Below are 72,089 nucleotides of genomic sequence, written 5' to 3' on the forward strand. Positions count from 1 at the left end.
AACCAGTTGGATTTAATAGATGCCTACAGGAAAATCCATCCAAAATCAGCAGAATACACATTCTTTTCCAGTGCACATGGAACATTCTCCAGGATAGATCACAGTGTAGGTCACAAAACAAGTCTCAACAAATTCAAGAGGATATAAATTATATTAATCATTTTTTTCTGACCACAATGGTATGAAACTAGAAAGCAGCTACAGGAAGAAAAATGGAAAAACACAAACACATGGAAACTAAACAACATTTTATTTAAAAACAATGGGTCAGAGCTTCCCTGGTGGTGCAGTGGTTAAAGAATCTGCCTGCCAATGCAGGGGACACAGGTTCGAGCCCTGGTCTAGGAAGATCCCACAGGCTGTGGAGCAACTAAGCCCATGCATGACAACTACTTAGCCTGTGCTCTAGAGCCTGTGAGCCACAACTACTGAGCCCATGTGTCACAACTACCGAAGCCCATGTGCCTAGAGCCCATGCTCCACAATAAGAGAAGCCACCACAATGAGAAGCCTGCACATCGCAACGAAGAGTAGGCCCCACTCTCCACGACTAGAGAAAGCCCACACGAAGCAACGAAGACACAACACAGCCAAAAATAAATTAAATAAATAAATTTTAAAAAACCAACAATGGGTCAATGAAGAAATCAAAGAGGAAATCAGAAAATACCTCGAGACAAATGAAAATAACAACACAAATTTCCAAAATCTATGGGACACAGAAAAAGCAGTGCTAAGAGGGAAGTTTATAGCAGTATAGACCTACCTAATGAAACAAGAAAAATCTCAAATAAACAACTTAACCTACCATCTAAAGCAATTAGAAAAAGAACAAACAAAGCCCAAAGCGAGGAGAAGGAAGGAAATAATAAAGATCAGAGAGGAAACAAATAAAATAGAGACAAAAAAACATTAAAAAATATCATGAAACCAAGAGATTTTTTTTAAAGATGAACAAAATTGATAAGTCTTTAGCTAGCTCATCAAGAAGAAGAGAGGACTCAAATAAACAAAATAAGAAATGAAAGAAGAGAAATAGCAACAGATACCACAGAGACACAAAAAATCATAAGAGAATAAGCAGTTCTATGTCAACAAATTGGACAACCTAAAAGAATTTGATACATTTCTAGACATATGCAAACTTCCAAGCCTGAATCAGGAAGAAATAGAAAATCTGAAGAAACATTAGTAGTGAAATTGAATTTATAATTTAAAAAAAAACAAAAAAACCTCCCAGCGAACAAAAGTCCAGGACTGGATGGCTTCACAGGGGAATTCTACCCAACATATAAAGAACAGCTAATACCTATCCTCCTCAAGCTATTCAAAAAATTGAAGAGGAGGGGACTTCCTTGGAGGTCCAGTGGTTAAAATTCTGCACTTCCATTTCAGGGGGCATGGGTTCAATCCCTGGTCGGGGAACTAAGATCCTGCACGCCACACAGCGCAGCCAAGAAAAAAAAAAATTGAAGAGGAGGGAACATTCCCAAATTCGTTCTACAAGACCACCATTACCTCATAACAAAACCAGACAAAGACACTACAAAAAAAGAAATTGCAGGTTAGAGGCTTCCCTGGTGGCGCAGTGGTTGAGAATCTGCCTGCCAATGCAGGGAACACGGGTTCGAGCCCTGGTCTGGGAAGATCCCACATGCCGCGGAGCAGCTAGGCCCGTGAGCCACAATTACTGAGCCTGCGCGTCTGGAGCCTGTGCTCCCCAACAAGAGAGGCCGCGATAGTGAGAGGCCCGCACACTGCGATGAAGAGTGACCCCTGCTTGCCGCAACTAGAGAAAGCCCTCGCACAGAAACGAAGACCCAACACAGCCATAAATAAATAAATAAATAAATAAATAAAAATTAAAAAAAAAAAAAAGAAATGGTCCATGTCACTTTCACTAAAAAAAAAAAAAGAAAAAAAAAAGAAATTGCAGGCTAATATCTCTGGTGAATATAGATGCCAAAATCCTCAACAAAATATTAGCAAACTGAATTAAACAATACATAAAAAAGATCATACACCATGATCAATGGGATTTATTCCTGGGATGCAAGGATAGATCAATATCCACGAATTGACCAAAGTGATACACTACATTAAGAAAAGGAAGAATAAAAATCACAGGATCATCTAATAAATGTAAAAAAAGCATTTGACAAAACTCAACACCCATTCATGACAAAAACTCTCATCAAAGTTGGTACAGAGGGAACATATTTCAATATAATAAAGGCTATTTATGACAAACCCGCAGCTAACACCATACTCAATGGTGAAAAGCTGACAGATTTTCCTCTAAAAACAGGAATAAGACAAGGATGCCCACTCTTGCCACTTCTGTTTAACATAGTATTGGATGTCCTAGTTACAGCAATCAGGTACGAAAAAGAAATAAAAGGCATTCAAATGGGAAGGGTAGGAGTAAAAGTGTCACTATTTGCAGAAGACACAATACTGTATATAGAAAACCCTAAAGTCTCCATCCAAAAACTATAAGAACTAATCAATGAATTCAGCAAAGTTGCAGCATACAAGATTAATATACAGAAATCTGTTGCTTTTCTATACACTAAAAGTGAACTATCAGAAAGAGAAAACAAGAAAATAATTCTGTTTGACATTGTGTCAATAGAATAAAATACCTAGGAATAAACTTAACCAAGGAGGTGAAAGACTTCTACTCTGAAAACTATAAGACACTGATGAAGGAAATTGAAGATGACACAAATAAATGGAAAGGTATCCCATGTTTATGGATTAGAAGAATTAATATTGTTAAACTGTCATTACTACCCAAAGCAATGAACAGATTTAATGCAATCCCTATCAGAATATCCATGACATTTTCACAGACTAGAACAATAATCCTAAAATTTCCAGGGAACCACAAAAGACTCCAAATAGCCAAAGCAATCTTGAGAAAGAAAAACTGAGCTGGAGGTATCATGCTCCCTGACTTTAGACTGTACTACAAAGTTGTCAAAACAGTATGGTACCGACACAAAAACAGATACACAGATCAATGGAACAGTAGACAGTGCCCAGAAATAAACCCACACACCTATTGTCAATTAATCTATGACAAAAGAGACAAGAATATACAATGGAGAAAAGACAGTCTCTTCAATAAGTGGTGCTGGGAAAATTGGACAGCTACAGTAAAAGAATGAAATTAGAACGTTTTCTCATAGCATATACAAAAGAAAACTCACAAAACCAAAAACCTCAAAATGGATTAAAGACCTAAATGGAGGACCAGAAACTACAAAACTCCTAGAAGAAAACATAGGTAGAACACTCTTTGACATAAATCGTAGCAATATTTTTGGATCTATCTCCTAAGGCAATGAAAACAAAAAGCAAAAATAAGCAAATGGGACCTCATCAAACTTGAAACCTTTGCACAGAAAAGGAAACTTCAACAAAACAAAAAGACAACCTACTGAATGGGAGAAAATACTTGTAAATGATATGTCCAATAAAGGGTTAATATCCAAAATATATGAACAGCTCATACAACTCAGTATCAAAAAACCAAACAACCTGATTAAAAAATGGGCAGAAGAACTGAATTTTTCCAAAGAAGATATATAGATGGGCAGCAGGCACACAAAAAGGTACTCAACATTACTAATCATCAGAGAAATGGAAATCAAAATAATAAGAAGATATCACTTCACTCCTGTCAGAATGGCTAGCATCGAAAAGTACAAATAACAAATGTTGGCAAGGATATGGAGAAGAGCGAACCCAAGTACACTGCTGGTGGGAACGTAAACTGGTGCAGCCACTATGGGAAAGTATGGAATTTCCTCAAGAAACTAAAAATAGAACTACCATATGATCCAGCAATTCCACTCCTGGGTATATATAAGAGGAAAATTAAAACATTACTTTGAAAAGATGCATGCACCCCAATATTCATAGCAGCATTACTTACAATAGCCAAGATATGAAAACAGCCTAAGTGTCCATCAACAGTTGAATGGATAAAGAAGATGTGTCTCACACACACACACACACAGTGGAATGCTGCTCAGCCATAATAAAGAATGAAATTCTGCCATTTGCAACAACAGAGATGGACCTGAAGGGTATTATGCTTAGTAAAATAAATCAGACAAAGACAAACACTGTGTGTTATCACTTATATGTGAACTCTAAAAAATAAAAGAAATGAACGAATTTACAAAACAGAAACAGATTCACAGATATAGAGATCAAACTAGTGGTTACCATTGGGGAAAAGGAATGGGTGAGGAGCAAGATAGGGATAGGGCATTAAGAGGTATAAACTACTATGCCTAAAATAAATAAGCTACAAGGATATATTGTACAACAGAGGGAATATAGCTGATATTTTATAATGATTTTAAATGGAGTATAATCTATAAAAATATTATACACCTGAAAATATTGAGTTGTACACCTGAAATGAATATAATATTGTAAATCAACTATACTTCAATTTTTAAAAAGAATTAGAAATATAAGGATGTACACATGAAACTTACATAATGTTATAAACCAATGTTACCTCAATAAAAAATAAATTAAAAAAGAGATAAACTGAAGGCTAAAAATTATTGTTTTTAATTTTTTATTAACCATATTTACATTTGTATCCCAGAATTTGTTCTCTGAAAATAAAAACGTGTTAGAAAATACATATCCCTATAACATATAAGATATTTAAGCACAATTATGTAATTACTTCAAATCCTAATTTATGCTTTGATCACAGAGGTGAATAAATAGGCAATTTCTCACTTCTTTTGTTTGTTTCTGATGCACTAGAAACACCAAATGTATCAACTTGCAGAAGATTTGACTTGGTTATATTACCTAGCATCTTGCAAAATAAAATGCCAAATCGAGAGTAAAAATATGTTTAAATTTTATCAACTTAGATCTTTCGAGTTTATAATTTTAACATACCACCTGAAACTTCTACATTCAGACACTCCCTCCTCCCAATAATTTTATTTATCCAAATTACCTTCTTTGATTACTCTGTTCTCTCTCTCTCTCTCTCTCTCTCTTCCTTTCCCTGTATGAACACACTCATTTTGGGGGATAAATCTTACAAATTGCCCAATACATCAACTTTCCAATAATAGTGCTGAGAAATTCTATGTACATGCTAAGGGATAATTTGTAGCTCTTTTTCTGGCATTATTTTTCTCAGTGTATACCTAACAGTTTTCTTTTTTCAAGCCAACTCCAGAAATCTCAGTGTCTTGGACACAATTTAGATTTTTCTCTTTGCTCTGTTGACAGGGAATTTTGAAATTTATAGACAAACATGCTGGAGTAAATCAATTCAGATGCAGAAGATTAATTTGGGGCTTCTGAAAAATATATTATGGTCTAAAATGACATGATATAAACTGTCTTGAAATTCCAATTTTGATTAACTCTCACAAGAAAGTACAATGAAAAAACCAACATTAGTTTTCAAGACCACAAGCCCAAACCTATTAAACATTTCACTTTGCAAATTCTAACTAGTGTTTATGTGAAATTATGTGCTATTGTGCAAGTGTTTAATTTATTACTTTGCACAGTCTTTTTAAAATTTTAATTAATGACAACCCATTTTAAAACTCTATGCATAAATAGTAACAATATGATGAATTCCTGGATTGTTGGCCTTGTTTGGTATAAAGGCTTTATTAAAAAACTTTACCTGTATCATTACTGTATCAAATAACATGAAATTTAGTTACCAATCTTCTAACCACATATAGCAGAAAAAGAGAGATGGAAACAATTTCGTGAATTGGCACAGGATCGCAGTTTACTAATACAAATAATTATGCAGAATATAACCTCTATTAACCACAAACTACAGCGGCACACTCTCACAGTGAAGCAGAAAAATGGCCCAGATATGCCAACTCAGTAGCCTTTCTAATCCAACACTGACATATTTGAGCTCAGAGTCTAAGGGCATTTGCATTGATGTTTGCTTGGATTTTCCAAACCATCTCAGTTCTTGATTCCACATCGCTATTGTGTGGATCAAATAATCCCTGGTCACAAAAATACGCTGGGGAGTGACTCCCCTGGCGTCCAGGTTATGAGTGTGGTTAGTCATTCCACATGCCTTGGGGATGAGCTATCTTTACCATGATGAGAGATTTCCTTTTCAAGTTTTGTAATCCCCAGATACAAAAGCCTAACATCAATAAAAGTCAAAGTAATTAAGAAAAGGTATATTACAACCTTGTTCAAGACAGCACTGGAATTAGGCTTATCTCTTCTGGCTGTCTTTTTTAGAAATAAAATTAATACTGACCTGGAACAAAGAAAAAAATGTATATACTCTTAAAACTGTAAATATCTACTACACTGGTTCTTCAGTGTGAACTACAACCAGACGTTTAAAAATATATCTTCGACATGTGCACACTGGATACGCCAGTTCTATTCTCCTTTTGTGTGGGTTATCGTACTATAAAACAACTTGGGAGGGGGAGAAAAAAAATACAAAGCAATTCTGGAAAATTTTCCGCTCTCTTTTCTTCCACTCTTTCATTATGTCTTGGAAAATGAGGTCATACGTTTTACACAATATGACTCACTTTATGTTCGTGGCCTTCCAACACTCCAGAAGGTTCTCGACTTTTCGTGAGCAGACTTACAGCTCACGCAGTCGGTAAATCAGGCTCCTGCTCTGTGGTAACCTGCATCCAGATCTCTCCCCGATTCCCGAGACCCAGCCCTCGGAGTCCTGAGGACCAAAGGGACCCACGAGGTTAAGAAATGCTGCCTGGTGTGGTTCAGGGATCTGGCATCGTCAATCTCTCAAGAATAACAGAGTTAGAGAACCTGCCCTCCGGCCTCTTTCTTCCCATCCTTTGCTGCTAGGATTTTACAAGTTGCCTGCAAGGGAGTCAAACATGGGTCAGGCAAACAAACGTGTTCTTTCCAGCCACCGAAACCGGATCGCTGGAGCGAAATAAACCCGCAGAAGCATCTGGAGACCGCAGCCAGACCGCAGCCAGACCGGCAGCCTGCGCTAAAAGCAACTTCTAAGTGAGGCTGCAAGTGCCGGCGGGGTGCAGATTTCAGTTGGATGCTAAAAAGCTTGGAGGAGGGAGGGAGGGAGGAGGAGGAGGCGAAAGTCGCCGGCATTTCTGCACATCGGCGCCCGGGGTTAGAGAGCCGTGCAGCTTTAGGAGCCGGGAGGGAGGAATAGAAGGGCCAGGAGAAGCGCTCCCAGGGAGAGGGGAGGGGAGGGGAGGAGAGGGGAGGAGAGGGGAGGGGAGGGGGAGGGGGAGGGAGAGGTGAGGGGAAGGATGCCCTCCGCCCATCTCCCCCCACCCCGACAGCTGTCCAACTATTGGAATTCATTGGCTTCCCCACTCCGCCTCCCAAATACCACCCCAATCCTGTTTAGTCCCCCACCCCACCCTCGCTGACCTAATAAGGCCGTGCAAGTGTGGGGGGACCTATTTAAAAGGTGAGGGCTCACAGGGACTGTGCACGGCGGGAGGAGAGAAGGCAGCAGCCGTCCAGTGCCCAAGAAAACGACCATGGCCAAGGAGTGGGGCTACGCCGACCACAACGGTGAGTGTGGGCAGCGGCTGCCGGTCAGTCCGGGATGGTGCTGCTCAGAAAGTGCGCAACTCCAGCAAGTGCGGTGGCGCGGATGGAAACTAACATTTACCGGGCACTTCCCGAGTGCCAAACACTGCTGACCCTTTTACTTTTTATCTGATTTAGTTCTCCGTGGTGTGGAGCTGTTATTACTCCCATTGGAGGAAACTGAAGCGCAGAGAGGTTCAGTAACTAGCCCAGATCGCAGTGCCTCTGACGGAGAAGTCAGACCACCGAGGGCCAGTTCTCACTGTCCCCTTCTCCATGATACTGGGCAAGCACTTAACCTCTCTGAGCCTGGTATTGGTCTAAGCTGCTCTGCCTGCAGCTCCTGCTTACCCATGGGAAAAGGAATATGGATATGCTCTGAAATCTACTTAGGGTCAGTGTTATTTTATTCCAGCTCTATGACAGAAGATGGCATTGGTAAAACATGTGATGAAGTCCACTTCAAAAATAAGGCTATGAGGCTATATTTGAGCAAATACATGGAAAATTTGAGGAAATACACGGAGTTAAGTATAGTCTCCAGGTACACTATTAGCAAAACTATGAACAGGTCTTAAACACTAAGCCTTGTATTGCCCAATCTGATATTCAAGACCTTTTTATAATCACTGGCTAGCCTCTGTGTATTTTGCTGGTTTAGTCACTTAGAAAGAGGGCTTGGATTGTGCCACTAAATAAATAAATCCTCTCAATTTGATTTCCCAGGTCCTGACCACTGGCATGAAATTTACCCGATTGCCAAGGGAGACAACCAGTCGCCCATTGAATTGCACACTAAAGACATCAAGCATGACCCTTCCCTGAAGCCATGGTCAGCATCTTATGACCCCGGCTCTGCCAAGACCATCCTGAACAATGGGAAGACCTGCAGGGTTGTGTTTGATGATACTTATGACAGGTCAAGTAAGTATCACACTTAGGTAGAGACACGTGAACATTTTCAACATCCATATTGGCAAAATGTGATTTATGACACAGCAACAGAATTGGTGGGAAGCGGGGGGCACTTCTTCTCTGAAAAAGGAGATGACATTTGACTTTGCTCTAGTCTTGAAGAATTACATTTATACATAGAAGAGGAATGTCTCACTCTCTAATGCTGGTCACCCAGGCTGCTACAAAATGGCCCCATGCCCAAGCTAAAAGTTGGCAATGCATTCCTGAAATGAAGCTTAATAGGAAGGTGATGGTAATGAGTCCAAATGAGTGTTCTTCAGGCTCTGATGGTCTACACCTGAGGGGTTTTTTGCTTCCTAACCAAGGCCTGGAGAGCAAGGCTCCCAGTCCCAAAAGTGGCACAGATTCCATTCTACAGAGCAAGGAACATAGCAAAGAAACCAAGTAGGTACTCTCTTCCTCTGCTGTGTGGGTAGGGGCCAATCCAGGGGAGAGAGTAGACCCACTGTATGAATCAAGAAGACTTGCCTTCAATGCTTCAGTGGGGTTCATCTGACTAATCATTTTGGTGAGTGTTTTTGAAGAATCTGACAATTTCTTCTTGAGTTGTGATTTGTATTTGTGTGAAAATGAAAAATCTCATGTTTAAAAAAAACTCTTTATTTCACCTACACTATTAAGCAAATCAATGAAATAAAAGAAGGCTAATTAGAAATGCTTTATTTCACTGTGAATGAAGTAAGAATCTACCTTTAGCATTTTAGTGCTTGATATACAGTAATACATTTTCCTATAACCACATTTGTAAAAAATTTAAAATTATCCTTACTGATGTATAGGAATGAATATTCTCAATGATGTTGTAATTAAAGAGTAATAGTTATAATTTCTACCTACTAGCAGGTTCCAGGTAAGGAATATCATAAAAATATATTTTCTTAAACAATAATCTCGTTGGTATCTGCTACTTTTTTTCTCTTATCCATTTAAATCAAGTTCCATTCTGAAGGATTAGTAACAAAATTAAACAGTATCTGTTAGGTTGGATCACATGAAAATGACTTTTTGTAAGCAAAAATGATCGACTATTGACAATTTCATATAATTCATCCTAATAAATTGGACTCATATGACCAAATAATAACTGTTCCTAGTGGTTGGGTAGAAAAAAATGCAATTAATCAAACCAGTCGTTCCTACATGACCAAGCTTACACAAGCCTCATTCTATTGTTTTAGACCTATACTATGGCTTTCAGTGTGCCATTTCAGCACCAACAGTTGGTCAATCTTTTCTAGAATAGCTACCCTCTGAATTCTATTTTGATCTAGCTTATGTTGCTAAATTTTGATTTTAGGGTTTCTGTATAGTTTCCAATATCCTTTAGAAAATATTTGAACTTCTAAATCACTCCCCAGGCTGAATGAAGTGAAACCAAGTTAAGTGCCAGGTTGAGGTATTTGGACAACAAACTCACATTCATGCTACGGAGAATCATCTCATTTAGGGGTCCACATTGATTGATCCCCTGGGAAACTTCTGAATTTTCCATTTCATCTCATTTGAGTAAACACAGTCTGAATTAGACATGGATGAGAGCTCTTGCCTGTAGTACTGAAGAAAAGTGTAGTGAGGCGAGACATGGAGAAGGAATTCACATTTGTTCAGTGATGACTCTGCTGGGCACTGTGATGAGCAGTTTAAAGCCCTTAATCTCATTTAATCCTCACAGCAGCTCTGAAAGGTCAGTATTATTATCACCTTCAGAGAGATGCAGAAATGGGTTCAGAGAAGTTTAGCAATTTGCCTGAGATCACACAACTAGCAGGGGCTGGGGCCGGGATTGAAACCTAAGTCTGCCTGGCTCTCAAATATCCTGTTCTCCCCAGTGCACCACACAACAGACCTGTGCTTTGGTTGTTTTCATTGCCCATCTCCTGTTTTAATTTTATTTTCATACATGTTAAATTGACATTTAAAAAATAATAAAACAAGCAAACAAAATCAGAAAGACAGAGAAGAGAAAGCATTTATTTTGATATAACCCAAGACTTGACCTTGTGAGAAAGAGACCAGTGTGCTTGGGAATGGCACCATCAGCCCAGCCCATCAAGCTTAGGCTATAAGGGCTGTTTAAAGCGGGCTCTGTAAAAGAAGTGTGAGTTCACTGCTGATCTAGCTTCTCTGAATCACAGTGCTGAGAGGTGGTCCTCTCACTGCACCCTACCGGCTTCGCCAGTTTCATCTTCACTGGGGCTCCTCGGATGATCACGGCTCTGAGCACAGCGTGGATGGAGTCAAGTATGCAGCGGAGGTAGGAGGAATTGCCATTACCCACTCTGGATCTCACCCAGTGAAAACTGAAAACTGAACGATAATGACAGAATAGCATCCAATGCGTTTGCTTCAAGCCTGTAGTTATGAAAAGAGCTGCAATAGTTTAGCATAAACTGAAGCTGCCAAACATTCTAAGTTAGACAGTTAAGAGAGTGTAGGTGAGTTAGTGTCACGCATGAAGAATTTCAAGGTTGTATTTAGAAATTGGATAGCAGCTTAATAATAATATTTTTTAAAAAGCCAGGGACCTGACTGGAACTGAAAAGATAATGGTAGCTAATACTTATTAAGTGCCTACAAGTACTAACTCATTTGATCCTCTCAGCACACTATGAGATGGGCTACAGACAAGGAAACTGAGGCACAGAAAGGTTACATAACAAAGTCACACAGCACATGAGTGCTAGACCTGTGCTCTACCTTATGCTGATTGGCTTCATAGTTCATCATCCTGCCCAGTGCTCTAAGCTGCCTCTTTTACAAGACTGTGGTGCTTTAAAAATAGCACTTAGTAATTCTGGCTAATGCTCATGCTCTAGTCTCTTAATGAAGGGTGTGCATATGTGTGTGTATGTGTGTGTGATTTTATATGTACATATGTACTTATACAGAGATAGCTAGATATAGATACACACAATTTAATATGAACAAATACTACTCTCTGTTCCAGTTAACCCATTAACGGAAACCCATGATTTGTAGCTCAGATCAAGGCATCAAATTACAAGGAAATAAGACAAGCCTCCTGCATGTTCTCTGTATAAAGCCAAGCCTATAAGGGGTGACAAATGCCCTGGAGGTGAGGATAATTCCATTTGTACTGCCAAACTCTTCCAGAGGCAGACTCTGGTCAACTGTAGGAGCTGAGACAGAAACCTTGGAGCCACTTGTGGACACTCTCTTAGGCAGCATCATTAGGCAGCCTAACTAAATTTGACTAAACAGTTAAACTAAACTATAGGAGACCCGAAGTACTCCCCTGTGATCATTTCTCTACAGCCCATCTAGACAGCCGGTGACAGGATAAATTAATTGAGAATGCCTTCCAGACATCTTCCCCCACAAATGGGGAAAGTTTAGTATATTCCTTACAAATGTGGGCAAGGCTTGCAGTTCGGTCTTTACATGTGGGATTATCTCACACTTTTGGTCTTGAATAAAATACTTCTAAATTGCCATGAACTATTGTATTCTCTTGCCATTCTATATAATGCAATGTGAAAAATTTGACTAATTTACCTAGTGTCTATGTTAGCACCTTAACATTATTAAGGTAAGGTGACCACCCGGTTCTAGACCATTTGTTGCTGAAAGGAGAGAGGCATGAAGACACCTAAGAATTTGTCCCCTTATTTTTCCTCTCCTACTTCCGAGTTAATTGTGACTTTAGAATGCTAGCAGATTCCTGTTTATAACTCTGTGTTTCACTGTTTGATTTGGTCAGAAAAAGGACTAATGTTATACAAAGCTAAAATAATATTTTGAATTGGTTTAATGAAAGTTCAGTTTTCACCAATTCTACCTATCATAACTTTTAATTTGAACCATTAAAAGTCTTACCAAAATATTGCATGTTAATTTTTAGAATTCTGTCAACTTCTGTGAGAGTGTTCAGCAACCTTAGACTGTATAATTATTGGGTTTATTGTGAATAATTTTATACTTATTTCCTTATTTTAGGAATTTACCTCATAACCTCTGTTCTATGGTTTCAGCTTCATTTGGTTCACTGGAATTCAAAGTATAACAGTTTTGCAAGTGCTCTGAAGCAACCTGATGGAGTAGCTGTGATTGGCATTTTTCTGAAGGTAAGGTAAAAATTGACCATGTATTTTTTTCAAAGTTTAGTTCCTTATCAATGCTTAAGTTTTACTCCCTCCTTTCATTTAAAGGGGAGAGAGGAATGAATTTCAGTATTCATTCAACTATTCAAGACATTTCTGTTAAGATCAGCTCAAAATTTTTTGCTCTCCCTTAAAAGAGTAACTTTTGCCATACTTCAGTACCCCTAGCACTTCTAAATTTTCTTAAGATGCAGGATGTATGTGTGTGCGCGCGTGTGTGTATGTGTGTGGTGTGTGTGTGTAGGGGCGGTGGAGACGGAGCCTTTGAAGGAGCTTATTTCACTGGCAGTGAGGGCAAGGGCAGCCTTGTTCATTACCCTTTCCTGCTACTCCATGTCAATTGCAGTGGAAACCAGAAAAGCCAATGTTGGGAACGTCTGTGATGCCGTGTCCCTGGCTGGACATCCACTCGGCTTAGGGTGGCCACCACTCACATGATCCCAGGCTAAGATAGCACATGGAATGTGTGTGTTGTTGAGCCAGCCTTGGTTTAGAGAGGACTTGGTGTCATTAACACATGAATTTAGTGGTAACATAACCAAGATTTTAAGCCAGAGGTGAAAATCTAGCTTCTTTCTTTTTGAATGACCTAATTTGTTTTATGTTCTGAATTCATTGGGTCATTTTCAGTGCTTGAACACAGTACTACAGGAAGTGGAGTGGGTCTGAGCAGAAAGACAACGAGTTTAGTTTTAGATACACTGAGTCCATCCTAGCTCTAATTCTATTAAAAAGAAAAGTAGACTGACTTCACAGAGAAGGTCAAGGACATAGATGTAAATCAACATGTAATTCGTGGTTTTGTACTTCAGAGGACTGGAGTCCAAGTTTAGTTCAGAAAATATATACTCTAAAATCTTGGGGGGGGGAATAAACTTATGTTTTTGCTTAGTACAAGATATTCTGACAGAGTTATAAACACTAGTTGTAGATGGATGGATTAAAATTAGTTTTTAAGACAATCCTAAATTATGGAGAAAAGAAAAATATAGTTGTTGGTTTACTTTTTCTTTTTTTTTTTTTACAGATAGGACATGAGAAAGGCGAGTTCCAGCTGCTCCTTGATGCGCTGGACAAAATTAAGACAAAGGTAAAAAAAAATCATTTTCCCTCCCAGAACATAAAAGCAGGGTATGTCAATTTTTTCTTTTTACATTTTCAAGTGTATTTCTTTCACCTAAAATCTGTTAGTAAGTTTGATGAATATGCTAAGCATACATATAAAAGCAAATGCTATTATATTTGTATGTATATTTTTATGGTTTATAGGTTTTAGGGCAGTTTCACATACATAAGTTTATTTAATCCTCATAGTCAATCTGTCAGATAACTACATTTTTAATGAAGTGTTTGAGAGAAAATTTGAGTGGTGTTCCCCTGCCCAACACACACACACACACACACACACACACACACACACACACACACACACGCAGAGGTACTAAATGTTTGGGTCCTAGTGTTTCCCTTTCTCTCCTGGGTGGCACCTGTATATTTTAAATCTTAACAGTAGATTCTTCTACTTAGCAGACTCACTTTAATTCTTTCTGTTCTAATCAAACGCTTTTAGTTTTACCACCAGAGAAAGTAAGTATTCTGAGAATGATACTCAATAAAAATGCAACTCTGTTTTGTATCATCAAGAACCACAGCATTAACTTGTATGAAATATTTCTGTTACAGTTTAGAATGAGTTTGTCCTTTTTCTTGAGAAATGATAGATTTATAGTGCTACCTAGAGTGAATAAGGAATAAAATTGACTGTGGCAAAGTCATACCATGCAAACCGGCCTCCCCCATCTGCCCTTTATATCTGAAAGGCACGTCCTTGTTCACAAGCTCCGTTTTCTCTGTTGCATTTGAAATCCATTCTCCCCAAACGGTGAGACGCTGGGGCAGGCGATGCGCATGCGCCCGCTCACCGCGCTGTGTCCCGCTTTCTCCCAGGGCAAGGAGGCGCCCTTCACGAACTTCGACCCGTCCTGCCTGTTCCCCGCCTGCCGAGACTACTGGACCTACCACGGCTCCTTCACCACGCCGCCCTGCGAGGAGTGCATCGTGTGGCTCCTGCTGAAGGAGCCGGTCACCGTGAGCCCCGAACAGGTGAGCGGCGGCCGCGGGCCGGCCTTGAGAGCACGCTGACTTACCGTCGCCGGCGGGCTCTGTGAGATACAGACGCTAAACTGAAAATATAAAGCAATAGATGCTTACCGAACAGCTCTGCGACTGGAGATTTCATAGTTTGCCCCGGTTAATTACGATCAGCCTGTTTAACTTTCTAAAGCTCAACTTCCAAAGGGTACCAGGCTAAATGCAAGAACATTTAAAGGTGGCGGTGATGCTGAACAATGCCCAAGTTTGTGCTCTAGAAACACTGAAGGGTACAGATCCATATGAGTTAGACTTTGCTAATTTGGAGAACTCCCAAACACTGAGCCCTGTTTAGGAGATGGAATGGTAAATACAGGCCTGGGGATAAGATGCTGGTGGAAGGGATTGAACATCCTTGTGAGGTGTGTACTGGTTCCCCAGTTTTACAGCTAAGTAGGCTCAGGCTCAGATAGGTTAAGCAGTTTGCTCATGATCACACAGCCAAGGGCAGGATCTGAGATTGCACCTCCAGTCTGTCTGCTTTCAATACCTTCGACCTCTCTCCTCAGGCCTCCCTTCTAAGTGTTCATGTAAATTGACTTCATTAACTTATGCAGTGAAGGGCCAATTGAGCTTATTATTTGCACTGTCTTCCACTCCTACATAAGGGATAGATTTCATACTGATCTGTCAAATTAAAATAATTGTTTCAGAATTCAGGAGGAAAAGGTTTTGACCAGAGGGTATGGTGATCCTGTATAAAAGGAAGAAAAGTGTTTTTACAAATTAAAAAAAAAAAAAAAAAAAGGTTTTTGTTACTCAGAACCAAATAACTCTGGACTGAACATTGGAGACAGGTTTTGTAGTTTATTTGTTTAGAAAGCTGGTGATTTCTCTTTGTCACACGCTTAATGTGTCCACTTGGTCCAAATGTCATGCTGACAGCCTTCCCTCGCCCCTTGCAGATGGCCAAGCTGCGGGGCCTCTACTCCAGCGCGGAAAATGAGCCCCCGGTGCACCTGGTGAGGAACTGGCGCCCTCCACAGCCTGTCAAAGGCAGGATAGTGAAGGCCTCCTTCAAGTGAGGCTGCTGGAGCTTGCCCTCTTCAGGAAAGGAAACCAACAGTGCAGAGCTTGGTTCCTTGCCTCCTTTTGGTGCTTCTTACTCCAAGTATATTTCACTTTTCCATACCAAGCAATGAAGTTGAGAGATGTGATCACCAAGAAACTGGAATTAACTATTGACAAGATCTAATATGAAAGCATTTGGCCTTTTTAATAATCACCTTTCCTGTAAAAACAGCATTTCTAGTAAGGTTTCAAAGAAGAAGAAACAGAGTTGGAAGAGGAAAGGTAGAGAAAAATGGCTGTTGGGCACTGTTTTTGTGTCATCTTAAATTTCACAGAACTTCAGTTTACTCTTTTCATGTTATGAGTTATCCATCTTAAAGAAATAATGAGTAATTATATACGTGGGGGTAGAGGTGTCTGAAGATCGTATAGCAATTCAGCATAAGCCAGAAATTAAAATGACTGTGAATTGAGAGAATTGAGATGGTGATGTGTTTTAACCTTTAAATAAAACCAGTAAGAGGTCCATCACTTATTCACATTTAAACTACTGTAAAGATTGCCTGGTTTTGATTATCAGTGAAAGTAAAATACACTGACTAGGAATTTTTTTTTAAAAATTGACCCATTATTTGAATGCTTTCTTCATAAAGATGTTGACTTTATCCTAATATTTTTCTTTACCTGAAGGAGGGCCATTTATTTTTCATTTTACGACTTTTATCTTTGCATGCTTATTAAAATAAAAACTGCCTCTGATATCTTTCTAATTTGAGCGTGGGATTAATGATTCCTAGAACATGCAGGAGTGAATGCCTGCACTTGAAGTAAAAGCAGTTGTACTGATCATCAAAACTAATAAAGACATGAATGTAAACAGTTGAGTGTTGTGTTTTTTAAGGAGGGAGAAAATTGTAAGTTTGTTTTTATAATTGAAGTGACTCAAATTCTGAGTTGGATTGGAAGCTACATTCCTTGTAGAGCAACTGAAGCAATTACTGGGGGCCTTCCGAGGAGATTGCAGACAGAAGAGGAATGTGTAGCCATACATTTGACAGTGTGGACTAGTTTTCAGAGGCCTCAAAGTTGGTTTAGGATTCTGGGGTGCATACCAGTACCATGGTTGCTAACTTAGGGGCATGGAATCAACTCAGACTGTAGTCTTTATGTCCTTATTTTTTTTAAATGTGCATCAAGATAACACCAGTCTAACACTGAAAAAATCCATACATTGAGACCTTCAAAAATATCTTTAGACATAAAGTCTAATTTTGCAGTTAGTGGCTTTGATAAATCTTTTATCACATCACTGGCTAATATGTTAACTTACTTTCAAAAATGGCAGCAATAATTGAATTACCCTAAAGAATGAAAATGGTATTGGGTCAGGAGAGTCCTGCAATGCTGGAAGTCAAGTCATGTGACAGAGTCCTAGGAAGCTAATGTTATTTAATGGTTTACCATTTGGGTGAAGTAAAACCAGGTTGGTCAGTGCAAACTGGTTGTGTTAATTAAACCCCTTGAAATTAGGAGGTGTGGAGCTTTCATCAGTTAGTGGTAATACACAAACTGATTCTCTCAGGGTACTTGGTAATGCTGGGAGCACGGTAAAAATGTACCCAATGTACACTCGTATGTGGTGAAGGAACACATGACTTAATTCTAGCTACAATGGTGCTTACACAAGCTTACACAGGCTGGACAAGTCTGGAACTGTTTTAAGGGAAAATGTCTAATCAAGAGAAGGTATCTCCCTAGACCATGAGCTCCATTAGGGCACAGACATGAATCTTGTACACTAACATCCCCCTTTTTGCCTAGTATGGTGTCTGGCACTTGATAAGCACTCAATAAACATTTGATTTCATGAACATAGATGAACCCAGGACAAATACTCATCTTCTTTAACAACACAGGATTAAGACTAATACTGTTTTTTGCTCATCTCATTCAGTTTGGGTCTCCTTGGAAAATGATCTCTTTAGCTTCAGGTGGTAGCCTTCCAGTAGAACATATATTCCCTGACCCCCATCCAAGTCATTGCAAATGATCACAATTATCACCCAACTTAAAACTTCCTCTCAACTTCTCCCTGCAACTCAAAGTGCTGAATTATTATAAATGTCCATTAGAATATTGAAACCACACTTGTGTCCTTATTCAGTAGGGGGACGATTTTCCTGATCATGCACAGTCTTCCAAACAATTACATTTTAGGCATACACAGCCTACAGAGGGGACATGGCTAGGAGCTACTGTGGTGAAAAATGTTTCCACATCTGCCAACTTTTGTTCTTCAGATATAATCATTTCAGCTATTTTAAAACTTCAGCAAAGGGCAGAAACTAATTTGAATGACGTGTGTTACAATAGTCAGATGATTATATCCTTAAAACTCTATGAATGGGGCATCATCAATAAGAATTTACTGAATATAGGGCATTGCTACATTTTGAGAGGGTGTATATAATTCCTACCCCTTTAATGGGGAGACAGAATATATTTATGAAGAGGTAAATAACTATTCAGGACCACTGATCCAAAATTCTTTACGTGCAATCAGTGAATACTTATGTAGATGAATGGGAAGAATTCTACATAGAGCATGTAAAACTGAAGATTTTGGTGTCTAACTATAATCATTTACATAATTAAATAAATATGGGTGAAATTGATCAACTCTAAACAACTGGATAGATGTGAAAAATTAGTATGTCAGTTACTCAAATAAGAATTGGCACAAATAAAATTGTTCTAAAAGAAATACATATGGTCCAAAACCACATCAGATACCATGTATAAATAAAATTAATGAGATTTTAGTTTCTCCTCTAATACCCTCTTATTTGATACTAAAAAGGAGCTGTGGACATGAGCAAAATACATTATTTTAGCAGACAAAGAATAAGTGAGAAGTCAGAAAAACTGCAAATGTCATATTTTTAGAAATTCTAAAAATTTCAAGTTTAGTATATGAAGATTTAATGATTTTTTTTAAATGACCCTAAGGTAGCACTTAAAGACTTAAAATACAAATAAGAAGACAAAATCAAGTTTGCATGTTATTTTCATTTAGATCACTGGATGGCAGCAACACATTTAAAAAATTTCATTTGGGTCCCTAGATGACAGCAAAATAATTACAAAAATGACAAATGAAATGTCATTCACAGAGCAATGAGGGTTTTTATTTTTAAATCCTGAATACCCTATTTCCTTTTCCCAAATGTTCAATATTAACCATCAATATCTATCGCAACAGAAAAGATGGTGAGAGAGTCTTACATATTTCTGATAATTTTTTTTTTTAAACAAATGGTCAATCTTTTTCTTAAAAAAAATTAATTAATTAATTTTTGGCTGCATTTGGTCTTTGTTGCTGCACGCAGGCTTTCTCTAGTTGCAGAGAGCAGGGGTTACTCTTCATTGCGGTGCATGGGCTTCACATTGTGGTGGCTTCTCTTGTTGCGGAGCGCAGGCTCTAGGTGCGTGGGCTTCAGTAGTTGTGGCTTGCGGGCTCTACAGCACAGGCTCAGTAGTTGTGGCACACGGGCTTAGTTGCTCCACCGCATGTGCGATCTTCCCGCACCAGGGCTCGAACCCGTGTCCCCTGCATTGGCAGGCGGATTCTTAACCACTGTGCCCCCAGAGAAGCCCCTTTCCGAGAATTTTCCAAAAGTGAGGCCTGTGTGTTAGTAGTTGGTACACTAAAACTGAGACAAATGAGAAATGAACATACTACAATCCTGTTCAGTCTTCTGGAGGCCTGGGTACAAGGTACACAGCACTCCCCCGACACGTGGCCTCAGGCAAGTTAACTTCTCTGTGCCTCACTCTCCTCATCTGTGAGCAAGAGTGATAAAAGTACCTGCTCAGAGGGTTAGGTATTAAATGAGTTAATATATGTAAACCTCTTAGAGTAGTTGTTCCAGACATAATAAAACTCTCAACAGCAGTTAACTATTATCTTCTGTAAGTTAATTTTACTTCAACCAAGAAAAATTCCATTGGCTTATTCAATACTTAAAGTCATGTTTCTTTCTTGATGTTTCTATGAGTAAGGTCATGAATCCATGTTTTATCAATTTAGACAAGACTAAGGAGTTAGTTACCATAATGGGCTCCCCTAATGAATTCCCTCTGTGCTTGGCATTGGGGAAATGGTTTCTAAAAATAATGGCGATAACTCTTGTCTGATACTTTTCAGCAGCAAAAACAAGTTGTGGCTCCATTAGAAACCAGCACAAAGCTAGAAGGGGTGATTTGGGGAGGATCAGAAAATTTTCTGGAGGCAGTTTCTATTCCAGAGCTCTGCACCTGACCTTCTGAGGAAATGTATGATTAGCAAAACATCCAAAAACTAAACCAAAATAGAGAGGTGAGAGAACTATGGTGTTCACTCTGTTTTGCTGACTTTGGAATGTTGGCAGGATAGAGTAGCTCAGAGTGCTGTGTGAAGTGGAAAATCTATCCTCACCGTAAGTACAGGAAGCCTCTTGCCATGAAATTAATTTGGGACTTGTCTAGGCATGTCATAAAATCAGAATCATGAATGAGATGCATAAGTCATCCTGGAGGATGAGTTTATCCATTTTGGGGCAACTCAGCTCCAATTGTACAAAAGGAAATAAAACAGTCGAGGCTTAAAATCCAGGATCCAGGGAATGACTAGAGAACTAATTAACTACTTCAGATTTGAAGGCATTTAATGGCAACCACTTGACAACTTGACGAGGTGGATAATCACAGATAATCAGCAGGAGTAAGAGTGAGTGTAACGGTGGGGTCACAGGGGACCAAGTGCACTACAGAAGCATAAAACCCAGTGATTTAAAAACTAATTTTAGCCAGGTGAGAATCGACTCTGTGCAGTAAATGAGGAATAAGATTCTCCCTTGTATTTAAATTATTCCCAGGTAGAGGAGCCTGGAAGCTCAGGAAAAATATTTTGGCCATTAAATGTACATATTCTGTTTCAGCATGCCCGTACATTTCTATCATACTCACTCAGCTCATTTGAAATTTGGGTGGTTACAAACACATTTGTTCAAGGGAAGTAATTCCCCCAAGGACAATTGAGTCCCGTGAAAGTATATGACAAATGGAAGTGTCTGAAAATACAGTGCAACTTGGGTTCAAAGAATTCACACTTCTCCCTCCTGTGTGTGTGATTGGTTTAATGCAACACTGGACCCCAGAGCAGGGGCCTGACATGGGTAGGGAGATTGTACAAGCCAAGCAGAGAAGATGGAAGGGTGGGGCCCAGCCCAGGGAAGAACTGAGAACAAAGCAGGAAAAGGTGCATTTCGACAGTCGGCAATACGGAAACTTTCATCCAGTGAAGACCTAGGGCTCAGGTTCTTGTACCAGGAATTAATTAATTTTAAGAGTAAAAAGATTACTTATCAATTCTATCTGTAATGTAAGTCGGTGTATACATGTGTGTATGTAAGTGTGATGAGTAGTGGGGGCAGGGAGATTTTAGGAAGGTAAGGACTCTCTCTGTCTTGTTATACTACAGAGGCCCCAGTACCTAACACAATTATCTGGAACATAGTCAGTGCTGGAAAAGTACTTGTTGAATGAAGGGAGGAATGGACGGATGGATGGACAGATGGAAGAGGCAGTGAGAGTCCTAAAATAATGAATGCCGGTCTAAGTTCCTGAGCTGGTGGGAGCTATGTCCTCATCCTAGGAAGGTCAGTGACTGATATCTGGAAGGGCTCTTGGAGAAAAGCAGGTGTTTCCATTGCTGCCACCCAGGCTTGTCTGTACAGAGAGTGTGGGTGCCAGAAGAGAAACAGTTTTACATATATCCAAACCTTATCATTTGCAAATTTAACTGAGTATAGAAGAGATATATTTTAGGAGATATAAAAGGAGATTCTCTACCAGAGTATTTATCTCTTAGCACCCATGCTTCTAATATGCAAACTGAAGGTAGTTGGCAATGAGCCTGTGACATTGGGCTCTGGTGATACTAACTGGCACGATTCATGCTAGTGCTTGAACTTTTATAAATTTGCCTTTATTTTCTCATTTGTCATTTTAGTTCTTCATTTCATTCACCTTTGTGCTCATAGCAATTCCACATACATAATCAAGATAACTCTTTAACTCAAATGCTTGTGTTATGGCCAGAAATGAGCAAAGTATGATACTTTTGAAAATTCAGTAAAGAGTTTCAACTGACAGGTTCCACCCCACCCCAAGCAAATGATGGTCAATTCAGGTAAATGTCCTGCCTTCCACAAACAACACAGACATATACACCACATATATCCTCACACACTTGTAATTACTACCTGGAGCTTTACAATATAGTGGATGATTCTTTGAGAAAAACATTTACTCAGGCAGTGAATTTACCAGAAATCAAACTCAAATTCTGTTTTGGCAGGTGGGGAGGGGGGTAGGAAATGCTAGTTGGCAGCTCAATTCATAACTAGAAGTGTAAATCTCTGGTTGCCTCTATAATTTTTTTTTTAACTTAAAGAAGTATTTTAATGATATTTCATCGGAGGTCTAATTTCTTTCTTTTAGTTTGTTTTCTCTAACAAAGAGCCTGTTGTCAAGATTGTGAGGTGCACTAAGCCTCTTGTTCTTAGCAGCTTGATATGGAACATTGATTAGGCCCTAATAGGGGTGGGGAGTTTCAGAGGAATTATGAAGTAACCACAAGGAGCAAAGAAGAAAGTTTGCAGCTTGCTAAGATTGTAGTGGTTTTAGCTGGGCAGAAGCATTCAATATTTGATATATAATTTTGAAAGTATTTGCAAGTGACTAAAAAAACCCTTTTCTTTAAAGGATTTCATGCTTTTCAAAAGCAATTATGTGTCGAGTATAAAAGAAATAAAAGTAGGTCAAGGATCTACCTGGAAGCATCAAGGAAGAGAAAAAAAAAATGAAAAGAAAGAGTCCACCTTCAAACATTACTCAAGAGAAATTGTACTAAATGTGGCTGTGACTGCTGAGGAGAAGGCCTTATCGGGCATGGCCATGGTGCCCAGCACACTGGGCATGAAATACATGGTAAATAGTGATATCAGTGTCATTGGAAAGAAGGAAAAGATAGCAGAACCAAGGGCACAGGCGACCTGCAAAACCTGGCCCTGGGTCACCTGGGCCTCTAGGGCAATACTGGACTCCAGACTCTTTTTGGATGATGTAGCCACTAGGGCTCAGTTTTAGAACATGAACCCCCAATATAGAATTTTTAAAAATGAATTATATACTCACAGTATTATACTGCTATATATGTTATAAAATATAAATAAAGTGGAAATTTTCAGGGAGTGAAAAAATAGCTATTAAGAGAAACATTCTCATGGTTTTTTTTTCCTGCCATGGAGTGGTCCTTCATGTGCACCCCGAGGTGTGTGCATTGCGTGTGGAGGCAGCTGGTTTGGCGCTGTCCACTAACAAGACCAGCTTAGACAGTCTCCTGCCAGCCAATCAACTTCACTCTGTTCTATGATTCCTCACCTCACTGGGCCACTGTTGCATTCACCGTCGCACCCAGTGGGGATTAGCTGAGTGTAGAAGTAGAAAGGATAACTCTATCATATGTATTAGAAAAATAGTGCAAATAGGCCCTGCTGTGAATTGTGAGAAGTCTAGCACACAGTTTTGACTGACCAGTTTTGACCTTGGGTTGGGTGGTTTTTTGAATTGGTTATAAACTCTTTTCGCTCAGTCAAAGATGGCCAAAGAAAAAAAACAAGAAAAGGAAGAAACAAAAAGGCATCCCATCATATCAAAGATAACTCAAGGGATATTTACTATACTATTCCTTCTGTCCCTTAAAATATGGAAATTTATTGGGCTTCCCTGGTGGCACAGTGGTTGAGAATCTGCCAATGCAGGGGACACGGGTTCGATCCCTGGTCTGGGAGGATCCCACGTGCCGTGGAGCAACTAGGCCCGTGAGCCACAATTACTGAGCCTGTGCGTCTGGAGCCTGTGCTCCGCCGCAACAGGAGAGGCCGCGATAGTGAGAGGCCCGTGCACCGCGATGAGGAGTGGCTCCCACTTGCCACAACTGGAGAAAGCCCTCGCACAGAAACGAAGACCCAACACAGCCATAAATAAATAAATAAATTTTAAAAAAAAGTTCACTGCCCTGCAGCCTTTTAAAATATGGAAATTTATTAATTCAAGTGTGTATTCTATACAAGGCACTATGCTCTAGAGGAAGAGAAAGAGAAGGAAGAAGAAGAGGAGGAGGAGGAGGAAGAAGAAGAAGAAAGAGGAGGAGGAGGAGGAGAAGGAGAAGAAGAAGAAGGAGAAGAAGGAGAAGGAGGAGAAGAGGGAGAAGAGGGAGAAGAAGAAGAAGCAGAAGAAGAAAGAAGAGGAAGAAGGGGAAGAAGAAGAAGAAGGGGAGGAGGAGGAGGAGGAAGGTGGAGAGGGAGGGGAGAGGGAGGGGAGGTGAGGAGGAGGGGGAGGAAGGGAAAGAGAGACAGAGGCACTCAGAAATATGGAGAAAATTTGTGTGGAATATCTTTGAAAATGTTGTGGCTTGTAAAACAAAGAAAATTTTTGTGAAGTGGTAAAACAAATGCACATAAGTAATATGAAGCAAAGAAGTATAACGGAAATGCTATGGAGTTGCAACATCAGGAGCAATATTTTTAGGTTATGGACTACTTCTCTTTTATCCCCAAATCCTCATTTAGCCATCCAAAACTTTCAAGATATCTTTTTTTTTTTTTTTTCAAGATATCTTTTCTTGCATAAAATAAACTTACTTTCTGTTTAGGATTAACCTGGATAAGTACAAAATGAGCAAACTACAGAATTATAAAATGTAACCATCTCTGTTTCCTGTGGCCTATCCATATATATTTTAAGATTATAAGAGTGCTGGTTTCCCATTTGTATACTCTTAAGACAGTTTCCAGAAAACCAAATTTATCTGGATCTAAACCTTCCATGGGCTATTATGGCATGAGTGACGCTCTAGAAGCATAAAGTAATTTACTTTACTCCTGTTCTTAAAATGACGGCTAAAGGCTAAGGTTCTCACTGGGGGAAAAGACATAACTACATGGAGACACTTGAGGGCACCCTAACCAACAACCTAAAACAACAACAACAAAAGTCATTAAAAGTATATATTCAAATGTAAAATTTGCGGTGGGAAAGTATGTTTTGCCTCTAGTTTATGACACCAGTGAATCCTGACTCGTGCCCTTGATAAGGGGAAAAAAACTGCTTGTCATGCCTATAATTCCCCTTGCATGGAAAAGTTAAATTGTTCTGGTTACTAAAAGGAAGTCAAAAATTCCCCATTCAAGGTGGTGATTTATAAGCAAATGAGAAGTTTAATCATGTGATAAAGTTACTACTAACATAACCAACTCTCATGATTTGGTAGAAAAGCCATTATTGAAGATATGCTGAAGCAAAGTGAATAAACAATCATTGTAAGGTGCAGATGTGAGATTTTATGCTTTTCTATCCAATCCAACCAACAAAAATGAGTGAGAGCATATTATGGGCAAAGCACTCTCCTAGGGCTCATGTGTTGCTGGATACATACATAACTTTCACAAAAGCATTACCATACAGATACTCTTAAGGCAGAGTTTCATGATCATGGTACTATTAACATTTTGGACTGAGTAATTCTTTGTTACAGGGGGCTGTTCTGTGCATTATAGGGTGTTTAGCAGCATTCCTGGATGCCAGTAGCACACTACCCCCCAACAGTTGTGACAAGCAAAATGTCTCCAGACACTGTCAGTTTTGCCCCCAGGTGAGAACCAATGCTCTAAGAAGAGGTGGACTTTTATTAAATTGAATACTTCATGGTGCCACGTGTGGTAGCTGCCATGGAACATAAAATATTTTAAATGTATAATTTGCATTTTTAGTGTAATTGTCTCACTTAATATTTTCATTCCAGTTCTAGTTGATTGAAACAATGTTTGAATTCACCAACTACTCTTAAAAACTAAATAGATTTAATTACTACGGAAAAGTTGAAATGTTACTAGTTTCCATGAAAGAAAAAGACACATTTAGGAACTAACTTTTTAAACGTCTGAAAAGCAGTTTACTAAGGGAAGTTGAACTCATCTGTTTATTAGATGTATACTTGGTGCCAGCTCCTGCCACTTTAGTGATTGGTAGGAAACCCGAAAACTGACAAGTATGTCTATATAACTTTGTTTTACAGAATAGTAATGCATGCATAATCCGAATGCACTGTTACTATATCACCTTGAGGCCACACAGCAGATGGCTAAGTACTCAAACTCTAGAGTGGGACAACCTGGGGCAAACTGACCTACATCTATGCCTCAGGGCTGTGTAAAACCTTCAGAGTCATGCTTGCAGCATAATCAGATTTCCAAAAATGTTATTTTTTTATAAGAGTAGGAACTCCAAACATATTCCTTAAGTAAATGTGAGTTTTTTCATCCAAGTTAGAGAAACAGAAAAGCCAATTCATGATTTTACAATGGGAAGTACTATAATAATAATTATATCATTTATTAAATAAAGAAAATGTTCCAAAACCATATCTGCTATCTTCCAGATGTTAGTTCTCATCATAATGCTTCAGACCTAGAATTTCCCCCTAATTAACAAATAAAGTAAGTAAAGTTCAGAAGGATCGTGTAGCTCACTCAAGGTGATGGTAACACAGTGCGTGAGTGTTAGAGCCAGAATCTGGACTCAGGTCCATCTTCTCAGAAAGTTCATTCCCACTACACAGTTCTATGCCTCTCTGCTACACTAACAAGAATCCTAATGGAACAGCTAACAACATCAGGCATCATGCTAGCTTACGTGACTAAATCACACGAATTTGCCCATCTAACACTCCCAACAACCCTAGGTATTCTTATTACATTTGGATGTAGAAACTGAGGCTTGCGGAGGTGAAATAAATCATCCAAGGCTGAGTAGAGGGTAAGTCGTAGAAGCTGAATCCAAACTCAGGAAACCTGGGCTCTTGGCTACTATGTGATACTGCCTCCCATCCTATGGTAGAAGAATGTCAAGAGACTCAGAGGCTAAGAAGGAAGCCAGAACCAGGATTAAAATGGCTTGATGGGTCAGGAAAAGGAGTTTTAATCTTTTTGTGAAAAGTCATCGTCAGATGGTCAAAGGCAAGGGAGTGAGGGAACAGCAAGTGCATTCTGGGAACCTCTACAAATTTCCTCATCCATAAAATAAATAATCAGACTAGATAATCTCTAAACTCCTTTTAGTTCTGAAGCACACTATATTATTGCAGTTTGTATCATTTCCTTCCTTCCAACCTCCTGGTGGCTTCCCTGCGCAATTAGTATAAAATCCTTCCGGGGGAGTAGGGTCTGAAAGGCTCTGCGGGTAGCTGCCCCTGCCTGCGTCTGACTTCACCTCCTTGTCTTCTTTTCCTCGATCACAATGCTCCCATCACAAGTTTTTCTGTTCTAGAAATGTCCTTGATCAGGGCCTTTATATTTACTTTTTCCTCTGCTTGAAATGTCCTTCCCCAGATCTTTCCTTAATGGTTCCAGAAATGCCACTGCCTTCAATAGGTCTACCATAACCACTGCACCTACGATAACATCCACCCCGTTATTCATTACCTCACTGGAAATTCACTTTTCTTGTTGCTTATTCATTTATTGTATTCTACCCCCATCCATCCCCATGTAAGCTCCACGAAGGCAGGGACTCTGTGGATCTGGTGCATGGCTGCAGCTCGTGTGCTGCAGCCTGGCACGTAACAGTACTTGACAGATTTATTGAATGAATGAATGGATAGATGACTCCAGTTTTTACAGCCCACATAGTACCTAAAAAATAGTAAACACATAACAGGAGTTCAAAAAACATATAATAGTAGTAATGATAACTAGGATTTATCAAGTTCTAAATATCGGCACTGTGCTAAATCTTTTATACAAATTATGTACATTAGTCCTTGCCTACTCTAGCAGGTGGGTAATTTTATTATCCTAGTTTTTCAAATGAGGAAATTGAATCTTTGCAAGACCAAGCAATTTGCCCAAGGTCAGAGTGCTAGTAAATTAGCCCAGATTCAAAACCAAGTCTAATTACAGCACAATGCTATTTGTTAACCGACTGGCTTCTCTGTATAGAGCAACTGCTATTGCCTTCATTTGGATTAGTGACTTCATAATTTCAAAGAGCATTACTTGGGTAGTTACTAGTTGTGTCCTGGAGCTCATGCCAGATAAAAGTGATACATACCTAGGATTCGGAGGTGAATAATGTGATACAGTTCCCCACCTCAGGTGGCTCAGTTTAATAAGAAAAACAAATATGCAAGTGTGCTAGAATGGACTTCTCCATAACCCAAACACTCCTCCCTCTCCCCACAAAAAGCTGCATGCTGCGGAAAGCTCATTCTTCTTGTTTCCCTGAACCTTGCCCAAGTATTTAATTTTGCATTCATTACATTATATTCTAACGGTTTAACACTGTCTCGGGTGAACTGAAGAGCCACCATTTACTGAGTGCCTTGATGTAGCAGGTGATTTATACATAGTCTCTAATTGAATCCTTACAATAACCCTGAGGTGGGTGTCATTATTCCTACTTCACAAATGAGCAGCCAGCAGCTTCTTGGGGTGGTGGATTACAACTTGATGATCGTAATAGTGTCTGATTAGAATGTGGTATCGAAAATACTTGTATGGATGAATATGTGTGCAAAGACCTACAGGAGCCCCAAGAAGGGATTGGCTCTTAGCCTCCATAGATATTTACTTGAAAACTATAATTGTAACAAACATGAGACTAGTTAACTTTTTATTAACTTATTAGTTTTGTAGTTAAATGTTTAATAAACTATGTATATTTCACTTTGTAAAATATATTAACAATATCTTTACTTTGAGGGGGGAAGGCAAATACTTTTCCATTTTATTTTATATTTTTAGCAAGATTAATATGTTAGAAGCCTTTTTATTATGATAATTAGAGCATGGACTTCAAGATTTTTATAGTATATTTCCCTGATGCATAGCCTGCCATTTCTTCCTCCTGGGGCAGGAAAAAAGTGCCTTTTTTCAGGTACTGTACAGTTTCTTTATTTAGAATTATTCTTAAAGGAACAAGTGTTTCCCTCTAGTAGAAACATGGGGACAGGATAATTAATATTTTTTATATTTAAAAATCTAATCTTAGTCTTTTGAACATAACTGAATCATGACTGCCTGCTAAGAATGCCCTCAGTAAAATAAAGTTACATTCTGAATGTATCTACATGAAGGCACAAAGCCATCTCCATCATTGAAAAAAATGGACAGAAAAAAGTATTAAGACAATCACTGTAATAAAAAAAGTTTATAAAAAAATGTAGATCTCTGCTGAATATCCAAAGGTGAGATATATTTTCTGCCCTGCAGTGAGCATGTGACATTCTCCCCAAGCGCAGCTCTGTGGGGAGGGCGTGCTCCACTGAAAATGAGTTCATTTTCCAGAAGTGAGAGAGAAGGGGGAAACTCACTTGAATAATAAGAATCTATTTTCTGAACTGCAGTTTGGTGGTGCTTGAAGTTTTAGAGATATTTATTAATCAAAATATACTCTTATTACTTCCATGTTAGTAAAGCCACAATCCAGCTCCACAGAAAATGAGAAAGACACAATGATTCCAGCAGATCTGAAAGCCTAGCTACCTTCACAGAATCTTTAGAACCCACCTTACTTTCATAGACTTAGTATTCAACTCTTAGCACTTACCAACTTTACATCCCCAGGGCCTAGTGAAGAGTCTCGTAGAAACTGCAAGGCCCTCTCCTTTTGAATTAAGTAAATATTACAAAATTATGCAAAGAATCAAAATTATTTTACTGGGCTCCACAAGACACTATGCAGCTACAGAGGCATAAATAAAAGGTTCTTTGTAACTACAAACTACATTTTCTGATGTTACTAGAAATCAAAAATAGCTCACTGCCTAAGAATTCACGGTGACATCAACCAGAAGACCTCAACACAAAGAGATATACACTTTTCTGGAGTCTTAGGACAAAAGCAAGTAAATCTAAATGTGAATCATATTTGTTTGTGTGGAATTGACTGAAATAAATAGTAAATAATGATTTTGAGATCAACATTGCAAAAATTTACACTAATATTATAATTTATCCTTTTATTTATTATAAGAGCAATATGATGTTAAGGCTGATAGAATTGTGTAAAACTGTGTCCTGCTGCCCCAATTTTAACTCCAATACTATGCTCTCAAAGATCACAGAGATCCACAGGACAGAAAATCCTTCTCCACTTTTTGTGGCAAAGTCCCTTGAGGGAAATGAATTCTGTCCCCACCTCAAAACAGTCCTGACTTACCCATTAGGTACAGGAAAAACAGTGACTCGGGCAACACTTTTAGATATCCATGAAAATATTTTCCTTTAAAATCAGAAGAAAAAAATGAACATTTAGATAAAAGAAAATGTTTAAATATATAATATTAAGGTATTAATCTTTATATCAATACAGCCATAAATACCTGTATGTGTGTGTGAGCTTGTGCGTGTGTGTGTATGTTTATGAAGAAGGGACCCATAAAGGCAAAAATGCCTAGGGCCCAGGAAAGCTATAATGTTGCCTTGTCCCAAAAATATCCTGTCTTAAATTTCTTTGAATTGGTTTTTTGGTATGCCAGATGCCAAGTTTCCTTTGTCAGCCAAGGAAATTCTCATCTTTTTGCAAGAAATTCTTTCTTTTACCCAATTCCTGTTAGAAAAGTGATTCTTTAGAAGTTTTGATTGCTTTAAATCAATATGTACTCAACTAGGAAGTCTCTCCTGCAAAATTAATTTTTTAAAGAGAAAAAAGAAGGTAGGAGGAGATGAGCACTTTATATGAGACCTTGACAGCTCTCAAGGAAATTCTCCCTTGCTCGCCTCAGTTTAGACTTGGCAAAAGAGACTCTCTCCTCTTTCTTGATTTATTCCACGGCCTTCCAGCAGGGGGAGCGTGGTTCTCAGACCTAAGCGGCTCGCTCCCCAGCGCCTCAAGGGACCGTATCCCTATTTGCCCCAAGGTCATAGCTCCTAACCGAGCTTGCCGGCCCAGAGCCGGGGATACCGGTCAGCAACCCTCCGGGCTGGAGACCTCGGCGCGGGTGGGGCCGATGGGGCGGGGCGGGAGGGCTCCGAGGCCAAGGATGCGATCACAAAGGGGACAGGGGATGAGAGGCACCGGGCCCGGGTCCCGAGCTGTCAGCGCTGCCGCCAGCGTCAGCGCCCCGGAGGGGGATGGGGTGCACGTAGACGCTCCGCAGCCCAGTCCAACCCAGGAGCCCAGGAGCAGCTGCCCCCGCCGCCTCCACGCGCGCGGAGGGCTCGGAGCCTCGTGGCTGCCCAGGGACCCGGGGCCCGCGCCGCGGGCCGAGGGAGCCGGGCGTTGGGAGAGGAGCTCCTGAGCCTGGCCGAGCGCCCGCCGGGAGGGCGTTCTCCCCGCCCCCGGAGCCTCGCCAGCCCGGCCCGTCCCGAGCGCGGGGAGATCACCTCCGCCCGTCACCTCCTCCCCGCGTCGCCCAGGTCCACCCGGGGCCCCCCTCCCCCGGGCCGCCCCCAAGCACGAAGTTGGCGGGAGCCTTATAAAAGCCGGCGACGGCGCGACCCGCAGACACACGTTGCAGGCGCCCGAGCAGCCGCCTCTTAGATCCGCGCCAACTCCTCTGCCCGGACCTACGGCGCGAGCATGTCCCATCACTGGGGATACGACAAGCACAACGGTGAGTGCGGGCGGCGGGCGGGGCGGCGCGGCACCCGGGGCCCCGGTACCCGCAGCGCCCGCACCAACTGTTAACCGCTGCCGTCCGGAGCACCCGAGGCTCAGGTGCGCCTCCAGCGCCCGCCCCGCCCGCCGCTCCCAGGCGCGGGATGCCCCCAGCACAGAGCCCGAGACCACTGTCGAGGAATCGCTGCGTCCCGCTGCGGCGCGCAGGGCCCGGGGAAAGGGGTGCGCAGCCGCAGCCGCGGGACCCACGGACAGCCCCTTCAGGGTCACGAGCCGGAGACCATCCTATCCCGACCCAGGAATAAACTAGGAAGGGTTGTAAGGAAACATTTTAGTTGTTGATCGCAGAGAAATTAGGGAAACCCCTTCACCACCACCACCCCCCCCCCCCAACTTCATCCTCAGCACCACCTGTGGCTAAGACTCTCAGCACGAACTGTTCCGGGGCATTTTCTTGGGCTGGTCTGAATCCTTTGCGCTGATTTCTGAGTTTTCCCTTCATCTCTCGACTTATGTTAGGAGGTCACCAGGAACCCAGCTTTATCAAGGCCACAGATCTGGGTTCTACCGGGCCAGCAAACGCAAGGGAAAGATGTGTCTGGCGCATCTCTGAACATCTTTAGGGGTTTGGGGATCCCCAGGTTATGGGGATCCTGACCATTAAAGGAGGGGTGCCCGGGCCTGAGCAGTTGACTCTGTCCTTACATCTAGTCCGAGGACTAGAGGAAGGAATTCCGATCTGCTGGAGTGTCTTAAGTGAGCTTGCGTATCCCAAATCCTAATCACAAACCCAGTGTCAGTTGCTCAATTTCAGTAAAAGGAGCATAAAAATGGCTAATATTTATATGGCGCTCACTACTTGTTCTAAAAGCTTTACATGTATTGATTCTAATTCTCACACCAACCTCTATAAGCTAGATGTTATTATTACCCCCTAATACAAATGAGAAAACTAAGGCACAGATCAAATGTTTTCCCAAAGGTTATTCAGCTGTTCGGTGGTGCCGCCAGAATTGGAGCTGAGCAGTTTGGCTCCAGAGTCATTGCCCTTTTCTAGGGGTTTACATGTGCCCTTCCCCACACTGGGGGTTCACACATCTGTTCTCAAACCCAGGACCCGAGCAATGGCATAAGGACTTCCCCATCGCCAAGGGAGAGCGCCAGTCCCCTGTTGACATCCACACCCAGGCAGCCGTTCATGACCCTACCCTGAAGCCTCTGTCTCTTCGCTATGAGCAAGCGACTTCCCGGAGAATTATCAACAACGGTCACTCTTTCAACGTGGAGTTTGATGACTCCCAGGACAAAGCAGGTCAGTGTTTAAAAAATAACTTGTGCATTTCAGCCAGTAGCTGGTTTCCCAGCTTAACAGGAGCAGCAGCAGGACCCCTGTAATACTACACTCTGATAATCTTCATTAGGTTGCAGTCTCTGAGGAGTAGGCTAATTACTTTGAAGTGGCAGCGGCTGTCTCTCCCTGTAAAATTCCTGGTTTCTATGTAGGGCATTGAATAACTGTGATATGCCTGGGAAAAGTCACAAAAGGCAAGGTCCCCTGGCAACAGAGATCAACAAAGATGAGATCTACAAAAATTGAACTTTTAAGACTCTTTCTAAAATATTTGTTTCCCAGAATTGATGTCTATCCAATAAAAACCACATCCTAGGGTGATCTTCAAGGTAGCAGTGAGAAGAGTGATGAAAACCTAATACTTTAAAATCCTGAAATTCTTGGAAACATTGTATTTACAAATAGTTTCTCAGCATTGGGCTAGTGTGATAAAGGTGGCCGTGTATCTTGGTATCCACCCAGAAATTCATTCCACAAAGGAAAATGTTTTAGAGTTGGTTGGACATACCTGGTCCATTACTGACAAAACCAATTACCATAATTTATTTGTAGTAAAGCTCTTTACAGAATGCCCTTTGAATTGTTCTTTTTTTCTTGCTTAGAAATAGGAGAACAATACCCTTGATTTTGTTGCCAGTGTCCTATTTTCCTGAGTGCTTTCCTCTGAAGGGCACTGAGTGAATGGAGCTACAAACACATTATGTGTGGTGGTGTGGGAGTCTGGGGGCGGGGGGGCGCGGGGACCATTGGGGCAAAATGAGGGAAGATAGAGACAACATTCAATAATGCTGTCAGAATGTTGGAGTAATGACCTATAGTACTCACATGGTATATAAATGTAATTATAGTCATTATAATAGAGTTGACTATTCTCTTTCAGTAGCTATCCAATGTATTCAGTACAGTTTTGAAAAAATTCTTCCTTCCTCCCCTCTTGGGAGTGATAGTAACTTACCCTAAGTTTTTGTTTTCTTAACTGTAAAATTGGAGTAGCAGTAGTATCTATTACAGAGGAAGGATTGAATGGGACAGACATATAAAGCCTAGTGCCTGGTAGCTAACAATTCCTCAATAAATGACCGCTGCTCTTGTCGGGTCTGCACACCATTTGACTGCCTTTATTAGGCAATTGCTGTAGCTATTGCACCTCTGATAAGTTTTTTGAATTAAGTTTTTAATTAGCTTTAAAATTACTTCCCATCACTTGATGGTATTTTAAAATCTCACTTTTATATTGTCCCAAACATGCCATTTATTATATTAAACTATGTACTGATTTTATATATGACATTATTACATAGTAATATGTTTTACCATGAATATGTCAAGTTCTGATGGATTTCTACATAAGCAGGAACTAATGAGAGCTAGCCACCTTTGTCTAACTACTTCTGGTGAATAACACATACATTGCTAAAGCAACCGGCCATGTTTAGATTGTGAAACAGATGAAAATCAAGTGGTTCAGATAGAGGCTCAAACCCATGTCTTTAGAGACAGAGATATTATTCACCTAGTTTTTATGCAAAAAAAAAAAAAAAAAAATTCTTACGAACACCACTTATATGTAAGACAAGCTAGGCATCTTGAGGGCAGGGTGGAGTCCTGGTCCCTCTCCTGAATCCCCGGAGGCCATGATGGGGATACCTCAAGTAGAAAGACATAGAAATAATAGATGCTGACAGTCACTTTGATAAGTGCAACAAGGAAGTATTCCAAGGAAATATGGAAAGCAGGTTTGGAGTTGGCCTGAGCAAGTCAGAAAAGACTTGTCAGGGTGAATAAAGTTTGTGGTTGAAGGATGAGGCTTGAAGGATTTCAGTGTCTTGGAGGAGACTCCAGGCCAAAGGAAGTAGGAAACGTGGGGGACTTGAGAGAGCTGGGCAAGAGGTACAGTAAAAACAAGAGGAGTGAATGTTAGAAAGACTTGTTCTCCTTTACATATGAAAGACTCCTTTGTAATTTTGCCCATACCTCTTCAACATTTGCAGTTGTTTTGATTAAACAAGGAAGCATTTTTTTTTTCTAGAATACAGAATATATTAAATGTTGATGTTAAGGGAAAACACATCTACAGGATAGAAAAAAGAAAACAAAGTGAAACAAAACCAATCATCCCATGCAGAGAAACACCCTTTAGACATTTTTTTTAAGATCCTAGACTCTCAAGTTAGAACAAATGGTAGAGATACTCTAGTCAAACCCACTTAAAATAAACATGAAGAAACAGAACACTCAAGAGTTTAAGTTCCTTGCTGATCATCTCCTTCCTAGTTTGTTGGAATGAGACTAAATGGCAACCACTTAAAAATAGAAATTGAATAAGAATATTTGAAGGACCATCATAGTTAATATTTAGTGTGTTCGTACTTGTACCATGTTTTTAAAAACTGATACACTTTTCTGTTCACTTAAGTCGAAAAATATTTTTTCATTTTGGTCACTCAGTTTTTTAAAATGGACAGTTTATCATCTCTTTTTGTTAGGAATTATTTTCATGGTGTTAACATTTTTAGATATCCTTTATTTTCTGTAAGTAAATGCTTCAGAAATACTTCCCCCCTCCACCCCCAGTGAGATTTCAGTCTTTTAGAACTTCTCATAGACTCAGATTTTCAGATGTATCCTAAATGTTATCTTATACGCAAACTTAAATACTTGGGTATAAGGAACTGAACTGGTAGAATTTATTGCTATGTTTAAGCTTGAGAGAAATCTTTTTAAATGTGGAGTTAATAGGCTTTAACTACAAGCTTGGGTTAAAGCTCTCATCAATCTTCTAAATTCCTTTAAAAATAAACCACCTTAAATTAATGAAAAATTGTTAATCCTGTTAGTTTTTTTTTTTGATTATTAAAAAATAAATCTTCCTGCTTGAGATCTTTTATTACATGCTTCATCTGGGATAAAAGAATAGTAGTCAAATTATTAACTCCTGCTAACTTATTAACTTTTATTAATGAATTTAAAACTCTCCTGCTTTATAGCAAAGTTAGAGGCAAATATTGAAAAACCAATGCTTGAATTATTGGGCCAACCCATATATAACTCTCATATCATTTCTGCTTTTAGAAATTGGAATATTTTTATCTGTTTTTATTATTTCAAGAAAGAGAAGGAAGGAAGCTGAGTTTACCTGTGTTCATTTCAAGCATATCATTGTTTGTATGATACAATGGATCGTCATACAAGAGTCCTGCTTGATTTTCAGGGACTTGCTTTTGAAGCTTTAACATTTTCCTTTTACAAACAATTATAAGTTAAAAGGAAACAAAACAACAAAAAATGGAAGGGCTTGTCCTGCATACTGCTAATGGTGTGAGCAGAACCCTAAGCTTCTATAAAACTGACAAAAGCATTCTAGACACTGTATTTAATTATGTTCATGTCAAAGAGTTACTTTTTTTTTACTCTCGTACAATTGCCATAAACCTGAAACTGAAAATTTCTGTTCTCTTGAATCTTAATTGTGCTTACACTAGTGAAAGTGACAGCTAAATATTTCACTACATAAAAAGAAATGGAATGTGGGTGTCTATTTCTCAGATTTGTCTACACTGACATTTTTTTTTAACCTTAATAGGTAGCCCTAGGATTATTGACCACTGCCGAAAAACCAAAACCGATTTAATAAATTTCAAATTATTCATAGAGAAAATTATTCACCTGCTAGAAATGTGTTTTTAGTAGACTTATTCATTTACTTCATTAATAGGAAATCCCTTAAATTTTAGTTTTAAACTAAGGATTATTGGGAATAGTTTATTTATATTTTGGATTTAAGAGAGATTATTGACATTCACCAAGGTCTTTAGTTTGTTATTTGGATGCATCTTATATTAAGTAATAATAAAGTGATCAAGAAGGAAAACAATTTTTAACGTTAAATTTTGTCTTTAATTTGCATAATTATCTAATTTATTTCAATATTACTGGAATGAATCTCTTTTCACGAGTAATGTATAATTTACGTAAGTAATATGTATAGGAAGACAGATTATAATATTACATTTAGTGCTTATTTTGTGTTTTATATATAGTATGTATAACTGATGGAAGATCAAAAAGTTAAAATCTTCTGGGGCTCTTGGTTTTGAGATTTGGATTTAAATTAAGTTTGGAGGGGTCTTGAAAAAGACATTGAGTCTTTGAGTAGAAAACCCCATTTATGTATCTCTATCATCACTTGTGGAAAACATTTCTGTGTACAAGTGGTGATTGACTCTTCAGAGCCCCACTAACAGATTTTACAGAGGAAAAAAAAAAAACAATTTTAAAAGAATATCAGCAATTTCTGATATTCTTTAAAATTATTTTTGCATTAGAAAAACAGGTTTTATTTTAAACTGGGGTAGTTTAGAAAATGGCTTGGAGCAATCAAATTAAGTAAAAAAATAAGTAGATCCAGAATATTGCGTAAGCTCCATCTTTAACCTTGTCTTTCCTATTTCTCAAATAAAAAGATGTATGCTACCTTTATTAGAGTTGATGGCAATTTATTATTATAACAATGTTTTGAGGGATTTCATTGACTAAACTCCATGCTAAGAATTTGCTGAGAAAAGACCAATTAGTTGAAGAAGACCAGAAATGCTTTTTGTAGCAATTAAACTTTAAGAATTTAATACCTTTCCTAATTACAGTGGGCTTCTAATCTACATAACAACATGGTTTTATTTTAACAGGAGTTCAAACAGGTATCTGGGAATAATAGATTAGCCCTGAAAGTGTTTAATCTTTGAACCTAGAGTGTTTTGTTTTTTTGTTTTTTTTTAGTATTAGAAAGCCTTATTTAATAAAAGCTCGTATACTCTTGCCTAATTCTAAATCTTTTCTGAAATAAGATCAGTTATCGTAGATGCTTACTACGGTTTTATTTAACTAATTTTGCCACTTGATAGAATTAATGATATTACAAATGGTTTTTATGATCAGCCAGTTAGTTAGTAGTTTAAAAAAGTTATTATAAAGGAATTAATTTTGGTATCAATTTACCTTATAAACATGTATTTTGTTTTAAGGGTATATATGATTATGAAAAATGGGAATTCCTTCATTTTGGAAAAAGTCTATTTTGGGGATATAAGGATAATTCTTTCCTTATCAGATTTAGAAAAACACTTTTACAATAAAAGTTGTTTTTAAGTTTCAAGAGATGTGATATTATCAGAATACATCCAAATTCATGTTTCTTAAGAGATCTGTAACGTAATACCATTTATAATTTGTTCTGTCTTTCTTTATTTTTTATTCTTTTCTTCTCCTGGCCTATTGTAAGGCAGACCTGGCAGCCAGAATTTGTATCAGGAGCCATAGAAAGGCCTGACTGCCTAAATATCTTCCAGCCAGCATTATCTTTTCTTTGAATAGATGAATGGGTATTGCTACCATCTAAGCATATTTAGGTGAAGTTGAGCGAACAAACTTTTTTGTACAGACTTTGTCCCTTGGTTTTACAAAGCCAAAATTAGTTTGGGCTCATTACTCTGTGGAATTATAAACCAAAGCTAATAAAATACACTTATAGCAAAAGGTGTTCTAATCCCAGTTCTAGAGATATAAAATTGAAGTAGTAGAACTAAACTAATTTTTAAAACTTTTAAGTATATCAGTTAAGTCCCATTAATACATATAAATTAGGTAAAAGGCTTTTTGGAGGGAATGGGAGAAAGAGTGATTTCTTACTATTTTAATCCTCTCTTAAGACACAGCTCATTAATTATCTACAGATAGACTATAGTCTAAGAATGTGATTTCTAATATGGATTTAAGTATAACAAATTTACATTAATACCAGAACAGTAGAATCATGGGATGGGATGATTATTAAAGTTAGAATTTCAAGAAAGCATTATGCACTGCATCTCACAGATGATCAGTCAATTCTTAGTGAAGCAGTAAATAATTGGAGGTATCCATTCTACAGATGAGCAAATTAAAATCAGAAAGTCAAATAGAACATTTTAAGGGTATAAAGCTAATTAGTAGCAGCGACAATCTGCTGTGTGAGGAAAATTGTAAGCCTGTGTAAGGAAAAAGCCTGTGTAAGGAAAATTGATTTTATGTTGTTAAGCTCAGGGAATGCTTATTGTTTCACAAATTCTGGTAAGAACTGGTATCAGAGGTTAGCAAAGCTGGCTGAAGGTCAGTCACTGGGCCATGGCAGAGGAGAGATTCCTCAGCTTGCAGGTGTGCAGCAGACCAGCACTGGCGAGCAGCTGTGGGCACTTCCTCACTGATTCACAGAGGAATTCATAGTTCCCCTGAAAATTTCCTCTCTCTGAACCTGAACCTGAACCTATGAGGAGGTCCAAAAAAAATCTGGAAGAGAAGTGCCACTGTGCTCAGAAAACAGATGGGAAAAGCATCCATCCTTCAGTCAACACAAGTGAGGGAAAAAAAAAAATAAACAGTTGAAATGATCCTCTTTAGCTCTGTAGACTAAACCTGAGTCTAGATTTAATTTTCACAGAGTGAAAATGTTGGTTCAGGCATAAATTTAGTACTATAAAATGGGATTAAAGATTGTAATATTCAGTAGTGTGTGTTTCACGTGCATATGTATGAGTGTGTGTGTATGTAAATGTGTGTGTGTGTATATATATATATTTTTTTAATTTTAGTGCTGGAAGGAGGACCCCTCACTGGCACCTACAGATTGATTCAGTTTCACTTTCACTGGGGTTCATCTGATGAGCAAGGTTCTGAGCATACCGTGGATAAAAAGAAATATGCTGCAGAGGTAAGATACACTTTTTTTCTTTCAAAAGCTTAATTTTGTAAACTCAAACCACCTCTTTTACAAAGGACCTTCACATTTGCTTTTTTTAACTTTTATTTGTGATATTACGATTAATCCTGCAAAACTTTCTCTAAGACCTCCATTTGCACAAAATTAATGAATTCAAATTGGAGGATCCTGTTTTAACGGAAATCTAGAAATAAACTTTCTGTCTTTCCTCAAAAGTATGCAACTCTTTGTCTTAGAGTTGTTGAAGGAATCACTTGACATTATGCCAATTAGAATTAAAATACAAGTTTAGATTTAAAATTATCCACATTTTCACTTTCTTTAGTAACCTCTAGCTGTGAAGAAAAGATCGCTAGATAGCTGTGTAGGCTTTTATCATGTAAATCATTTGTTGTTTGTGGTTTTGTCTCCTACTTTAGCTCCACTTGGTTCATTGGAACACCAAGTACGGGGAGTTTGGAAAAGCAGCGCAACAACCTGACGGACTGGCTGTTTTGGGTATTTTTCTGAAGGTTAGTTGATGGCCCAATTCTTTTTATCCCCTGTTTTCAAAAAAGATTAACCGGACAGAACATTCATAACAAATAGGACATTCTACAAAGAGCCTAGGAAATGCCTTTGGCTCTGAAGTATTTTCAGGCTTATTTTCCCGTGTATCTGCTAGTAGCAGTAGAGATGGAGGACAAAAAGACAATTGCAGAGGTATTTCATAGGTACCATTTGGATGTAAATGTGAAGGGTATATACATGTGAAATGTGAAATGAGAAACAGGCATATTTTGGATGAACATTAGTATTTTTTTTCATTCAACCTTAAGCTAGATAGTACTATTTTATGATAGTGCTAAATTAAGACCAAGTTTTGGAGAAGTGAAGGACAGTGATTCCATATTGGAGAATTCAGGCAACAAGAGTAGGTCATACAGGTTGAGCTGCCCTCTGGATAGTTGTAAACCCAGTGGAGAAAGGTCTGGGCTGCAGATTCATGGTTCCTGGAAATCCTGTGTCAAGGTGGAAGCTACAAGTGTATATGAAGTCATCCAAGGAAAGCATGAAGAGGGAGGATAAAACTGCTCAGCAAGCAACCCTAAGAAACTGCAAACTGTAAGGAAAGATGCTGATTAAATGATTGAAAAGGAATACAGGAGTCCAGGGAGATTTGGGAGGCTGGAGAGCAGAAGGAAAGCCAAAAGAGGGGAGAATTTTAAAAGGAGGGAAGGCAATAGCCTAAAATCCTGCATGAAGCTTAAAGTAGGCACGTGAACAGTGCTCTTTGCTTTGGCAGTTGGAGATCACTGGTGACATTTGAGAAGGTAATTTTAGGGGAACTACAGGGGCAGAAGCAGAAGGAGGTTGTCAGTGAAAGTAGGGAAATCAAACTAAGACTGATGGGTGGCGTGTAGCAAATGGTGGGTTTTGGTTAGCTATTTGGAGAAATTTTACCATAGAGCTGCCCTAATCAAAAGCTGGTGTAGTGCCAACTGGAATACACTATCTTGTCGCTTGTCTCTTTCTATAGATTGGTGATGCTAAACCAGGCCTCCAGAAAGTCATTGATGTGCTAGATTGCATTAAAGCAAAGGTATAGTTGAATTTTTTGCCACCTGAATAAGGTACTTATTTTCCATACCCCACTCATTTTTGAAAATTCTTTTTTTTTTTTAAATTAATTAATTAATTAATTTTTGGCTGTGTTGGGTCTTCGTTTCTGTGCGAGGGCTTTCTCTAGTTGCAGCAAGCGGGGGCCACTCTTCATCACGGTGTGCGGGTCTCTCACTATCACGGCCTCTCTTGTTGCGGAGCACAGGCTCCAGACGCACAGGCTCAGTAATTGTGGCTCACGGGCCTAGTTGCTCCACGGCATGTGGGATCTTCCCAGACCAGGGCTCGAACCCGTGTCCCCTGCATTGGCAGGCAGATTCTCAACCACTGCGTCACCAGGGAAGCCCCTGAAAATTCTTCTGCTCAAATTGAGTAGTCTCGGTTTGACGTGTGGTGCTTAGATGAGCAGTTAATAAAGGTAAAATGTTGCTTATGCGTTTATTTAACTTATCTTTATCCCAAAGTTGATCCTAATGCTTGTATAATTTTAAGACTTGTATTTATTTAATCTTGCTTCCCATCATTTGAACATCCATATGCAAGCATCAGAGAAAATCATGATTGCAAGGAGGCTGAAAGATCATCTGGTCAAATTATTCACTCATTCATACAGCAGATATTTGCTGAGTACTTACTACATGCTGGTCACTTTGTTAATCTAGGAAATACAGTGGTGAACGTGACAAGTAAAGTCATGTTTTGTGGAGATTTATATTCTATGACCTCTTTGAATTCATGTTTAAATCCGCTCCACAGCACAGTTGTGCTGAGGTCATGGAACATCTGCTTATAAATACTACCATCAGCGGTAGCAACCTGGCTTTATAAAACTCATCCTCAAGTTGAAGTAGCATCTATCTTCTGAAATGCTCACCTGTTACCCTGAGCTTGACTCTCTTGATTCATATAGAATAAACCTGATCCTACAACACTAATTCAAAAAGATATATGCACCCCCTCATTCACTGGAGCATTATTTACAATTGCCAAGACAGAAACAGCCTAAGCATCCAGTAACAAATAAATGTATAAAGAAAATGTGGTATATAGATAGATAGAGATAATGGATTCAGCCATAAAAAAGAATGAAATCATGCCATTTGTGACAATATGGATGGACCTTGAGGGCATTAGGCTAAGTGAGATAAGTCAAAGAAAGAAAGACAAATACCATATGAACTCATATGTGGAATCTAAATAAATAAGCCAAACAAAACAAACAAACAAACAAAAAACCAGCTCAAAAATACAGAGAATAGATTGGTGGTTGCCAGAGGTGGGGGTGAGGCCAAAATGGGTGAAAGGGGTCAAAAGGTACAAATTTTCGGTTATAAAATAAGTCATGGGGATGACTTATAAATAAGTCAAAATAAGTACTATATTGTCTATAGTTAATAATACTGTATTGCCTACTTGAAAGTTGCTAGGAGTAGATTTAAAAGTTCTTATCACAAGAAAAGAAAGTTCTGTAACTATATATGTTGACAGGTGTTGACTTATTGTGGGTGATCATTTCACAACATATTCAAATATTGAATCTTTACATTGTATTCCTGAAACTAATATAACATGTCAATTATACCGCAAAAAAAAAAAAAAAGAAACAAAGCAAAACCTAATCTTCCTTCCACTTGACCCTATTCTCTATCAGCCTTTTACCTACCCCCAGGCTAATTATCTTTAGTCCCCTTTAACTAGTCTTACATGACAGTTGTCTCTTTGCAGCAAACTTGTCACTCGTCCAGTAACTCTTTCCTGTTGCTTCTGTTGCTCTAAAAGCATGGTGTCCTGAACTGAATACAGTTCTTCAGTTCTGACCGAGCCATCAAATAGGACAGCAAGACAATTACCTCCTCATCAAGGATACTATATATTTTCTGTTACAGCAACCTAAAATTGCATCATTTCAGTGGCAGTAATTTCACTTTAAATACTGGCTATGATCAGTTAATGACTTAAAGAAAAATACAAGGGATTATTTTAGAACAAGGGTTCCCAACCCCCAGGCCACAGAAAAGTACCGGTCCATGGCCTGTTAGGAACTGGGCCGCACAGCAGGAGGTGAGCGGTGGGCAAGTGAGCGAAGCTTCATCTGTATTTACAGCTGCTCCCCATCGCTCACATTACTGCCTGAGCTCCACCTCCTGTCCGATCAGTGGCAGCATTAGATTCTCATAGGAGCGCGAACCCTACTGTGAACTGCACATGTGAGGGATCTAGGTTGCGCGCTCCTTATGAGAATCTAATGCCTGATGATCTGAGGTGGAGCTGAGGCGGTGATACTAGTGCTGGGGAGTGGCTGCAAATACAGATTATCATTAGCGGAGAGGTTTGACTGCACAGAGACCATAATAAATCAATTGCTTGCGGACTCATATCAAAACCCTATCAGTGAGTGTCAAGTGAAAACAAGCTCAGGGCTCCCACTGATTCTGCATTATGGTGAGTTGTATAATTATTTCATTATATATTACAATGTAATAAAGAAATAAAGTGCACAGTAAATGTAATGCGCTTGAATCATCCCCAAACCATTCCACCCCTCCCCTGGAAAAATTGTCCGTGGAAAAATTGTCTTCCACGAAACCGGCCAAAAAGTTTGGGTACCTCTGTTTTAGAGGACAAGATGAGAAAATGGATAGGTGAAATTAATAGTCAGGTTCTCTTGCTCATATCTGCCAATCTAAATTTCCATATCAAATGTCTTCTGTTAATTTGTTTTATTCTGTTTTCTGGTGAACATGGAACTTCTCTTTAAAAAACTTGAAAGTTTTCTGGGTACCAGAGGGGAATATTTCTGTTTCCTATTCTCCTGCCTCCCCCCTACTCTGATCATGTGACATTTTTAACCCGTGTATTTGCCTTGTTCCAGGGTAAGAGTGCCGACTTCACTAACTTTGATCCTCGTGGCCTCCTTCCTGAAAGCTTGGACTACTGGACCTACCCCGGCTCACTGACCACCCCTCCTCTCCTGGAAAGCGTGACCTGGCTCGTGCTCAAAGAACCCATCTCTGTTAGCAGTGAGCAGGTCTGTTTGCTAAAGTCAGGTGGAGCATTTAGTCCAGGCCTTTGGAGTCAGGCAGACCTGGGCTTTAATCCTCCTCCTGCTGTTTCTAGCTGTGCAACTAGTGCCAACAACAGTGCTTAGCAGATATAATCAGCACTCAATAAGTATTTGTTGTTGTTAACTATAACCTTAGTCAGTTTTTTCTTTTTTACTCTAAAGTTGGGTAAAATGGAAGATTACATGAGAAAGGTGTCCGTCACCTAATAAATGCTTTTTTGTAAGCTATGAAGAAACTGAGGCTGGGAACAAAGAGATGTTACATTCAAGGGTGCATAGGTGCGGGTGATAATTCCCAGCCTACTGCTCACTCACCTAAGAGCTCACTGCAGTTTATTTATGTCAGAATACATTTCTGGATCCTGACAAAGGCGAGAGTCATCCCTTAGAGAAAATGTGTCTCTTAAAAGTCACTCCAGGTTGCTTTAGCAGCTTAGACGAGACACACATTTCCTATACAGTGTAGTTTGTACCGTTCGAGTGATCAGTGCACTGCAGTGACAGTGGTTGTGCGTGTTACGGTAGTTGGCTTACATGAAGTTGACTTCCTGGGGGGCGATCGAGGGAATATTAGTGGACCAAAGAGATCAGGTTCAAGGCTATTGATTCATGGGCAGCTACATTACTTCCCAAACCACCCTTCTTCATTTAGATCAAGTCATGCTTAAGGAAAGGGAAATGCCACTTTGCAAAAACAACCTCAGAGAAGAAGGAAACTGGTTGAGGGCTGCCTATGTCACATCACTGTGCCGGGAACTGACGCAAATTTAAAAGGGAATCAAAATTAACCAATGATAAGGATTTGAAATCCCAGCTTGGGCAGATTCATTCCTGTGTTTCTATAAATTTAAGAAGAGATGTCAGCCCATCATTCAGCCCCGGAATTTGCAGATCCTGGATCACTTCATCTAATTGTACAGATGCTGTCGTTTATCTTCCCTGGGGTAGAAAACAAAACCTTAATTGGGATCTAGAATTGTTAGTATTACTTTACATCTCAGAATTATTTTATAGGCTTTTGATGTTTGGTTATAGAATTAAAAGAGGAAAACAGACAAGCTCACCGAAAATTTCCTTTCAAATGACAGCAAGATTTTGTGTGTATTTTATAGAAATTGATTTGTTGTGTAAAAGCATATATATGTGATCTATATGTGATTATATATCTATTGGGAATCAAATTAAATTTTGAACTTTGCAAGATGGAACTGTGGATATTGGGGAATGTATTTCAAGATTTAACACAAACACATAATTGAATACTACTGTGAAACTTTTATTTTTAATTTTTTCATCTTTGATTTTGTCTTTTAGATATCGAAATTCTGTACCCTTAACTTCAATGCAGAGGGCGAACCTGAACACCTGATGGTGAACAACTGGCGCCCGACTCAGCCACTGAAAAACAGACAAATCAAAGCTTCCTTCAAATAAGATGGTCCCAGAGCCAGTGTCCAATGAAGAGTCTTTGGGTTTCCCTTTAGCTAAGCGCAAGTCTACCTTGGTGAATTGGACTCTGGCTGCTTTGCATCTATCTGGTTTTCTAGACCCTTCATCTCTTATCTGACATTCTTACTACTAAAATGTGAAAACCTAGACCAGTTGTCAGGCTTGACAGAATTGCTGTGACTGGTGCTTTGCTTATGGTAATAGCCTTTTTGTAACAGAGAATAATATAAGGAGTAGGAGAAAAGTACCTTGATTTTGTTCATAGCACATGGGCTAATGAGCACTCACAATTGTTCACTAAAATGCTATTTTTAAAACATAAGAAAGTAGGATGATTGAATGCAAAGCCATATAATGAGATAAACTGAGCTGTGTAATATAAATCAGATAAAATAGTCATGATCCTATGTAATGTAAATCAGATAAAATAAATGTTTGTGGTTCCAATATGGTAAATTAAAGAAAAATTTTAAATTCTTATATATTTGTAGCAATGTTATCTTAAATATGAATTGTGTTGTAATTTAGTGACTTTTGAAATATAGGGATGTAAATGAAGTATTATCTGTAAAGATTGTTATAGTTGTGATACAGAGTATATTTCCATTCAAATAATATATCATAGCTTAATAAATATTGTATTTTAGATATATTCTCTAATAAAATCTGGAATTCTATTTTGGGTTATTTTATTTTATGCTGGGCAGTGGGTAATAGTGGAGGAGCAAATGTGTACTTTTATAATTCATATTAATTCACTGTTAATAATAAGCCATAATAATTGACTTTCTCATAACTGATGGAGTCTCCATAAAAGGAAAACCCCTGAAGGTCATTTATTATTTGCCAAGCACTGTTTTAAGTGCTTTGTGAGCACTCACTCATGGGATCTCCTTGAGGACTGATCCTGCAAAGGAGAGAGGAAGTGGTGATATGAACAGCAGAAGGGGGGTGGGGGGATGTCCTGAATCAACACATGCTCCCTGGAAATACAATAAATAAAAATCCATTTTATTCAAAAAGGGAATCCAAGTGGTACCCAGAAGTAAAAGTGTCATTTGAATCTTAGGAAGGTAAATTACACTATTACAGGTAGGGAGAAGAGTGGATAGATGAAATACCAATCTCCCACTACTATGGCTGTTTTGGATCTAGCTCCGTGCCAGGACCATGGGATGTTTGGCTAATGAGTTATTATGGGAAGCCAAATTTAACACATAACTCAGGTTCCACACTTCAAGGAAAAAAAACTCTTTGTTACCAGAGATAGCAAACTCTCTAAACTCACTCTCACCTGATTTCCTAAAGAATTAAGCTGAGTTTTCCGTAGAAGAAAGATCACAAGCTTTGGAGTTTGATGATTTGTTTTGAATCCCAGCTCTTCTCAACCTCTCTGATCCTGAGTGTAAAAAGAGAATAACACCCAGGATATTCATAATTATATGAGATAATGTCTGGTGTATAAGAGATGGTCGAAAATAACACATTTTAAATGTGTTTTGTGTGTGTGTGTGTGTGTGTGAGTCTGTCAACTTAGTTTCCTGGAACAAGGTTTGTCCTCTAATTTGTTGTTTATTGCTTTGAGTATGGAACCCACAAAGCCAACCTTAAACAGAATCGTGTATGAACTAACGCAAGAGGGAGGAGACATGGGGATGTATGTATACGTGTAGCTGATTCACTTTGTTATACAGCAGAAACTAACACACCATTGTAAAGCAATTATACTCCAATAAAGATGTTAAAAAAAAATCACTTATTTTTCAAATCAAAAAAAAAAAAAAAGTAAATCTACTCCAGGTGAGCTGCAGAGGGCCTCTTCTAAATACGAAGAGTTTAATTTATGCATATTTTTACTATTAGTTTTCAGTTATATATGGAAGCAGAAACTTGTCAACAACTGAGTTCTATGTACAGATGAATTATGATGTTCTTGGTGCCTAATAAATGATCTCTATATTCTGCAATGAAAACATTTTATATCACTTTCAGCTGGGATTACACGTAATCAGGAGACATTATTTTCTTGAATTTTTTTTGAGAAACAAAAAACTTTCACAAATTATTCTAATTTATACCAGTGCTTTTCAGATGTTCCATCAAAATATTCCTTAAAGCAGAGAAGAAATTCCTTAGGCACAGTTTGGAGCAGATCATTGCTTCTTTAAAGTCTCATGTTTTACTAAATTTACTCAAAATTTCCATTCTACTCTGTATTATAGCCATGTTCATTTTTAACATAAAATGTTTTAAGTGGCTTATTACAATTAATAAAATTGGCACTGGAGTAGTGTTTATCCTGCAACTTATTGTCACCTCTGGTTATCAGGTGTACCTGCTGGGACCCAGGTAGCCCCAGTTTGAGAAGTACTAATAAAGTAATGTTGGGAGGCAAGAAACAATTTAATGTTAACTATTGATGATTTTGATTATATAATATTTATTTCTCCAAGGACAATTGTTAGTTTTAAATGGTGTTCACCTTGATACCTTAATGCAGCAGTCCCCAACCTTTTTGGCACCAGGGACCAGTTTCTCGGAAGACAATTTTTCCACGGACCAGTTGGGGGGGATGGTTTCGGGATGATTCAAGTGCATTACATTTATTGTACACTTTATTTCTATTATTATTATTACATTGTAATATATAATGAAATAACTATACAACTCACCATGATGCTGACAGGAGGCAGAGCTCAGGCAGTAGTGCAAGCGATGGGGAGCAGCCGTATGTACAGATGAAGCTTCACTTGCTCGCTTGCCTGCTGCTCACCTCCTGCTGTGTGGCCCGGTTCCTAACAGGCCACCAGCTGGTACCTGTCCATGGCCCGGGGGTTGCGGACCCCTGCCTTAATGGATATCATAATTGGTATAAGTATGTTTACATTTTTTAAAGTATATTTGAATTTTTCTTTTGCATTTCACTAATAGGATTCTAACTCAGTTATTCACACTGAATAAAAAGAAGGGAAGTAACATAAATGATACTGTAGTAGGCATACAGGGGCCCTCCAAAGATGCTTATGCCCCAAAATTGTGAATATGTTACCTTACATTGTAAAAGAGACTTTACAGATTTGATTACATTAAGGATTTTGAAATGAGGTGATTATCCTGAATTATCCTCATGGGCCCATTGTAATCACTAGGGTTCTTATCAGAGGGAGACAAGAAGGTCAGAAGCAGAGGAAGGAGATGGGGCAACAGAAGCAGAGACCAGGGTGATGTGGCCACAAGCAAGGGAAGCTGGCAGCCTCCGGAATCTGGAAGAGGCAAGGAACAGACTCTCCTCTGGAGCCTCCAGAACCAGCCCTGTAAGACCCACTTTGGACTTCTGACCTCTAGAAAGGTAAAATAATAAATCTGTTGTTTTAAGCCATAAGGTTGTGGTGATTTGTTATAGCAGCAATGGGAACATAATACAGATGCAGGAATTATATGGAAAATCCATAGGAAAATAAACTGTGAATAGCCAAAAGTTTACCTGTCCAGCCTTGGAGCCCTGGTAGAAATCATTCCTTGGCCTAGAATGTTCCTCCTCTCCATCCCTAACTGTGAAATCTTACCCGTCCTTGGATGCCGAGCTCTAACATCAACTCTTAACATCAACCCCCAATCTCTCATTCAGAAGAGTTTGTGATTCTATGGCTTCTAACACCAATGCCCTTCTCCACCTGGGACTACAATCGTGACACATCTGTCTCCCTTTCAGCCTTGAAAGCCCCTGGAGGGCAGCTTTTGTTTCACTGCTGAGCTCTGTGTACATAGCTGGTGTTTGGCAAACATGTGTGGGATGGAATTAATCAGGAAAAGCCTTCTGAGGGGAGTGAACTTTGTCCTAGATCTGAAATGAGTCGAGTGGGTGGGTATTGGAAGATGCCCTGCTCTCAGACGTGCACTCTGCACTTTGTGTGCAAAGGAAATGTAGCTCTTTATTTACTAAGGCTCATCTCATCTTCCCCAGGCCTACCCTTTCCACAATGCTCTGTGTAGTGGTGGTGGGGTGGTTGAAAACTCAAACCTGCCACCAAAGAGCATCTCAATCTATTCTGGTTTGAAGCAGATTTTTAAAGGTTTCCTATCTCTAATTCCACACCAGACCTCACAAATGACATGCCTGGGTGACTGCAGCAGTCCTGGATCCGTAAGAGGTCCCCTAGGTGTTAGTTGGCCTCTGCCGTGGAGTGGCCTGCCTAGGCTGGCCCTGGCCTCAGTCTATGTCTGCTGACACTTGTTTCATCTGGTCTTTGGAGGTGTCTATGGCTGAACTTATCCCCACAACTGCCCCAATTGCAAAGTCCTGTACTCTCGCATTATAGCCCTAGGAGAGGGTCCAGGTGAATGCTGTTTCCAAAAGGGAACAGAGTATAAGGGAAGCCCCTTTCACACAGGAAGAATCACACAGAGACAGCCTCCCTCTTCTGACTCAGGTACTGGGGGCCTTGTTTTCCCCTCATCACCCAGATTTGACCCTGAAAGAAAGTGGCAGTGGGGATGAGGACATTGGTACCTGACCTCTTTTCTAACTTCCCCTCCCATCCTCCTCTTTACACTGGTCAGAAAGGTAGTCTGTCTCTTCTTCATATATGATGGGGCTGCCCTTATACTGTTTTCTTCTGGAAGCAATATTCACCAGGACCCTTCCCCACAGTCATAACAGCAGATAAAATGCACATAAAGAAAATTGGTTTCACCAGTAGAGGAAGGTCCATCAGAAAATATTTCAAAATTACTATCGTTGTTATACCTAGCAATATGTAGTTATGGAGACTTCAAGAGATCTCTTTAACCTAACTGGTAAAAATCTAGAAGATATTTAACTTGTGCTTCTTCCCCTTTTCTCTCCATTCTCTCTCTGTCCTGAAACCCTACCTTCATTATGAAGTAAATAGTGATTAAATAAGTCAACGACGGGTAGCATCATTACTTTTCTTCTGAAAGGTTTATGTTTAACAAGTAGAGAATCACACAACTTCCTTTATATGTGTGACACCCTAGGGTCGGATGGTCTTTCTGTGGGATTTGGGGAAGAATCACATCACCAGGATACCTGATGGAGTTACATTCTGCAGAGCAGCATGGTGGCTCTGCTATTGAGGCTCTGCCTTACAAGTCTACATGGTCTATTATGCTTGGAAGGAGGCTCAGCCCTCAGCCCCATGGGCCTGCGGTTGCTTGTGGAGAGAGTGGGCCCAGTGCAGTCCCCGCCCCCTGCACACTTTCCTCCACGGGGACTGGAACTGCCGGCTTCTACCATCCAAGCTGGCGACCCCAGGCATCTGAAGATTTTCTCCACAGACCTTTGGTGTTTGGATGTCCCCAGTGTTTTTAGAGAAGGCATTGTTCCTGGACTTCCTCTTAGAAGAATGATTCTGGCTTGTGTGGCAGAGGCCAGTACACCCTCCCAAGCAGGGCTCTCCAACACTCAGTCACTAGTCTGTCTTTCTCTCCCTCCCTTCACTCCACCTGAGTTTCTCCTTTGTAAAAGTTTTCAAGTCTGTGTGCTTTGTTGTCTGAAGTTTATTCTCAGAAAGTTCTGGCAGGAGGTATGATGCCTTTCAGCTCTGAGACCTGTGCATATATATAGAATTTCAAAACAATTTTTGTTAAACATACACACACACACAGAGTGACTGGCAACTTAACAATGATTAAAATGGTAAATTTTATGTGGATTTTATCACAGTTTTTTAAAAAGTCAAATGTAAATTCCTTTTACATTATCCACTGTTTCATTATTCACTTCTCCCCTGTCAGTTGAAAACAGGGTCAAAACAGAAGAGACATTTACAATCTCACTTGAAAGATGGATAGGGCCTTAAACAAGATTGTGGCACCAACATGAGCAGGATATAAGGGCAGCAAATGTTATGGTTAATCATAATGGATTGTCTAGATTCAATGCCTGGCTTTTTGTCTCTTAGAGCATGAACTGGGGCAAGTTATTTAATCTCTTTAAATCTCCTTTTCCTCATCTGTAAATTGAGGATTATAATACTAGCTGTCACATAAGGTTTTTGGAAGATAATCCATGTAAAAGGAATACTATCATGCTTAGAAAATAATAAAAAATATCAGCTACGACTAGTAAGAAGTTATAGACCCCAAAAGTGACTAAAGATGAAAACTCTTCAGTATTAGTCCAACTCAGACCGGGCTGCTGCTCGGAAACAGCTGTGAATGACTCCCTATGTCATCTTTCCTCTCTTTCTCCTAGGAATCAGGATGCCATCTGTGCTGCATTCTTGGACAATGCACCCAAGAATTCATGTGTGCCCTGATTGTTCTGTGAAGTACATACTAGATGAATGAAGAACAAGCTTTTTTCCCCTTTGCTTCAAAGTCTACAGAGCCCTTATGCAACCAGAAAAGGAGATAATGAATCCGTTTCAGATTGACATTTTTACTTGTTTTACTTACCGACCACTCTGGGGGAGATTAACTACTATGGAGAGCACTTTCTTAGCTTATCTTAGCCGGCTGGGGCATGAAAATAGAAATATCAGCTTTGAGCAAAAAGGTGTTTCATACACATCATTGTTATCCATAGAGTTTTATAGGTACGGTATCAGAAACAAACCAAAAAGAAACGTCAAGAAAGAAGTTTAGAGCAGGAAGTATATAGCCTTTAGAGTCCAACTGAGAGATGTTTTTCAGACTGTGTGACCTTGAACAAGTTGTTTAGTGACTCATACCTGTTCCTTCACGTGTAAAATGGTGATAATATATATCAGAGGGTTGATGTCAGAAGTAAATGCGGTTTGTACGAAGAGCACCATTGTAGTCTGGCACATGGCAAGTGCTCAAGAGATAGTCGCTCTTGTATGCATGCTCAAAATAAGATCTATTTTCCTGTCAGACAAAACTAAGGCCATCTCTTTACTGAGGATCACATCAGCCTCCATCTACTGCCTGAGGTACAGTAAGGCAGAGGGTAAGAGTATGAGGGTCCGGCTGCTGACATTTGAACACGGGCTCTGCTATCACTCACTGAGAGATGATAGGTAAGGTACTTAACCCCCCAGAGCTTCAGTTTCCTCATCCATTCCATGGAGATAATAAGGGTACCTACTTGTGAGGGCTGCTTGGGGGATTAAAAGAGATAATCTAGGTAAAAATCTTAATCACCATACTTTGCTCATAACAAGTGCTCCATAAATGCTAGCTATGGTTATTAAAAATTCATTGACTCAACCACGCAGAAATCCACTGGATTTTTTCCAGGCTTCTGGAAACGCATCACCAAAGGGGTGACTTTCATATGCTGCCTCCAACAATGGTATTGGGGTTTTTCACTTCAGAACACGCACTGATCGTGCTGCAAGCCCAGTGCAACGTCTGAGTCTTCTGGGTATAGCTGTGGAACACCCACCATCACATCTCCAACAGTGGAGGCCATATAGCAGATAAATGGCTCATTAACTGTGGAATGGAATAAGTGTGTGAAAACTCAGTATCTGACACCTTCTTTGGTGTAGAGATAGAGCTGTCAGCCCTGACAGGCTCTTCTGTTTATTTTTTCAGCTGATCTTGTAGTGTTCAAGAAACCTCTTTCGGGCCACGCCCAAGTTTTCACAGTGGAAAACCCCAAGGTTTTCCACTGTGCCAGTGAGCAAACCTTCACTGTTTTTGCTTAGTTTTCATTTACCTGCTTCTCAGGTAAATTTACTAACTACAAAATAGTTGTTACAGCCATGAAGTTACAATATATGTTTTTTTTTAAATGCCATTGTCCTTGAAATAATTAATTTTAAATACATATTAAAGACAATAAATTGACTTTAAATGTATACTAGTAAGATTGCTATATCCAGATTTGCATACAAGTCAGGAAACATTTATATTAATGTTTAAATTTTTGATGCTTCAATCTTATCTGATAGGCTTGCAGAAACTTTGATCTGCGCTGATAGATTCTTTCTCTCCAGATATTTGTTCAGGTCTGATGGGTGCCTACAATTATTCAAAAATTATCCCTTGGGCATAATACACTATTATTGCCTGCTGAGGAAGCAGAAAAAATCAGAGATTGCTTGTGGGCAAATTCCATAGGTGATGCACCCCTGAAGGTTTCTGATTCTGTGTTTCCATCGCTCCCGCTCCCAGTGAGGGAATGGGAGATCGGCTATTGCAGTCGGGGCTGGGAACTCACCACATCACTGGTGGTACTGTCAACCTGGCCAGGGCTTTCAGCTTGAGCCTTGATAGTCCCATGGCCTTAGTGCAGACCTCCTTCTGCTCACACAGGTTGTGATGCTCTTGGAAAAAAAGGGCATTCAACTTGCTTGGGGCTGTCCTACCCACTACAGAACTGTCTGTGCATTCTCTCTCTCTCTCTCTCTTTCTCTCTCTCTCACACACACACACACACACACACACACACACACACACACACAAACGTCATTATCTCCAGGATGCTTCCATAGCACCAGGGCTGTTTGGCCTTCGTGCTGCAGGCAGCTCAAGGGCCAGACTTCATCTGCCCCAGTAGTATTATCACTTCCATGGTTCATTCTGATTTTAATCATATGCTACACAGTTTGCATGCGTCTATAAACTTGAATCCCAAAGAGGTCAGTGTTCCTGTGTCTTTTCAAAGGCAGATTTTCAGCTCTTACATACATTAACTCATCCTAATAGATCGGTGGGGTATTGTCCAGCTCTGCTCCTCCACAGCTGCAAGCTCAACGTTCTTATGGATTCCTTGAATGAAGGAGATTCCTAAAGCCACCCACCAGCAGCAGCTGACCATCTATGTTAGTTTACTAGGGTTTCTGTTAACACAGTACCATAAACTGAGTGGCTTAAGCAACACTTTATTGTCTCACAGTCCTAGAGGCTGGAAGTCCAAGATCAAGGTCAGGGCCTCTGGGGGCGCTAGGGAAGGATCTGTTCCAGGTCCCTCTCATAGTTCCTTGACTCATGGTAGCATAACTCTAACACTCTTGGTGTTCCCCTGTGTGTCTGTGTCCAAATTTCCCCTTTTTATAAGGACATCAGTCATATTGGCTTAGGGGCCCACCCTACTCCAGCACGACCTCATCTTAACTAATTATGTCTGCAATCACCTGATTTCCAAATAAGGTCACATTCTGAAGTACTGGGGTTAAGACTCCAACATTCCTTTTTGAGTGAGGAGAGACACAATTTAACCCATAACACTAATTAAATGTCCTTTTACATAATATTTGTGTTCAATGACAAAGTGAAATTATATTCTTCAGAAATTCTTAAATATTCCTTATTTGGACATATACTTTACTTAATTATGATTAGTTCCTTCTAAAGGATTTAATGGAATATACATGGCAAGGTTTAATCACTGCAACTGAAATTTTTAAATTTTATTTTATTTTTATTTCTTGGCCAGGCCGCGCGGCATACAGGATCTTAGTTCCCTAACCAGGGATTAAACCAGTGCCCCATGCAGTAGAAGTGAGGAGCCTTAACCACTGGACTGACAGGGAAGTCCAGAAATTTTAAAAAGGAAGAGGGGAAAAAAGAAAGCACAATTTAGAGTTCCCATGTGTTTATACTGTATGTAAACTTTCATCTTTCCCAAGAGGCAGACATTTTTACAGAATATTTGTGTATGTGCCAAACTGAAAAAAATAAACACTTCCAATCCAAGGCAGATCCAAGGCCTTGGATTGGAAGAATCAATAATGTGAAAATGACTATACTACCCAAAGCAATCTACAGATTCAATGCAATCCTTATCAAATTACCAATGGCATTTTTTACGGAACCAGAACAAATCATCTTAAAATTTGTATGGAGACACAAAAGACCCCGAATAGCCAAAGCAGTCTTGAGGGAAAAAAAAGGAGCTGGAGGAATCAGACTCCCTGACTTCAGACTATACTACAAAGCTACAGTAATCAAGACAATATGGTACTGGCACAAAAACAGAAACATAGATCAATGGAACAAGATAGAAAGCTCAGAGATCAACCCACACACATATGGTCAACTAATCTATGACAAAGCAGGCAAAGATATACAATGGAGAAAAGACAGTCTCTTCAATAAGTGGTGCTGGGAAAACTGGACAGCTACATGTAAAAGAATGAAATTAGAATACTCCCTAACACCATACACAAAAATAAACTCAAAATGGATTCGAGACCTAAATGTAAGACCGGACACTATAAAACTCTTAGAGGAAAACATAGGAAGAACACTCTTTGATATCAATCACAGCAAGATCTTTTTTGATCCACCTCCTAGAGTAATGGAAATAAAGACAAAAATAAGCAAATGGGACCTAATGAAACTTCAAAGCTTTTGCACAGCAAAGGAAACCATAAACAAGACAAAAAGACAACCCTCAGAATGGGAGAAAATATTTGCAAATGAATCAACGGACAAAGAATTAATCTCCAAAATATATAACAGCTCATGCAGCTCAATATTAAAGAAACAAACAACCCAATCCAAAAATGGGCAGAAGACCTAAATAGACATTTTTCCAAAGAAGACATACAGATGCCCAAGAAGCACATGAAAAGCTGCTCAACATCACTCATTATTAGAGAAATGCAAATCAAAGCTACAATGAGGTAGCACCTCACACCAGTTAGAATGGGCATCATCAGAAAAACTACAAACAACAAATGCTGGAGAGGGTGTGGAGAAAAGGGGACCCTTTTGCACTGTTGGTGGGAATATAAATTGATACAGCCACTATGGAGAACAGTATGGAGGTTCCTTAAAAAACTAAAAATAGAAGTACCATATGATCCAGCCATCCCACTAGTGGGCATATACCCAGAGAAAACCATAATTCAAAAAGACACATGCACCCCAATGTTCATTGCAGCACTATTTACAATAGCCAGGTCATGGAAGCAACCTAAATACCCATCGATAGATGACTGGATAAAGAAGGTGTGGTACATATATACAATGGAATATTACTCAGCCATAAAAAGGAATGAAATTTAGTCATTTGTTGAGACGTGGATGGATCTAGAGACTGTCATACAGAGTGGAGTAAGTCAGAAAGACAAAAACAAATATCGTATATTAGCGCATGTATGTGGAACCTAGAAAAATGGTACAGATGAGCCGGTTTGCAGGGCAGAAGTTGAGACACAGATGTAGAGAACAGACCTATGGACACCAAGGGGGGAAAACTGTGGTAGGGTGGGGATGGTGGTGTGCTGAATTGGGTGATTGGGATTGACATGTATACACTGATGTGTATAAAATTGATGACTAATAAGAACCTGCAGTATAAAACAAACAAACAAAACAACTAATACTAAACTTTCATTGGGTTATTTGTATGGAAATATGTTAATATAAATGTTTCAGACATTACATGAAATTTCTAAAAATCTTATATGTTCTGGTATAATGTTATAAGTCATAATTCTAGTTATTACTTTAAAATGTATATCTCAGAAATAACTAAATTTCCTTGCCAATTGCATTATTATGAACTTTCATCAAATCTTTAACCGTGGTCATTTTTAAGTCTTTTGTCATTTACAGACAGTTCTGGGTGTACTGTGATGCTTTTGCAAATATGTTCCTGTAAAAGGATTTCATCTTCAAGGAATTCATGGAAAAGACTCTGACAAGTACAGGTTTCTGGTAACTGACTGTACTGCTAAACTGAATGAATAAGCATTTTCAGAACTCTAATGAAAAACTGATGAACTCATAAAAGTGCTAACAAAAGATCAAGATAAAAAAAAAATTAATTACATGGGACTGAGTGAACTGATGAGGATGATTATAATTTTTGTGACTTTCTGTTTGAATTAAAAAAAAAAAAATCCCACAAGGACTCAGAGGCAAAGAATATACAAATCAATTTTCACTGCAAAGTAAAGGAGCTGTTACAGTGGAGGATTACTGGACTGAATGTCAATATTATGACATAGCATGAGTGTGTTTCGTGTTTGGTAATTGCAATCATTGTTGCTTTTGTTGTGGTCATCCATTTACAATGCTTGGTGTCAGTCTATTTATCTCTTGTGAAAATAAAATACAGTGTGTGTGTGTGAAAAAAATAAAAAATAAAAAAAAAAAACACTTATCAAGCTACACTCACATCCCTAATGTCTTCAAATGCATTTTGTTAGAAACCTTCATTTTCTCAGGAAGCAGTGAGTCTCTTACTCATGTTGTGTGTTTCACCAGCATGTTTGTTATTCTAGAGTTTCAGTTACAAGGCATGTTCTTTTACAATTGGGGCAAAACTATTTCTATATACATTAGAATACGACCTACTGCTAACAGTGTATCAAATTTCTACATTTTATGTAAAATAATGCTCTAATAGCTCTATTAGTTGAAAAACTGCTTTTTGTATAAAGTAAGTAGTTCATGAATTTGGTTTTCTGTCAACTCATTGAATCTTTAAGGAGAAACAATTCACTTTCAAACTTCTTCCTTAAGTGTCTAAAATTCTGGCACATCTAGATTTCAGATAAGTTCCTCTTTAAAAAGAATTCTGAATCGATATTTCATGTAATTTTCCTTTGCTCTTCAAGGACAGGAAGCAAAGCCTTAGACTTGTATTGAAATGACCCAGTCAGAGAGTTAGCCAAACCCTGTGCAGTTCTCACAAATTAAATCAGCTCATTAGGTGAAAGATCACAGGAACTAATGCGTCGGTCATGATCACCTTGCCAAGTCGCCTTCCAGCTGAAGTTGTCTCTCTGCTGTCTTCCGTTCAGAAAAGCAGGGCTTGGTTGTTCTCTGAGCACTGTTGACCACCTATTGGACTGAGCGGGGGACCCAGCTCAAATCTGGACCAAGAAATGGCCTGGAATAAAGTTTTCTGCCCAAAGAGATAAGAGTGAGTAGGTGAGCCTATCAGGCAGACCTTTACAAATCAGACTCGAGAATACAAAGAGGATTGCCTAATAGAAATAGGGGAAGAAAACAGCACAGGGAGCCCACAGGCAAAGATCTTGAAGCCCAAAAGAGAGGAGGGAGAAGCTGGTCCCCAGGTCTACCTGGGTCTCTGCCAGCTCTCTGTTTCTGACTATTTATGTGAATTCCTAGCCTCCCTGTTCTTAAGGTAGCCTGAGCTATTTTTCCTTTTTATTATCCAAAGTACCTAGCACACACATAATCAGAGATCACTTTATTTCCATGAATATTTTTGAGCTCCTCCTATTAGGTGCTGGGCTCTGGGCTAAAGACTTCCAGTCTTCCAGGAATGTACAGAGAAATCCTCTATGAATTGTTCTTCTTTATCTAAATAAAAGACCACTTAAATGTGTCTCTTTCATTAATATACTAACAGAACTATATTTGGTTTTCATTTCTGTCTTCCTGAAAGATCTTGTAAATGGATCACAAACCCATTTTGAGTCAGGGGTGCAGGAATTTCTTCCCTCATGTGTCACACTTACATGAATAACATGTGATTTGCATGATCAGGCCACTCAAGATGGCTGCTCTCTTGATCTCTGTACATCCCCTGCTAGACAAGTCCCTGCCTCACCTACACTCTATTCCCCTACTGACCTTCCCTCTTAATCATAGGGTTGAATCAGCAAATGCCTACATATTCATCCCCGGCCCCAGCTAGTGATTGTTCTAATCTTTAAATCAGAACATCACCACTATGACAGTTTATCAAAGAGGCAGTGAGGGGCATGCTCCTCTGTTGGTTTCCCTGGTAACAGATGGGACAACCTGATGTCAGTTCCCTCTATAACTGGTAACCTTCCCCTCCCCTTGGTGGCAGAGATTGCTGCCCTGTCCTGCCTGCCTTCCGCCATCCACAGTGTGGTGTTTCTCCAGGACTCTTCTGCCTCAGGCGTGTAAGATCCCCTATCCAATGAACCATTATGTCTCTGTCTCAGGGCTCTTTCTTCGGTCTTGAGCCTGGACAGTTACAAGGCTTGTAGGCTGTGGGGTGCAGCCCAACACTTGTGGTCACAGTCAGATGGAATGGAATGGTGTTGAGTAGAACTCTAAGAATTCCTACATAATGCCACTATTTTTCTTCTTCAAAATAAATGTAAATAAGAAATAAAGCCATTTGTCATAGTTATGTGACAAAGTTTTTGCTAATGTGGATGATGACATTATACTTAATTGTTGCAGTTGGAATTTGGATGGACCCTGCATTGGCTTCCTGATACGGTACGTTAGGGAATTAACTTCCCTGAGTTTCAATTTTTCCATCTTGAAAAGTGTAGATAAATGCTAACCCTAAAAGGGTTAGTATTTAACAAAAAAGGTTCTTTTTTGATTCTTTGGTGAGAATCAAAAAAGAACACATTTTAGAGTACTTAGCATAGTGCTTGGCACATGACTGATCAATAATTGTTAGTGCCTTTCCTTTCCTCCTTCACTTCTTCCTTTCCAATTCTTGTTATCAATAAAATCACATGCAATCTTTAAAAGTCTATTTTTAAATTTTACCTCAAGAACCACATCCTCAAACCTAAGTGGCAGCATATTTTATTACTCTGAGTCAACTCTACTTCGTGTGACATTCATTTCTTATTTCACATATACTGGCTGACCTTAAATGCAAACCAAAGAAAAATCGTTTTCTCCCCATGTCCTATATAAGCTTTCAGAGGAAGCAAGGTGAAATCACTTGTAACTCTGCTCTTTCTACAACAAGGCATGTGCTTGGGAAATGGGAAATATTCTCTTTTGAAAATGGGACTCCAAAAGTATACAAGGTACAGTTAATTCTTCCTAGTGACAGACATGGATCTTTTCAGTGATTAAATCTGTGCCACACTTCTTCTTTCTTTGGACCCCTCCCAGCCATCTAGTATTCCCAGACCTCTTATCTAAGCATTGACTCTGATAGGTGTCAATATTAGGCTAATTGACTAACCTGTCTGATTGACTGTAGTAATATTTAGTTAAAGATGAAAATTAAAGAGATGATGTTAAACAAATACACAAAACTCTTTAGATACAAATTAAAACAGAGTATATTTGATTAAAAGTTTGTCCTATATTCAGGGTCAGAAACTCTGAGGTTCAAAGCAAGGGACTACTCACTTACTATCTGTGCACACCTGGGCAAGTTATGTCAACCAATTCAGCTACAAATCCATGTCCTTGTTCACAGCAAATCTCTAAGAGTTGTCTATACCTGCTATCTCCACTTCCTCCTTCCCTTCTCTCCTTGACTCACTCCAATCAGCATTTTGTCTCCAGTGGACCACTGAAGTGGCACTAGGGAAGACTACAAAGACACCCTTCTCTCTCCTCACCTTACTTGGCATCTTGATGCATTTGATACAGTGCATCACCCCTATTTTTTTAACACTCACTTCAGTTAACTTCAGTGATGCCACACTCACAGCTTTCCTCCCAGGGTACTGCCTGTCCCATGTTAGCCTCACACAAACCTATTCTTTGCCCATTTTCCCTCTAGCTACACTTTCTACCTAGTTTATCTCATCCAGGATTTCAGCTTTAAAGGCTACCTACATGTTGAAGACTCCCAATTTTTAATCTCCACTTGAGACCTCTTCCCAGAACCACAGCCCTTCCTTTCCATTTGTCTATTTGACTTTGCTACTTGGATGTCTAACAGGCATCTTAAACTTCAGTATGACCAAAAAGACCAATTGAGCTCTGCAATCTTCTCTATTCTCACGGCCTTTTCTAGTTTGGCAAGTGGCATCACCTCCCACCCAATTGCTCATGCCAAAGACTTAAAAATCACATCTGATTTCTCTTTCCCTAACACTTTCCATGCAACCCTTGTCCAAGCCATCACTGTATCTGCCCTGAAATACTGCAATAACATCTCAACATGTCTTCTGCCTCTATTCTGGTTACTTTGTTGTTTATTGTCCATACAGACACCAGCCTTGCCGATCTAAAGCATAAATTAGATCTTATTACTCTCCTCCGTGAAACCCTCCAATGACTTCCCATGGAATTGACAAGAAAATCTAAACCTGTCCTCAAGGTCCTACACGATTTGGCTTGAGCCTTCCGCTTTGAACTTGCTGCCCTCTTTTCCTGTTTCACTGCATTCCAGTATACTTCCATTTTTTTGTGTGCCTCAAGGGCTTTACACATGCTATTCCTTCTCCTTGGAATGCTTTTCTCTGAGGTTTTCAATTGGCCCTTTCCTCTCATTTGAGGTTTCAGCTGAAATGATGCCATTTTATAAAGTCCTTACCTTACTATCCTAGTTAAAATAGCTCCCCCATTTCTCTATCTCTGTCAGTCTCCAGAGTATCATTCTATTTTATTTTCTGCAAGGCACCTACCACTATTTGAAAAGATCTTATTTATTTATATGCCTTGGTTTATGGTATTTCTCTGGCCTCTAGAATGTAAGATCTTTTTGTATCAACAGCACCTAGAACAGTGGCCGGCACACAGCAGGGGCTTCTTCCATTAATAGTTGTCAGCTGTCTTACCTGATGCTTTAATTTCTCTGTAAGGTTGGGACAGAAACAAGACTTCTATCATCTTAGGACTGTTTATAAAGTAATATATCTGTATCTATATCTATATCTATATCTATATATATCTGTGCCACACGGCTTGTGGGATCTTAGTTCCCCGACCAGGTATTGAACCCAGGCTCTTGGTAGTAAAAGCACAGAGTCCTAACCACTAGACCACCAGGGAATTCCCTAAAATATAATTTTTGGTCTAGAAAATTTGCTATCTATTAGCTATTAGTAATGCTGAATAGGTGTGATGAAACAGACATTCTCAGACATTGCTGGTAGAAACTGAATCCTCTTAGAGAGCTATGGGACTTATGCAGCAAGACCTCCAACTGTTATGAAAGACCTTGGTAATTTTCATACTCTTTGATTCATAAATATATGACGATATGAGAAAATTATATCTATATTTTCATAAAGTAAACTTAATTTTAAGAACATTCATCCATCATTATTTGTAAGAGTATGAATGTAGAAGCAACCTCAATAGGGTAATACTTAAATACAATATGGTTATAAAATTTATACAATAATATGGAAATTTTAAGTACATATTCTTAAATTAAAAACTTACACAAACTTGTACTATGGTAAGTGTCTCCCCCTCAAATAAAAATCCATTGAAAAATGGGAATAGAAATACATAAACAGTGATTTTTCTCTAATTTCCAAATTTCTTTAATTATTTCTATTTTTATTATGAGTATATGATAAGTAAACAGAAGTACATATTCATAAATTTTGATTAAAACAGCTTTTTTTAACACAACCTTATATATCCAGTAATCTAGCTTTCCTTTGTCAATTACTTTTTAAATAGTGAAAAATATAGAAAAGTACCAAAGTATTATAATAAATACTCATATTCTCATCATCCTCTGTCAACTGTTAATATTTCCTTGTTTTGGCTTTGTCTTTTCTCCTCAGTTATTAATTTAAAAAAATTACATCACTAAGATTTGCAAATATGCAAGTCATATTTCTTTGTTGATTATTAGGCACCTTTTCAAGAGTATTAATAATTCTACTCCCTTTGTGTCTCTATAACCAGTCAGCCAAGTACCTTCAGGACCCCTAATTGAACTACTCTTTCTAGGTCTTTGATTTTGACAGGAACTCTTTACCTCATCCGAGGCTGACATTCTTTCTTTCTCATTTGTCACCATAGTTATTCTGAATATTTAATTCTCAATCTCAACCATGCACTAATCCCTTCCTTTCATCAGACAACCTTACCTTCTACTTCAATGTGAAAATAAAGGTCAGGTCACTAAACACAAACATCAACTTTCCTCCCCATCACTCAGGACTGATATGCCCCTTATATACACATGGGTTGTTTGAACCAATCTGTTCCGTAACATTGATGCCCCAGGTCAAACAGATTAATCACTGTTTTGAATATCACTTCTGTCGCCACTTCAAAATTTACCAATATTTTTTTCTTACTTCCGTCTGTCTCAGAAGAAGAAAATTTCACTTTCAGGCAACAGCTAACTTCTTTATTTCACTTCTTTATAATTTTGCACCAACAATTTTTCTGCCTTCCCTTTGATATTCAACCTCTTCCTATTCACCAACTCCTTTTACTCCATGTGTGACTTACTCAAACACTCCTCAGTATTAAAAAAAAAAAAAAATCCATGAAGATTTTAGACCTAACTTTCATTTATAAAAATGCGAGAGTAGAGGAACTGACTGATTTTATCGAGAAATCTTAAACATGAAAGAAAAAAAAAAGGAGAGGAGAAGGGCTGTTTTAGATTGCAAGAAACTTAAAAGGAGGTGTAACAATCAAATTCCCTGATTCCAAGAAACTAACTGTAGAGGACTTTTTTTGAGACAATAGGAAAAATTTGAACATAAACTGGGAATTAGGTATAATGGAGTTACCATTAATTTTGTGGATATAAACATGACATTATATTTATAAAGGAAAAATACAGATTTTTAGTGAAGCATGGTGAAGGATATGGGGATTAAATAACATGATGTCTGGGATTTGCCATAAAATAATTCAGAAAAGAGAGCAAGAGAAAGGAAAAATGTAGTAAACATAGCAATATAATTATTGATAATTGTTTAGTCTGAATTGTGATGGTTCATTTTACTTCTTTCTACTTTTGTGTATGTTTCAAAGTTTTGCTTCAAAAAGTTGTTTTAAAAAGCTATATGAACAAAAAAGTCTCCTTTAACCTCATTTCCCTGCAAGGTTCATTCTCTTCTCTCTCTTTTTTTCTCTTGCTATTTCTAGAAATAGCTGTTTGACTAACCACCTCCACTTCCTTATTTACCTACAGCAATTTGATTTTTACACACACACAATCTTCTTGAAACTGCTCTATCAAAAAGTGGTTTATATCTGTCATCTGCTAATTCATTTTCCACTGTAATGCGGAGCAGGAAAGACTGTCTCACCACAGAGGGAAAGAGACAGCATGACAGCGTTTGCGCGTGGGAGGGGCGGAGGGTCACTCCAAAAACTGTTAACATGATGTCTTAACTTGCATGATTTGTTCACAGACATAAGGTCACCACGCAGGATGTTATAGTAATCCTTTTGAAGAAGTAACTATCAACTATGAAAACCACAATAACCTTGACTAGCAGAGGATAAATTCCTTCTCTGCTTGCCAACGGATCCGTCAACAGAAAAATAAGGGTGTGTTTAGACATCGTCATCCGCTTCATGAGGATAGTTTGAGGATTCTTGTCACAGGAACAAAACATGCCCTTAAATAAAGAACAAACTCTTCCACGTGACCTCTAAGGCCTGGCAGGATTGGCTCCAGCAGCTCTCCCTTTGGCACATGCGCCCTTTGTTCTGCACTGCAACCCGCATGCCACTGGGTCTTTGCATTCCCTATCCTCTCTGTTCCCTTGAGCACCACTGCCCTTTCCCCATCCTCTCTCCAGAGCTTCTGAGCTCAACACAGTCATTCCTTTCTCAGGAAAACCTGTCCTCCCGGAGGAGACAAATCCTCCTGCGACCTGCTCTCCCAGCTCCTTGCACTGCTCCTTCCTAGCTCTTATCAAGCTATAATTTTACATTTATTTGAGGCTTTCATAAAGTATGTCTTCATTACACTATAGACTCCATGAAGGCAGGGACGAGATTTTATTTGTTTGCCCTCAGTAATCTTTAGTGTCTTAGAAGTAGTATGCTCTTAATTAGTCCTTGATCTATCTCCCAACATGTAAGCCTGGAGTCATTTGATTTCTCTCTCATCTCAACCCATATTGCTCCATACCTCCTATTTATGACCCACATTTATCTGTTCCTTTTCAGGCCAACCCCAAAGCTATATACTATGGGGGCCTCAGGAACTTTGTGATTAAAAAGAGGAGTCAATATTCTCCTAAATCCCAGTTGTTGTATCTAAACCCAACTGCTTTTCCTTCCTTATGTAAGACTTCACTGTCTTTAGTATCTGTCCTCCTACTGGTATACTGCTCACTTCCCAATAACAAAAGGTTTTGAAACTTACTCTTTTAGGTACCTCATGTCCTGCCAACATAACAGTGACTGCCATGGTCATGTGAATGACCCACGTGAAACCTGGTCGTGCAGTCAGTCCCTTGATTTCCTTATCTCCAAAGATCCTGACCTTCCCTCCACCTCAGCTGCACCTAGTCAGACTCACACTCTGAACTTTGTCACTAACCCAGACTAATTCCTATAAGAAATCTTCAACCCCAGTAACCCACCCTGACCATAATCTCCAATATTCCAGTTCTTATTTTTACCAAAATATGGGTGTTAACTTCAGCTGTAATCTTTCCTGACCACTTTGTAGTGTTTGACAATATTGCCCAAATATTTCTTATAAAAACTCTTAACTCTCATGAAAATCATCTCTCCTTGTCATACTCTTTCTTTTCTCATTCCCTCTTACTCTCATGCATGAGATTTTTTTTCCTGCCTCTCAAACTATTGCTTCTCCAGCTTCTGTCCTTGCCCACTGCTCTTCTCATTCAGTATGTCTTTCTGGGTGACTCACATAGTTTACATAACTCCCAATTTAAATGGATTGAAATAAGATGAGCAGCCATCCCCTTTGAAGTTCACTAACTGTGCTATGGGTAAATTCAAATACCTAATAGTTTTGTTCACAGCTTTGATATACAAACTAGAAAGGACACATTATTGCCCTCTCACTTTGCCAGTGTAACCATAATTGCTTCCTGTTCTCACAAGTTATGAAACAAGTTATGTATTGCAAGAAATACTGTGATGTCTCACCATTATTTCTTCTATCAATTTTGTGATCTATGAAAATAAACTACAGATGATCTAATAGATTCCTAAAGTTCAATCTGTTTTAACAGTCAGCAAATCTGTTACTCTATGAGTGGATGGATTAATAGCACATAGCACCTAATACAATAGACATTTACCTAATCTGGAAGGATATGAATTCTAAATACCTATTCTGAAACAGGAGCCTTACATAAGAATACTACTTAGTTGCCACATAGTTATCATACAGTTTCCAGAAGTGTAACATAGTTTCAGATATAAAAAAATAAAATTAAAAATATGCTGGCTGTAACAGAACACTTTTTTAAATTTTTATCAATGCACCCCAGTATCACACTTTATATTCCAACCGTTTTTGAGTCTAGTTGGTAGCCTTAGAGAGAGGTGATTTTTATTTGTGCACAATTCAGCAAAGTTCATTTCCAATGGTATCTAAATGTCCTCATCCTAGAGGGAAATAAATTGATAGACGACTATGAAAGCACTGTCAGCTGCAGAGTTTAGAACTGTGTCCTCCTTGGTCAGTAAGGTATTCATTGAAAAGCCCAAGAGAACACCAGCGGCAACATTTGAGCAAGTCTTCATTGTTTTTGTCTGAATATATTTAGCACACAACTTTCTGGGAAGGTACCAGGGTAGAATTACCATAACTAACAATACATTTCCTTTCAATGTAAAAGTGGAAGTGATTGCAAGGATTGTTATTTGTGTGGCTCCAAAGAGACACTGCATATTGCTGCATAATACAGTTGTACCATGGAATTTGCAGTTTCCTGACATGATCTCATGAAGCACCCGCTGATTATTTTGTTCATCAATTAAATAAGGTTTTAGAACTACAATTTGTTCTACGTCAAAGTGTGCTGCTTTGTACTAATTACTCCATTAACTCTTGGTAAATAGGAATAACATCTATACAACATGTCAGTCATGGAATGGCTCTTATATGATTTTTCTCATCAGGTTAATGCTTTGAAGCCATCAGGAGCAGGTTTTCTCTCAATTAAAGAGAAAGCCGGAGCTATCTGTGGAGACCTTAGGAAGAACTGGAAATCTACAGAACTGCAGGTAGAGATTGGTTTACTGGCTTCAAGAACTCCTAAGCTTTCTACTACATTAAGCTTCCTGGAGAAACTGAGTTTAGATGAAGAAGATGCAAAGACATTTCCCTTGCATTAAAACAATGGAAAAATGTAAAAGGTTACACTCTGAATTAGATTTTTAATTTTCATTACAAGGTCTGATAGAATGGTCTACCTCCAGGATCTCTACCTCACAAGGGAAGCACCAGCACCACGGGTTAAGGCTGCAAAGATCAACTGATAGAGCATAAGTACCAATGGACATGTAACTGTGTTCATATGTCTATTAGGATTGTTAACTGCCCTTATTAGGGTTTTGTTTGCAAAAGTTCCATAGCTTTTGAACTATCTTCCCTGATCCTACTCTTCCCATAAGCTCTCTTATTTTTAATGTGCGATTTTGCAGAAAGTGAACATGCCTTATAATAGATACACCTAAATCATTTCCATTTTATAAACAGGAGAAATGTACATGTATGAGAGACTAAAACCAAGTCACAACCAATTCAAAGGCAGAGTAAAAATTGGGATTTACGATTATTAATTCTTATAAGACTGTTTTAAGTAGTACTTATTCATCTAAACTTATTCATTGGAGATATGTGGGTTCATAAAAATTGAAACTTTTCAACTACTTTAATTTTCCTTTTATTTTTACATATTTATTTCCAAAGAGACTGATATATCACTGTAGAGGGACTCAGTGCTTTATGACCTTTTCAGGGCTTCCATGTAACACATTTTAAGACATGGTTAAAATAAAAGGTATGCAAGTGAAAAATACTACACAGCTTTAGGATTGTGCTTGACAACTTTTCAAAAGATAAAGGCCAACATTCCAAAGACTTTCCTACTGAGTGGAGAAGGGTGGAGACATACTTAGCATCTGATGGTAAGCTGGCTGGTAGAGGGTGATACCTTCATGGTGGATGAGGATGTGAAGGGTGGAGGTGGAAGCCATTGTCCTGCAGGACAGAGTGACACATGGCCAGGCAACAGATGCATGTGATACCAAAAATCAGCCCCGGGGCCATTTTGCCATGTGTGTATGGGTTGCTGAATATCTTTGCATATGACATTTCTCTACATTAATTAATTATGCACTTGACCTGAGAAACATGTATTGTCCATCTGCTGTATTCTAAGAACTGTGCTCAGCATGAGGGAGAGAGATGAAAGACACAGAGTCTCTGCTCTCAAGCAAGTCCACAGCCAATCACAATCCAGTGTGGTAATGAGTATCTTGTTCTGTGGGAGCAGAGGAGGCACTTCTAACTTGAACTGTGGTCAGGAAAGGCTTTACAATGTGAAGATAATGCTTGAGTTTAGATTCCAGGAAAACCTGGGAGCCTACTAGGTAAATAAAGGAGAGTAGGAGACTTTCACACACAGAGAATGGCATATGTAAAGTCATCAAATAAAGGAGAATATGGGAGTCTGTGGAAAATTCAAGTGGGTGTGATTCAAGCATAGCCTGTGAGTGTGTGTGTGTGTGTGTGTGTGAGTGTGTGTATGTGCAATATGTGGGTAGTGGGAGTGGTGGGGAAGGAATAGGGGGTTGGAGGTTGAAATTGAAGTCAAGGAGCAGGCAAAATCCAAATCATAGAAGAGCTTGTTTATTAAGAGGTTGAACTCTGTACTTTTTGACAACCAGTTTATTTATTCTAAGTTGCTTCCGATATCTGTTTTCCCCCACAGCATTTCCAGACCTTTACGAGACATTTGTCACTACAGTGAATAGAATTCATTGTTACCATTTTAAAAAGGAGAAAACTGAGGCTTACGGCTGTTATGCGAATAGATCAGATTCCCACAGTAAGCAAGTAGTAGAGTTTGAACATTGCCCTAACTAGCCTTATTGAATCCAACCCAAAGAAACATTTCAGGGAGGAATTACTTGTTCAATATGTGTGTGACATTCTATATGGAAACTGTTCATCCATCATTTCATTTATCTGATATTTATTGAATATCTATGATATACTAGGCACCATGTTAGGAGCTTGGGGGGAAAAAATTAGTAAAACATGAAGACTGACCTTAAAGCAATTTGCCATTTGCAAATCCCAAACTTCAATGTTAAGACAGGTAAGCATTGATTAAACATAGGAGATGGTTTTCTAGATTGACTGAAAGAATCTCAAACTACTTTGGCTGAAACAATTTCTCTTAGATACCTCAATAAAACAATAAAGGAAAGAGATATGTTGGACTAATAATACAATATAATTTGAGAAGATTGGCTTCAAACATGCTTAAAGAGTTTTTTTTTAAATGGCAGACAGTTCAGATAAAATAACAGATTACTTACAAAATTACATACATAAATGAGTCAGAATACTTGCTAAGCCTCATGTTTACTCATTTAGTGTGCTGGGATTTGAGAATGATGAAAAGAAACAGTATTTGTCTTAAAATGTAGTGTATTTTCCAGCTTGGCATGTATTAACTGAATGCCTACCGTGTGTCAGGCTGCTTCATAGGTATTTTCCATTCTGTTGTGTAACAGTAAGCAACTTAGTTCCCATGAGTCTCAGTTGCCCATCTGTAAAACAGAGATGCTAATAATACCTTCCTCACCACATTGTTATAAAGATCACATGAGATATCACGAGAAAGCACTTGGAACATGTAGCTTTTCAATAAATGTTTGTTCAGTCTGAATCATAGAATCTTCACTATTATTCTTAAAATAAGACTGAAAGACCTTTATCAAATCCTATGTTTTAAAGCTGAAAGCTCTTCCATAACTTTATTAAAAATACATATTGTCAGATATAGGCAAGCTTTATTTTTGGCAGAAGAACAAATATAATAAAGAAAATGATAGCAAAGGTCTGAAAATAAAAATAAATTATAGGCTGGATTATAACATTTTAGACAAATTATTCTTAAATGTATTTGAAAGGGCTGTATATTCCCCCAGGTACTTAAAGAAGTGGCATATTTTTTCATATCTTTCCTCTATTATGCTTTGCATTAAGATCAGGGCTACTAAATGAAGCAGTCAGTCACATTCTCTACCTAGGGTAAGAAAGTATAAATATCATATAAACAAAGTAAAGCAATGGATTCATCCTGTAAGAAAAAAAAAATTGATCAACTTAATCTCATAACCATGAAACAAATACACCAACATATTATGTGATTAAGTGTTGACAACGCTGTAGTTTATATAGATTAAACTGTACCTTTATTTATTTTAAATTTATGTCCCATCTGTTTCTGAAAGAACGTAAGGCAGTGTATAGAATACAAATGGTTTACAGTTGCAAGAGACACTGAAACATAACACTAACAAATCAATAAATTCCATCAAAAACCTAAATAACCTGTGCTTTCCAGTTTCTGGGGAAAGTGTGCTTGGTTGCTTGAGGAAAACATAGACTCGACTTCCTCTTATCCATTCTCTTAGGAGTCTTTTAGGGAAGCTAGAGCTATTCTGGTTGCTCTTATTAAGTACACTAAGTCATGTGGGCTGGGAAGGTGGAAGACTTCTATTCAGCTCACAACAATAATGTGCTAGTGAAACCCCACTGAGGTATATTGTTGCTACGGACTTGATACAATGAATAATAATATGTTAAGATTATAGATCTGGAATATATCTATTTTACAAAGTACATAAGAAGATATAATATTAAAATTATTAGTATATATTAAGAAAATAGCTCTAGAACTTTATACTTGACTAGAAGGAACTTTCTTCCATAACTTCTATTATAGTAAATGATACTCCAAATAATGATTCTTTCCTTTTTTAAAATTTTTAATTTTAAAAATTTATTTATTTATTTACTTCCATTTTGGTGGGAATTATTTTACTGAAAAAAGCAGAATCGTATTTTTCATTCACTCACTCAGCCATTTCTACAACAAACCTTTTTTGAACACTTAATATGTACTGAGCAATGGACATGGGCTGAGGATGCAGTGATGAGTACAGCATGGCCCCTGCCTCAGAGAGTTCTTGTCTTACTGGGGAATGAGAATGTCAACAGGCTTTACACCACAGCCTCATTGGTGCTATGGGAGCAGTGGAAGAGCACTTCACAGCGATGAGGGGTCAGAATCTTGAGTGAGAAGATAATCTGAAGAATAAATAGATGGTGTGAAGTTAGTTTCCACCCAGAAGGGAAACCTTGGACAGTCTTCCCAGTTCGTGCAACAAATTCAACATACTGTGGTGGCAAAGAGTTAAGCTGGAGTCAGGTTTAAAATGTTCACCCAAGTCACGCTAAAGAGACAGACTCACCCTGAAGTCAATGAGGAACCACTGGAGAATGTCAAACCTGCTCATCATTGAGTTTTAGAGACATTTTCCTGACCGAAGGTAGATAGTGTGGAAAACGTACTGGGGTTGGGAGAGTCAGGAAGAGGCCATCACAGAAATACATGGGAGAGATAACAGAAACCTTAGTAATATAATGGCTATAGGGATGGAGATTTTAAGACTGGCTTCTATAAGCAGGGAAACAAGTCTAAGATTATTCATTAGGCACAAGCACACAAAGAAGTTTATGATCTTTCACAG

The 72,089-nt window shown here is 38.9% G+C and overlaps 2 protein-coding genes across 2 annotated transcripts; both read left to right on the top strand.

The window, feature by feature from the left end:
* The first annotated feature begins 7,537 nt into the window (after positions 1-7,537).
* Positions 7,538-16,313, top strand: CA3 (carbonic anhydrase 3). Its single transcript, XM_068525638.1, has 7 exons — positions 7,538-7,578; positions 8,323-8,520; positions 10,710-10,828; positions 12,567-12,659; positions 13,723-13,785; positions 14,643-14,798; positions 15,752-16,313. Exons 1-7 carry the CDS (start codon positions 7,545-7,547, stop codon positions 15,869-15,871), a joined length of 783 nt encoding a protein of 260 aa, XP_068381739.1. The 5' UTR covers positions 7,538-7,544; the 3' UTR covers positions 15,872-16,313.
* A 15,062-nt stretch (positions 16,314-31,375) lies between these two features.
* Positions 31,376-46,345, top strand: CA2 (carbonic anhydrase 2). Its single transcript, XM_068525958.1, has 7 exons — positions 31,376-31,575; positions 32,695-32,892; positions 39,555-39,673; positions 40,102-40,194; positions 41,202-41,264; positions 44,157-44,312; positions 45,663-46,345. Exons 1-7 carry the CDS (start codon positions 31,542-31,544, stop codon positions 45,780-45,782), a joined length of 783 nt encoding a protein of 260 aa, XP_068382059.1. The 5' UTR covers positions 31,376-31,541; the 3' UTR covers positions 45,783-46,345.
* Positions 46,346-72,089: the final 25,744 nt, after the last annotated feature.

Source organism: Eschrichtius robustus, chromosome 17 (assembly GCF_028021215.1).
Source record: "Eschrichtius robustus isolate mEscRob2 chromosome 17, mEscRob2.pri, whole genome shotgun sequence".
Lineage (NCBI taxonomy): Eukaryota > Metazoa > Chordata > Mammalia > Artiodactyla > Eschrichtiidae > Eschrichtius > Eschrichtius robustus.

What these genes read in the sequence shown, in the direction of transcription:
- CA3 (XM_068525638.1), top strand. Translation starts at nt 7,545, where the DNA reads ATGGCCAAGGAGTGGGGCTACGCCGACCACAACG. An exon ending in TGATTGGCATTTTTCTGAAG is followed by an intron (nt 12,660 to 13,722) that starts GTAAGGTAAAAA and finishes TTTTTTTTACAG; the next exon opens with ATAGGACATGAGAAAGGCGA. An exon ending in TCACCGTGAGCCCCGAACAG is followed by an intron (nt 14,799 to 15,751) that starts GTGAGCGGCGGC and finishes CGCCCCTTGCAG; the next exon opens with ATGGCCAAGCTGCGGGGCCT.
- CA2 (XM_068525958.1), top strand. Translation starts at nt 31,542, where the DNA reads ATGTCCCATCACTGGGGATACGACAAGCACAACG. An exon ending in GGGATACGACAAGCACAACG is followed by an intron (nt 31,576 to 32,694) that starts GTGAGTGCGGGC and finishes TCTCAAACCCAG; the next exon opens with GACCCGAGCAATGGCATAAG. An exon ending in AAAAGAAATATGCTGCAGAG is followed by an intron (nt 39,674 to 40,101) that starts GTAAGATACACT and finishes CTCCTACTTTAG; the next exon opens with CTCCACTTGGTTCATTGGAA.